At 37.5% G+C, this 72,089-nt stretch overlaps 1 protein-coding gene across 1 annotated transcript; it reads right to left on the bottom strand.

Annotated features, from left to right (window-relative positions):
* Positions 1-19,679: 19,679 nt before the first annotated feature.
* RAP1B (RAP1B, member of RAS oncogene family) lies at positions 19,680-65,200 on the bottom strand. Its single transcript, XM_047865605.1, has 8 exons — positions 65,031-65,200; positions 30,280-30,362; positions 29,156-29,224; positions 27,353-27,409; positions 26,173-26,313; positions 24,391-24,534; positions 23,330-23,446; positions 19,680-20,926 (listed from the first exon to the last, which is right to left on the bottom strand). Exons 2-7 carry the CDS (start codon positions 30,334-30,336, stop codon positions 23,360-23,362), a joined length of 555 nt encoding a protein of 184 aa, XP_047721561.1. The 5' UTR covers positions 30,337-30,362; positions 65,031-65,200; the 3' UTR covers positions 19,680-20,926; positions 23,330-23,359.
* Between the last annotated feature and the right edge of the window lie 6,889 nt (positions 65,201-72,089).

Here is a 72,089-nt window from a genome sequence, read left to right as displayed (position 1 = left end):
GACTCGGCTGAATGTTTGACTTTTGATTTCTGCTCAGGTCACGATCTCACCGTTTGCGGGTTCGAGCCCCTCATTGGGCTCCGTGCTGACAGTGTGGAGGCTGCTTGGGATTCTCTCCCTCTCTCTGCCCCTCTCCCGCTTGCTCTCTCTCTCTCTCAAAACAAATAAATTTATAAAAAAATAAAAACAAACAGTTGGAAGATAGGATACAGGCATACTACATAGGTATTGTTGGGTGTTTCTCACAATCACATCAAGTGGCACATGAGGCCAGTCTGTCTCTGTTTCAAAATCTGCCTGACCTCTCTCTTCTCTCAAAAGAAAGCATTCTTTCACCTGGCACTTCTTTCTAGCTGTTGTCTTTTTAGTCTTCTCCTTCTCAGCCCAATTTCTTTTTTGGTAAATTGTAAGTACCTGGTTAGTGGTCTTCTTACTATAAATCCAGTAGATGTGATTATTACAGAAAGATACAAAAATAGACACAAGGATATGGAGAAAATGAAACAATTCTTATGATTCCATTAACTATATCTGGCTACAATTACATAAGAGACTCTCATCCGGAATCACCTACCTGAGGGGGCCCCTGGGTGGCTCAGTCAGTTGAGCATCTGACTTTTGATTTCAGCTCAGGTCATGATCCCGGGATCTTGGGATCAAGCCCCACGTTGGGCTCTGCACCAAGCATGGAGTCTGCTTAAGATTCTTTCTCCCTCTGCCCCTCTCCCCCGCTTGTTCTCTCTCTCTCTCTCTCTCTCTCTCTCTCTCCGATAAAATAATAAGAATAAAAAAGAATCACCTGAGTTTGGTTAACCCACAGAACCAAGAAACTTAACATGTTATGTCACTACGTTTTGGGATGGCTTGTTATATAGTCACAGATAACTGGAACAAGTGGGATTATACTGTAACACTGTTTCATGATCTTTTTCACTTAACAGTATGAACATCGTATTATATCCAGTATCATTCATCTATATCATTCTTAACTTAGCCAAACATTTTGAAAAACTAATATTCCTTTTTGTCTCCATTTACATTTACAGTGCAACCTAATGCAGTCTGACTTCAGCCCTCACTGCTAAAGGAAAATTGCTCGAAACGAGGTCACCAATGATTTGTCAGTAAAAGTCTGTTTTTTCATTTCTCATCGCCTCTTGAGCATTTGACATCAGAGACTACTCTCTTTTCTGTCACTCTCCTGTCCCTATGTGTTACTACTTTCGTAGTGGGCTTCTCCTAGTCCTTTCTGGCCTCCTTGGCTAGTGTCCTGTCATATATATTTGTCCAAACCCATAGAATACACAACTTATGTAAACTATGGGCCTTGGGTGATTATGATGTATAAATGTGGGTTCAGAGATTATAACAAATATACCTCTCTGGTGGGAGATACTGATAATGAGGGGAGGCTACGCATGTTTGGGAGCAGTGAACATATGAGAAATCTCTGTGCCTGCCTCTCCATTTTGCTGTGAATCTAAAATTGCTCTTAAAAATGAAATCTGAAGAAGTATCTAAACAAAGATCACACCAAATGTTGATAGCGGTTGCCTTTGGTGAGACTGGATGATTTTGTTATTGTTGCAAGTTCACCGATTTGCTTTATTTAAAGTGATTTATTTTCACAGCATGGTTTAATTGAAATTCAAAAAAATTTTTTTAAATGAATTCACTAAGAATTCCAGTGAGTCAGATGTGAATCTGGTGAATTGTTATGGTACATTCTTTTTTATTCTTTTTTATTTTTTTTAACGTTTATTCATTTTTTGTGAGACAGAGAGGGACAGAGCGTGAGTGGGGGAGGGGCAGAGAGAGAGGGAGAGACACAGAATCCAAGCAGGATCCAGGCTCTGAGCTGTCGGCACAGAGCCCAACGCGCGGCTCGAACTCGAGAACTGTGAGATCATGACCTGAGCCGAAGTTGGCTGCTCAACCGACTGAGCCACCCAGACGGCCCTGTTATGGTACATCCTTAAATACTTTTTCCCTGCCCAAAAGATAGTTAGAAGGATTTTGAATACAGTTGTAGGATACACTGCAACTTCTATAAAACTAAAGGAAGTACTTAGATTACTAGCCTTTTGTGCAGATATGAGATTTTTTTTTAAATTTTAGTATTATGGGAGCAGTTTTCTTCTTTGAGCTCAAAACATTGCAAACATTCGATTATAATTTCCTAAGACTATTCGGAAAATCTGAAGAAGTAGAATTGCAGAAGCTGAAGTAATTTACTTATAGACATGGACTTGAACTAAACTAAACCACCAGCCAAAAGTATAGTAAACAACAATGGATCATGAACTGAATACAAATATCAGTTTTGGGGGTGCCTGGGTGGCTCATTCAGTGAAGCACCTCTTGATTTCAGCTTAGGTCATGTTCTCACAGTTTGTGAGCTCAAGCCCTGCATCAGGCTCTGTGCTGATAGTGTGGGGCCTGTTTTGGATTCTCTCTCCCTCCCTCTCTCTCTCAAAATAAATACATTAAAAAAAAAATGCCAGTTTTTGGCTGAGCCATGAACCAATTGCAATGTCTAGGTTGTTTTTTTTTTTTAATTTTTTTAAAGTTTATTTATTTCTGACAGAGAGAGAGAGAGAGAGAGAGAGAGAGACAGAACATGAATGGGGGAGGGGCAGAGAGAGAGGGAGACACAGAATTGGAAGCAGGCTCCAGGCTCTGAGCTGTCAGCACAGAGCTGGATGTGGGGCTCGAACTCACAGACCGCGAGATCGTGACCTGAGCTGAAGTCAGACGCTCAACCGACTGAGCCGCCCAGGTGCCCCTGCAATATCTAGGTTTTAAAACACGGCTTGACTCAGGAGACACTATTGCCTGGAAGTTAAGAGCACGGTGTTGGAAATCAGACTTCCCAGGTTTGAATCTCAGTTTGGCAGTTTATTGGCCCTTAACTGTTCTAAACCTCCTCTCTGTAAATGAGACTCTTCTCTTTAGGGTAGTTGCAAGGACTAACTACACAAATAGCAATAGAGCAAACCGGTCAAAGGCTCAGACTTGAGAACTTGATTGTCTGAGGTCACATCCAGCTCCACCACTAAATAGTGAGGTGACCTTGAGTGCCGGTGCATGCCTCAGTTTCTTCTTCTGGGTGTAATAACAGTACGAGATCATCAGGTTGTTATAAAGATTTACTGAGTTAATATATGTAAAGCCTTAGAACAGTACCGGGAATTATGATAAGTATGGCATATTTATATATATTCAAAACGACCTTATTCTTACTCTGATAATAATTATCAGTTCATTTGGCAACATCAAACTCAAGACACAGGGATAGAGGCATGAGTAACATAGATTGAACTGAACCAATCCCAATCCTTTTTTTTTCCCGTGATGCTGTAATGACAGCAGAAGCAATTTCCCCTGTCTATATGAAGAGATCAAAAGAATGAATACTTTATATTGAAAAATATAAATATGACTGTAAAGTCTCCTTTTGCTCTCCATATAAAGGAGTTCAGTGGATCTAACCCTGAAGAATCCTCTACTCATCCACTCACAATTTTGTATTAAATGTCTACTATGTACTGGGCACTGTGCTTGCACCTGGAAGATACAGATTGGGGGAAAAAGACCATTTACTCATTAAAAAAAAAATCATGTAAACTTACCTATTCGAACATACTTATTTAATCATAACATGGACAACATAAATATATACTTTTTTTTTTAAAGTTTATTATTTATTTTGAGAGAGAGAGAGAGCACGAGCAGAGGAGGGACAGAGAGAGAGAGAGAGAGAGAGAGAGAGAGAATCCCAAGCAGCCCCTGCACTGTCAGTGCAAAGCCCAACGTGGGGCTTGAACTCATGAACCGTGAGATCACGCCCTGAGCCGAAACGAAGAGTTGGATGCTTAACCGACTGAGCCACCCAGGTGCCCCACAACATAAGTCTTTTAAATCACTATTGTAGCTACCAGATAAAATTTGGTTATTATTTTCTTAAAATGCTCTTGCTTAAAACCTATTTTGAGGTTAAACTATTCCATCTTGCAAATTGATATTAGTACGTGGTTGGCAATGTTTTATTCTTTTTTCCTCCTCATATTGACCAGCTCTTTTACTTATTTATTTAAAAAGTGTGGTAACATGCATAATATAAAATTTACTACTTTAGCCATTTTTAAGTGTGCAGTTCAGTGGAGTTAAGTACATTCAAAGTGTTGTGCAAAGTTATGTTTAGTCTTAAATATATATATATATATAAATATATATAAATATATAATATATATCATTATAAGTATATACATATAAATGAACCCCAAATAATTTTTATTTGATTCGTCTCCCTGCTCAAAACGTATCAGATCTGGGGCGCCTGGGTGGCGCAGTCGGTTAAGCGTCCGACTTCAGCCAGGTAACGATCTCGCGGTCTGGGAGTTCGAGCCCCGCGTCAGGCTCTGGGCTGATGGCGCAGAGCCTGGAGCCTGTTTCTGATTCTGTGCCTCCCTCTCTCTCTGCCCCTCCCCCGTTCATGCTCTGTCTCTCTCTGTCCCAAAAATAAATAAATGTTGAAAAAAAAAATAAAAAAAAAACCAACAACGTATCAGATCTTGGTAATTAAGATGAAATTCTGACAAACATTTTATGCATAAGGAGCAGTGATATTGTAAAGTAATTCAGGGCACCTGGGTGGCTCAGTTGCTTAAACGTTAGACTCTTGATCTCAGCTCAGGTCTTGATCTCAGGGTCTTGAGTTTAAGCCCTGCGCTGGGCTCTCTGCTGGGCATGAAGCCTACTTTAAAAAAAAAAAAAAGTAGTTAAACATCAATAATATGAAGCAAAACAGAGCTCTGAATACATTATAGGGGAACCTGCAAGGTTCAAGTTTGGTTCAGATCAGGCAGCAAAAAAGACAGAATAAAATGTTAAATTTCAAGAAAAAGAAGTTCATGAGTCAGGGAGGAAAAATGTACTTAAGTGTGAAGCGTAAACTTTGTATGCCCTCCAAGATTCAGATGTGTTATTTGACTTCACGTTTAGAAGACAAAGTAGCAGAAAGACTAAAGGCTCGAGCGGACACTGATAGGATTCCAGCCAAGGATGTGGTTGTGGTGATAATACCGGGAAGCTATTGACTGAGTACATTATGTCTTTTCAGATAGGACTTTTTTTTTTTTTTTTGAGGGAGGGAGGTGATGCTATTTGGTTTGAAGCAAAATGCTTTATGCTGAGGTCAAGGAGGGTCAAAAGTTTCAATGCAGAGTCAGGTTGACACTGGTCTTTCTTTCCAGTAAGGCAGGGTAGTGGGTAGGATTTTGGTCAGTTCACATTTAATGAGGTATTTCACCTCTCTACAATCCAGTTTTCTCTTCTGTAAACTTGAGAAGATAAGAGTATTCTATTTAACAGTTTGTACCGGCAATTAAATAATGTCTGTACCGCAATTTGAAAGGTGGTGGAGAACACAAAAACTCCTTGGGTTGAATCCTAGCCCCCCTACTTACTTGGTGGAGCCTTGGACAAATTATGTCTATGCTTCTGTATAACAAATAAATTTATTTCACAAGTTTATGGTGTGAATTAAATGAGTTTGAATGCATAGAACAATACTAGTATAATCACTCAAGAAACATTGGCTAATATTATCATGCACCACATGTAGCAAATATTCAATATAAGTGTTTGCTCTTTTGTTCAGCACCAAGAAGGCAGGGATCATATCTGTTTTTTTCACCTTTACCGTTTGTCATTTAGTAGATGCTCAAATTTTTCTTGAATGAGTGGGTCATTTCCAATCAATACAATTGCATTCAATTCCTCAGAAAGTATTCTAGTAAGAGCATCCACATTTGTATAATCAGGTTAAGTTTATTTTCACTTATATTCTGTCATATGTAGATACTTCACAGTACCCTCTACCACCTCAAAAGATTTCTTTATCATCTTCATCTTGAGAAGCTTAAAAACAGGAAGAACCCGTGAATAATTTATGTTACAGCTTCTCTTTCTTCTTTCGAATTATGTTGAATCTGAAGAGGAAAATAGAATGATGAAATGTAAAACTTTGTAATTTTGAGTGACCCGTTTACTGCTGAATTGTGATTTAAACATCGATGTCTGGGAGATTTTTAACATAAAATCGTAAATACATTATTGCTTCTTAGAATTCTAACAGTAAGAGTTAGCTCAATGTAGGTTTCATTGTGGCTTGTGTTTCTAGTGTCTTAAGCATAAAGTAGTCAGTGACATTTTCAAGGTAGTGGTGAATTTGCTGACAAAAAGTTTGCCAGACAAATAAATCAATTGCAATGACTCCTCTTTACAGACATCTCAGGCTTCATCAATAGCGGAAATGATCTTGGAAGCAATTGAAAAGCTAAAATCGTTATTCTCTGTTGATACAGGACATTCTCCAGCTAGACCACAATGCAGCTTATGCTGTTTCACATACTTCTCTACTTGGCATAGAAATTCTGTAAATCAAACGCATTTGCGTTTCTGAAGAATGATTTATTAAGGCCCTGGAGAGAGCATTGCTTTGTTCTGTTTTCTCTAAATAGCACGCTTTATACGGTGTTTAGATTTTATTATGAAAAGAAGATAACTGGCATGAACCTTACCCCATAAATTCAACTGAGTAAGAAAAGTCACATTACAATTTTTTTCTTACATAGTGTTCTCTTAAAAAAAATTTTTTTAAATGTTTATTTATATTTGAGAGAGAGAGAGAGAGAGTGTGCGAGTGCGCAAGTGGGGAGAGGGGCAGAAAGAGGCCGAATCTGAAGCAGGCTCCAGGCTCTGACCTGCCAGCACAGAGCCTGACCCTTTGCTTGAGCTCACGAACTGCAAGATCATGACCTGAGCCAAAACTGGACACTTAACCGACTCAGCCACCCAGGCGTTATGGTGTTAGTTCTGACTGAGTCCTCATCCTGCCTGGTTTGGTGGGGTGAAGGCGAGAAATTTAATCTCACAGATCACAGTGTTCTCTCCTCTCTTCTGGGGTTTGCACAAGAATCCAGGGAGTGTCTTCTGTGGTGCTAAAGGCATTTAGCCTTCAGTTCACTTTACCTAATGCAGGTCATTGTCCAGCCTGAGTGTGTTGGCTGAATATGGGAGGAATGTGCTTCCTACCTACAGAGTGAGATGGAAGAAGGCAGGGAGGGGGAAAGAATGTAGAGGAAACAAACACACACTATTATCTGACTAAATGATAGCCTTTTTTTTTTTTTTTTTTTTTTTAAATTTTTTTTTTCAACGTTTATTTATTTTTGGGACAGAGAGAGACAGAGCATGAACGAGGGAGGGGCAGAGAGAGAGGGAGACACAGAATTGGAAACAGGCTCCAGGCTCTGAGCCATCAGCCCAGAGCCCGATGCGGGGCTCGAACTCACGGACCGCGAGATCGTGACCTGGCTGAAGTCGGACGCTTAACCGACTATGCCACCCAGGCGCCCCAATGATAGCCTTTAAGAAACAATATAACAAATAGTTAAAATTTGAATAGGTAGTTTACCATATATGGACCATTATCTTTATCTGTAGGTAAATATCTTCTAATTGAGAGGATCTTTGAAAATGTATCCTTAAAAGAATGCATCATGCATCCATAATGCTATGAGTCTATTCCTTTTTTTAAAAAAAAACATTTATTTATTATTGAGAGACAGAGAGAGACAGCATGAGCATGGGAGGGACAGAGAAAGGGGGAGACACAGAATCTGAAGCAGGCTCCAGGCTCCGAGCTGTCAGCACAGAGCCTGATGCGGGGCTTGAACTCACAAACCACGAGATCATGACCTGAGCTGAAGTTGGACACATAACTGACTGAGCCACCCAGGCACCCCGAGTCTATTCTTTAATGACAAAATTTTAAAGGTGTTATTTTAAAGATTGAAAATATAGCATATTTTGGGGCACCTGGGTGGCTCAGTCAGTTGAGCATCTGACTTGGGCTCAGATCATGATCTCAAGGTTTGTGAATTCAAGCCCTGCATCAGGCTCCTGATGACAAGCCACTTTGTATCCTCTTACACACAACCACCGCCCCCTCCCCCCGCCCCTGCTCTCGGCACCTCCCCTGCTCAAAAAAAAAAAGAAAATATAGCATATTTGGTTCATAAGTCAAGAGCAGGAATTGACTTTTAAAATACTTTGAGAGTATTTTGAGCTACAAAAATATTGACATATAAGAGCAAACTATGCAGGTTCTATAAATAGAAGTGCATTTAAAAGCATAAAATATAGACTGTAAGTATTGGCAGTAGGCTGTAATGCAAAAAAACCTGTGCCTGTCTTGAACATTGACCTTGAAACTTATTTGGAAGCTTTAGTCTGTGTTGTAAAAGGGCATTAGGTAAAGCTGTACTTCAAAATCCATCCTTGCGTCCTATTTGCAATTGTTAAATGATTGAGTTTAATCTTTAGGAAACTGCTTGCCATCCTAGGGGAGTACCGCTTCTTTGTCCTTCACAAAATCAACGGAAGCTCTCTAGCTTTGTAAAAAGGTTGAATTTTGGGTAATAAAAGAAAGCTAAACTTCTTTGACTTTTTGAATGATGCTTTTTGTTTTTTCTGATTTAAGTATGAAGTTATGATGATGACTTCATTTAAAAAATTTTAACTTTTTTTTTTTAATTTTTTTTTTTCAACGTTTTTATTTATTTTTGGGACAGAGAGAGACAGAGCATGAACGGGGGAGGGGCAGAGAGAGAGGGGACACAGAATCGGAAACAGGCTCCAGGCTCCGAGCCATCAGCCCAGAGCCCGATGCGGGGCTCGAACTCACAGACCGCGAGATCGTGACCTGGCTGAAGTCGGACGCTTAACCGACTGTGCCACCCAGGCGCCCCTAAAAAATTTTAACTTTACTGAATGATAGCATAACAATATTAGGAGACAACAAATGATTCAAAAGCATCCATATTACTACTGCTTAGTACAGTAATTTTTATTATTGCACATTATCTATCACATGTTAGCATTCATATTTTACATATAATAATGACATTCATATAGCTTTTAAAATGTATATTCCAGAAACTGTTATTTACCTACTACTGACAATGAGGATTCTCTGTACCTTCATGTTCCTGTTTTTCTTTTTCCCACTGATGTATTTTTGCTTTTCTTCTTGCACCTACTCAGATCCCCCTAACTTCCTCACCCCTTCCCTCCTCTGTAGCCATGTTAACAACCTGGTATGTATCTTTCAGTACCTCGCTTTGTTCACTTTCAATACCTCATAGAAATCCCTCTAAGTCAACCATTAAACATCAAACTCATTTTTAAATGCTGCATAACGTTCTATGTGAGGCATGAATCATAATCTTTTCAATTATTCTTTATTGATGGTCATTCACCCTGTTGCAGTTTTTTCTTCAGTAGTGTGTGGCAGGAAATAGTCTTGTGTATGTATCCTTTCATGTCTTTGGTGTAGCCACCAGGAATAGGATAGCTGGGTCAAATATGCCTATTTTAACTTTCAACAGATATTAGCAGATCGCAAATTAAGATTTTGCTTTACCCCAAGGCTATGCAATGCACATTTCCATCAGCATTACATGACTCCTTTCTTGTTCTCTAACCTCCTTTTTGGAATTAGAGTGTTATCTCTGTGAATTTTGCCCATGCATTGGGTTCTTGGTACTTTGCTTTGCATGTCTCTGGCTACTAGTTAGAGCATCTTTTTATGTTTATGAGCCATTTGGATTTGCTCTTCTCTGAACCGCCTAGTAATATTTCAACCATTTTTCCTTTGGATTGTTTCTTCTCAATTTCTAAGAACTCTTTGTATTTTATAGATATTAACCCTATGTATTTCATACTTTCCCAAATCTACTTTATAATATATTTTGCCAAATTAGATATCTACATCTACATATCTATATATAAATATATATTCTTTAATTTTATTATAATTTAAATACATAAAATGTTTTAATTTTAAAATAGCTTCTGAGTTTCTTGAATTGGCTAAGGTCTTCTTTATCTCTAGACTATACTTCTGGTCTCTTAGGTTTTCTTCTAAGATTTTTGTTTTACTTTGTAGCTTGAAAATTTTAGATATATTTGGAATTTGCTTTAAAATTTTGTTTTATTATTTATTATTTTTGAGAGAGAGACAGAGAGAGAGAGACAGAGAGAGAGAGACTGAGAGCAAGCAGGGAAGGGGCAGAGAGAGAGGGCGACACAGAATCAGAAGCAGGCTCCAGGCTCTGAGCCCTCAGGATGGAGCCTGATGTGGGGCTCGAACTCACAGACTGCAAGATCATGATCTGAGCTATAGTTGGCCGCCCAATCAACTAAGCCATCCTCGCACCCCTGGAATTTGCTTTATATAGAAGTTGAACTTTTATTTTCCTTAGATGGATAGCTACTTGTGCCAGCATCATTAAGTAACATTCTTTCTTACTGAAATATATATTTTTTTCATATATTAATTCCTGTTATATACTGGAATCTACTTCTGGATTCAATTCTATGCTGATTAGCATCATTGCTTCTTTCACTTTAACTTTAAGATCATTTAAATTTCGACTTCAAAACTTCACTCAGTTGAAATTCAAATTGGCATTGTATTACGTTAAAATATTAATTTGGGGGAATTGATATTTTGTGATATTGTCTTTCCATTCAAGAATATAGTATTTGTCTAAATCTTGATTTATGTCCTTTAGTAAGACTTTATAATACCTCTTCCTTGTCAGCCTTATTTCTTGAGGCATTTATAGTTTTTATCATAAATGTTTATACCCCCATATCAACTTTCAAGTGTTTATTGTGAATATAAAATAGAGCTATTAATTTTTGGCTTACTTATCTTGTATCTAGCCACTTTCCTAAGTTCCTGAAGAATTCTAGTAGATTTTTTCCAGCTTTTGAGGTATTTCTCTTCCTATTATTTTTAAAGTAATCTCTACACCCAACATGGGGCTCAAACTCACAACCCTGAGATCCAAGAGTTGCATGCTCCACCATCTGAGCCAGCCAGGAATCCTGAGGTATTCACTTATAATATCAGCAAAAATAATTTCATTTTCCAGTGTATATAATAAATATATATTTCTATTGATTTAATGCCTTTTATAACAGTATTAGAGGACACTAATAACCCCTATTTCAATAGCATTGTGTTGAGGATTAAATAAGATAAACACACGTAAATTGCTTAGAGCAGTGGGTGGAATATGGTAGGGGGCCCAAGAAATGATTAATATTATTATTACTTCTCACCCATTAGAGCTTGAGAGTTCTTCCATCTGAAAAGGTCTCTTTCATGTAAACATGATGCCAAAAAAAAAAAAAAACAAAACAAAACAACAACCCCAAGAATTAAATGATTATTTGCTAGTTTTTCTTATTTCATCATCCCCCATTTTGATTGGTTTTGGGGAAACTGGGTCACAACTTTCTTAAACTTTTATTTCTGATTCTCTCACCTTCTGATTCTCTCACAGAATAGCAGGAAAGGAAAGCAGAGAAATAGCTTGTGTATGAATGATTCATTCCACGGACTGTAATTACACAACAACAGATTAATAATTATGATATAATAATTACGATTCTACAGATTATTTTTCTTTGAAGAGGAGTTACAGTCAAATGAGGCTTAAGGCTTGGTGACTATATTTTGGTTTAACTCATGTGGTGTTTCAGAGTTTATTTTGTGCAGGTCTGTCACAAAATCTTTTGCTTCCTAGAATTTACCTTTCTTCTTCAAAGTGAGATAAAACAGGTAAGTCAACTGTAACCAATGTTACTGCCTCTTTGAGGGAGTTTTAGGAGTACCTAAGAAAAAAGCTCTTTCTTATGATGTAATAGCCTTGGAGAGATGCAGCTCTTTCCTGACAGCCGTGGAAGAGGTGGCATTGGAAATTGTCTTCACTTTCCAGGGCTGACACAGTTTGGCACTTTACATCTACTCTGGATGACATCTTGAGATTCGTCCTCTTTACCCACCCTGGACGAGCCTTGGCAGAGGGCCTCGTGCAACAAAATCATTAACTCTTCATCTGGCATTAGCCACATCCCGAGAAGGGGAGAATGCCTTGACCGTAAGAATATCCTGTATCGGTTCAGGGTAGAAAGAGGACAGCAGGTGCCATCCTCTATGACAGCATTGGTGGAATGAAATTAGTGTCATGGCAGTGGCTAACAATACTCTTTGTTCCTGAAAAATTAAGGGCTAGCTGTTAGGTTTGCTAACTAGTTAATTCCTAGCTGGTCTAGCTTCTGCAAGGAGCTCAAAATGTATTTCAGGAATTGATACTGTCTGTTAGTCTAATCCAATAGACTCTATTAAATAGTTTCCAGTTAAAATCTTGTATGATGCTTTACTGAAGTCAGAAAATTCAAAGGAACAAATGAGTGAAATGAGAACTTTTTCCAGAATAGTACCAGGAGACAATGACTAATTCAATTTCTGGAACTGTAAGTTTGTTTCTGAAGCATGTGAAGCACACAAATGGTTACTGTCTCCTTATAACATTACTTACAGTAATTAATGGATAAAACTTATCTGGAGAAGGTCCAAATCCAGTTCTGAGAAGTGATTACGCAGACAGAAACCTCCCCCTTAATGCAGGATGTACTAACAAATACAAAAAAACCCTACTGGATTGAATTAATCCCTAATTTGCTTGTCATTTGGCTCTTGTGCCTGTCCATCACTCCAATTACTGAAACAAAAAACAAACAAAAAAGCAGTAAGGAAAACATTCAATTAAGTGCAGCAGTGGAGTAAAATCTTCTAAATCATGATGGTTTCAGAAGCGCTCACTTTCTTCTAATATGAATCATGTATGTCCGGATAAGGGTGGAGGGGAGGGGGAAAGAAAACCTTGAGTCTGAAGATGAAAAGTAAGAAAATAAAGTTTGTTATTCATATCACTCCTAAATCTAAGCCAGTGGAAGGGAGAGATTATTGTCAGCACTGAAAAAATAGAATATATATAGTGAAGATAAGACGTATGCTAACACAAGTGGAAGGTAATTCAGCGGGATAAATTAGCAGTAAAATTACATGAGTACTTTATAGGAGTACTATGTTGGTTCTGAAATTGTGGCACTAGCCTGGAATGGACCCCTTATTGACTCCTGGAAGGCTCATCTGATTCTAGGTTTCCCTCCAAAGAATCTCTACAGAGTAGCTTAGACGTGGAGCTTTCTGAGATTGGATTTCTCCAGGGAGATCTCTAGGTCTGTGGATTCAATTCAGCATGTTTTGGGTTATCATGCTGGTCTTTGTTACTGTAAAATTAGTAGGCTGACAATGGCTCCCAGATAATGTCCTAATCCCTAGCTTGTGGGATTACCTTTATTTGAAAAACAGGCAAAAATAAATAAACATAAAAAAAAAAAAAAAAGCCTTTGCAGATGTAATTAAGAATTCTGAGAGATTTTCTTGGATTACCCCAGGTGTGTCCTAAATGCCATCACAGAAGTCCTTAAAAGACAGGAGACACATAGAGAAGATATGAAAATCGAAGCAGAATCTGGCATGTTTGTGTCTTAATGTCAAAAAATGTGAGCAGTTAAGGAATGGGTTCTCTCCTAGAGCTGCTAGGGAGCAAGGCCTTGCTTACACTTTTGATTTTGGCCTTTTGTCCTCCAGAACTGTGAGAAAAAGTTTGTGTTCCTCTAAGCCACTAAATGTGTGGTAATCTGTTACAGTAGCCCTAGGAACTAATACATACTGCTTAACTAGGACATGAATGTCTTTCTAGAAAGCTATATAAATAGAGCAAGAACAGATGAGGGCCCAGTTAATAACAATTTATCTCCCTAACACATTTCTGTGGGTAAAATACCAAAGTGCCTTACAAGAAAAATGAGAGGGGCAAAAATGTTTATTGGAAAGGTATGTGGAGAAATACTTCAATGGCATGTATTTGAAAGACGCCTCATGGCTTCAGTTTAGCGGAATTTGAAAAAAGCCTTGTCAACGTTGGCTCTGAAATGCTTTATAGCCGCTACACGGACACCCATAGACCTGATACTAATTAAAGGCTGGAATTTCCAAAACCATCCTATTGTCTCCAATTAGTAGCCAATTCCCCACCAAGAAGTATATAAAGGGACAGGCATAAATTATGATGTGTCTAGATTCTTTTGACATAAATTATGATGTGTCTAGAGAATTACGACTGGCCTACGGATCAAGTAGAGAACGTCATCTTGTTCCTTGCCATCGAAGGCGCTGTATTCTCAGGCTGTGGAAGGCTATTTGCTGCCTTCTCTCTGTAATATCAATCCTTTGTACTCCAACCTTCTCCACTCTGGCCCACTTAGGCTGGACTTTCCTATTTCACTTTCTCCATGCTTAATCCTTATGGAAATAATTTAATTCACTCACGGTTTCAGTTGCCTTCTGTATGTCAATGACTCCAAGGCCCAACTGTTACAATCTGCCTCTCCTCAGAATATACTCAGCAAGGGGCGCCTGGGTGGCGCAGTCGGTTAAGCGTCCGACTTCAGCCAGGTCACGATCTCGCGGTCCGGGAGTTCGAGCCCCACGTCAGGCTCTGGGCTGATGGCTCGGAGCCTGGAGCCAGTTTCTGATTCTGTCTCCCTCTCTCTCTGCCCCTCCCCCGTTCATGCTCTCTCTCTGTCCCAAAAATAAATAAACGTTGAAAAAAAAAATTAAAAAAAAAAAAAGAATATACTCAGCAAAATATTTCCCTTAACATCAACATCTTACCAAAAAGTTCTTTCACTCATGCACTAAAAATAATTCCTTACAGGCTTCTTTCCATGTTACTGTCATTGGTGCTCAGTCTCTCTGGTCTTGTTGATAGATCAGGTTGTTTCACTCTTTCCTTCAGTTTCTATACCTAAGCCATTAACCAGTTCTCTAGTTATTCCTTTAAAAATTCTCTTCGACTTCCCTGGTCACCATGGCTCCAACCGTAATCATTTCATGCTTACAGACCCCAGCAGCCCACAAGCTGTCTGGGTTAACTCAGGCTCTACCGTCACTCCTCCTGGGACTATCCTTCATGGCTCTCAAATCTGTTGTTGCTTTAATCATGATTCTCATTTATTTTTTTTCAAAAAAAAAAAACCTTTTTTTTAAACGTTTATTTATTTTTGAGACAGAGAGAGACAGAGCATGAACGGGGGAGGGGCAGAGAGAGAGGGAGACACAGAATCCGAAACAGGCTCCAGGCTCTGAGCCATCAGCACAGAGCCCGACGCGGGGCTTGAACTCACGAACCGCGAGATCATGACCTGAGCCGAAGTCGGACGCTTAACCGACTGAGCCACCCAGGCGCCCCGGTATGATTCTCATTTAGAACAACAGGGTATTTCCCGGCTAACTACCCACTGTATATATTATTTATTTGATTGTACTCCGTTCCCAGCATGGAAAGGTACTTTTTTTTCCTGCCAGCTATGTAGTTCTCCAATCAGTCCTTAATTTGCTCAGAGAATCTAACTAAAACTGACCTGAGCAAAACAAATATAAATCAAATAGTTTACATATTTTATTAAAATTTTTTTTTATTTATTTTTGAGAGCGCGCCTGTGCGCGAGAGAGCGAATGCAAGCAGAGGAGGGCAGAGAGGGAGAGGGAGACACAGAATCTGAAGCAGGCTCCATGCTTTGAGCTGTCAGCACAGAGCCTGACGTGGGGCTCTAACCCACAAACTTTGAGATCACGACCTGAGCTGAAGCCGGACGCTTAACCGACTGAGCCACCCATTCACCCCTCAAATAGTCCATATATTTTAAAGCAAAATGCAATTTTTAATCATTAGTATCAGTAGAGATAATAAGCACAAATGGTCTGTGGTTAGATATGAATTATTACATTTTCACTTTTTTGATACTTGTTGACTGATCTTTCCCACCATCGATGCATTAAACACCTTGCCAGTAGGGTCTGGGCTTATTCTATCATTTATTCTTTGCTACTCCTCTATGCCCGAGCATGGTACATTACACATTCAAAACTTTGACAGTAATAGTTTCCTGTTCTGAACTCAGTGCTCACAGGGGATACAGACTACTATAGTATCTATAGTACAGTATCTGTAGTACAGACTACAACAGAAATTTGAATGGGTATTAATGGCAAATGACAAAAACATTAGACTTTTATCTCTGCCTATTTAAAAACTGCTATAACCTTTTGACTTAAGTGAAAGTATTATTCACATAAAAATCCTGTAAGATATGTGTTTAGTTTTCAGAAAAAAACCTGGATTTTGACCCGTGTTGAACCTGGGTAATTATTTATGTCATCGTATAAGGAAAATCAGGTTAAACTAGGTTCCTAATAGTAAAAATTCTTTCCATGCCCTTTCAGACAAATCAGAGAAATTATTAACTGCCTATAAATGATATTTATACATATTAAAAATAGTATTTTCCTGAAACCATTAAATTGTCCCAAATGGAAAGCTCTGAGAAAGTTTAAAAGACAATAACCAAATGAGCTTTGTTCATTTGCCACTTGTCTCCCCCCCCCCCCCCCCCCAATAGAATGTATGCTCCATGTGGGCAAAACGACCCTGCCGTATCCCTCACACGGCGAACAATGCCTGGAACATGGCAGACATGCAATACTGAATACATCTGCTGATTCTTTGATACAAAAACCAGGTAGATGTCTCTAATTTTGGATAAAATCTTTAAATTCTTAGTTCAGTAATCTATAGGCTACAAACAAGGATGTTTTAAGAAAGCAAGTTAAAATTATGTGCAACACGTGCAATACTTTTTATCTGCATTTAGAAAACAGACCTCTTTAGCAGTATTTTACTTTCAAAGAGAAACTAATGTCAAGCCCACAAACTTAGCTGCTCCATTAACAGGCTTACTAGCTAATTTTGACTTACTAGCTAATTTTGAGAAATACCATCAATACCCCAACAAAGACTCATGCATTTTTCTTTGAATAGTCAGTTATGAGAAACTAGGTTTCATTCTACTCTGAATCTATTACACTTCTCTTAGTGCATTCATAAAATACCAGATGTATTGATGCAATGGAGCAAATTACAGAATAAAGCAAAAACTTGAGTCCTATAAATCACAATTGTTAAGACTCACTGATAGTTTAGGAGAAGCCTGAAAACACTAAGATTTCTAAGCTAAAGTCATAGGAGTATTAATCATAAAATACTGTAACTCCTTACTGCATTTCCAAGACTTAAAAGGGAGGGGACAAAATAACAGCTGGAGATTAAATTCAGTGAAGGCACAGAATGAGGAAAACTAAAAGAAAGGATGTTGCAGGGATAAGTTTTGATTTTAAGTTTGTTGCCCCACATCTAAAGATGAAAGGATTTAAAAAAGAAAGCAAAATTTACTTTCATAACTGGGTATGTTAAAACTTTCTACTCCTAATATCCACGTGAAGATTATATATTAAATAAATAAAAAACAACAACATGAAAGTCAAAGCAGCGTTTTTTACACCTTTGTAGAAAAAATTAGGTGAAATGTCATTCTGGTTTTCTCCTAAAATTGAAGTTTCTCCAGGTATTGTTGGGGACATGAAGAAGTACTCATGATTTTTCCCAATTGAATTATATTTTAGTATTTTTCCATTTAAGCACCAGAAAAGTTCATCGATAGGATTCAAATTCCTAAGCTGCAGTTACTAATTTGGTTTTTTTAAACATTTTTTTTTTTAGCGTTTATTCATTTCTGAGAGACAGAGACAAAGCATGAGTTGGGAAGGGGCCAGAGAGAAAGGGAGACAGAATCGGAATCAGGTTCCAAGCTCCAGGCTTGAACTCACGAACTGTGAGATCATGACCTGAGCTGAAGTCAGATACTTGACTGCCTGAGCCACCCAGGTGCCCCTGTCGTTACTATTTTGTATGGGAGACAATGATGCTTTTTGCCAAACCACAGTCCTATTTCCAGTAGCAAAATACAAAATAAAAAGCAAAACAAAATATTGACCAAGAGGATGGCACTGGCATTTATTTCACTCCCTTTAACTCTATATGAAGGGGTGCTATTATCATTCCTATTTTACAGATACGGGAACAGAGGTGCCTAACCACTGTCACATGCTAGGAAGTAGCAGAGCTGGGATTAGAAACCCAAGAAATCTGGTTCCCACAGTCTTATTCACTATAGTGAAGTGTCCACTTTATTCCCCTAACACTCATCTGTAATTAATGTGTTGTTTCCCACCAGATCAGTGGTTCTCAGGCAGGGTGATTTTGCCCTTCAACAACCCCTCACTCCCTGAATCTAGCTGGAAAACACTTGGGCAATGTTTGGAGACAATTTTGGTTGTCACGACTTGCGGGTGGCGGTAGTATTACTGGCATCTACAGGGCAGATACAGGATGTGCTGCTAAAAATTCTGTACTGTGCAGGACAGCCTCCCAACAACTCGTTATCCAGCATAAAACATACACCGTGCCGAGGCTGAGAAATCCTGTAAGAGAGTATAAATTCTAGAAGGGCAGGGTCCTAAGCTGATCTCAGTTTTTGCTCTATCCTCACACCTAGAACAATTGTGCTTGACCAGTAAGTCTTAAACTTACCTGAATATTTGTTTTCAAGAGCCTAGAACTCAGCCTTGTGCCCAGCCGGTAGACAACATTTATTAAAGGTAACAAAATTAATGGTGATGCCCTCAAAGAAGGTCAAATGGGTATAACAGGACACAGCAAATCAAGGCAATTTTAGTGCCCCATAATCCCACTTTTTGGAGTTTTTTCTCCCAATGACTATTAATAAAACCAGTTCTTCCAAGATAAGTCTCTTAAGTGGGACTTCTGAAAGAACAGGTTTTTCTTTAGATACATAAAACTTCTAAATACATGGAACTCTTGGAGTTAAATTTGTAAAAGATCAGACCTTTCTCTTTAAAATGAAAGCCTTTAAAGTTCCATTCACGGGGCGCCTGGGTGGCTCAGTTGGTTAAGCGTCCGACTTCAGCTCAGGTCACGATCTCGCGGTCCGTAAATTCGAGCCCCGCGTCGGGCTCTGGGCTGATGGCTCAGAGCCTGGAGCCTGCTTCGGATTCTGTGTCTCCCTCTCTCTCTGCCCCTCCCCCGTTCATGCTCTGTCTCTCTCTGTCTCAAAAATAAATAAACGTTAAAAAAAAAAAAAAAAGTTCCATTCACATGGCATGTATTTAAGAGATTAGTAGACACCCCTAAATTAGATGGCATCACTAATCGATTGCTGATATGCTCCAGTGACTGGGAAATACTTTGAGAAAGTCTGAGTTAAGATTGGTTTACAAATTTCAAAATAACTGAATTATAGCACACATAAGAAAAAGCCAGGTTATCTAAAAAGAAAGTAGTACTTGAGTCCACTTCATTCCAAGATCTTTATAACCATAATATTCTAAGTATAACTTCATCCTGTATTTTTAAAAAATCCATTAAGCTAACATTTGTCCAAGTATTTTCAATTCTTTCCCCTACACTTCAAAGAGCTACTAAACATTACCCAAAAGGCATACGTTCATTAATATTGCTTGATTTACAAAATTCTTTTCCAAGAAAAAATTCAAAAGGTGGTTTATGTGGCTATTCAAACAATACTAGGGAAAAAAATCTGACATCTTTCACTCACCATTTCTATAATTAATGAATGAATCTGGCTTGTCCAAATCTTAAATTATGAAATCACACTATGTAAAATGCACCTATTACATTTAAAAAGTTAAACCCATATTTATTTACTAGCACTGTTAAACATTACACAAAACACAGTCAAGTGGCAAGTAATTATAATGCAAGCCCTTGCATGGCAATCCAAATTTATTGAACTACTGATGCTAAGTTATACAAAATTGCACCACTTTAATTAAGGCTTTTAGTTTACATTTGGCCACCTCAAAGTCGTTGTAACATTAGGTTGGTCAATTTAAATACTGTGGCTCCCTGTTGGATAGACACACAATCTTTACACCCAAACGTTAATGCATACAAAGCAACAAGGCATTGTTAAATAAAACAGCAATAGTTACTGCAACTTAGGCCTTGTGACCAATTACACATGATTAAAATTACTTCCCACATTCACATCCACAGTACTCGTCCACCATTTAACATCTCAACCAAAACGTTACACATGTGAAACAATCACTAACAGGCAAAAATACTAAACCTGTATATTTGGTATTGCAAATACACTTATGCATGAGCAAGCAAGGGATTCACAGTGAGAATCTACAGCTGCAGAAGCCTGAAAATGATTTACAAAAATTGTTAAATCATTAAAAAATTGTTTGAAAATATACACTTCTTGTTGTAGACCCCCACTGTACACACAACTATAAACATTGTTCCCTATGTAAACAAAAAAGGAAACATATAATAAAAGATTTGAAAAGTCTGGACATTTCCTTCCCAACAGATATTAAAGGCAACGTCTTTAATCTAAGACATTATACTGAAAGGACTATCATATTTTAAAGACAAGATCACTGTCTCCACAGGTTTTTTTAAAAATTAAAAAAACTATATAGCTGTGTTAATCAAAGCACTTATTTGTACAATACAATGATAATGACCTTGAATTTCTTAAAAAAAATTACAATAAGCTACAAGTATCAAAGAAGCGAAGTTATCTGGAGTAGTCTATATAGGAGCTCTTTGGACTTTCTTTTATTATGCTAAAATAGTGGTGCTTTTAGGATTTACATTATTGTACTCTCCAATACAAAGTATGGGGCATGTTAAAGTATACAGTACACCATTTTCATACATGTACAACATTGGTGGATGAAAAATGTCTCTTAGCAGTAATACTGGATTGTAGCCTCTGGTTTTACCAGCTGCATACTCTAGGACTATTATATAAGTAAAAATCTCTCTTGTGATACTGGAAAGTGATTAGAATGTGCAAACTGATGTAGTAGCTTTCATCCGCCTCTTAAAGGGTACCACCACAGAAAGTCCATTTAAGATGTTGGTAGGTTTAACAAAGTTGGAATGCTGGCACTGTTGAATTGGGCAACAGTTCTTCAGACCTGTCAAAACGAAAAAATTACATTGAAAACATGGGTTGAAAACAGCACACTCAAGATCCAAAGGAACACATTAAAACAACAGTGTTAAAGTGTTAGAAATGAAGAGAATACAGGCCCTTGTCATTACATTCGTGACGATATACACACAACCCATAGCAAAGCAAAGCGTGGGGAGACATTTTCATCTTTTTGGAATGACTTCATCTATTCTGCTGCCCTCCTAAAAGTCAGTCAAATCAAAGTTTTAGATACAAAAAGGGAATGTACCTTAGTGCAAATTTCTGTGTATTACCCTTCCAAAGACTAAAAGCAGAATAATAAAAAACACCACATTAAAACTTTAGGTCAGGTCAACTTTATTAGAATTAGGATTAAAAAACAGATAGCGACATTAACAAAATGAATGTTTCCAATCCTAGAATTACAGAAGTATAGAATGCACATCCAACCAGGGTTTCTAATACCAGAAAACCACTCTTCCAGGAAGAGTGGCTATAAAGCTCGTTCAGAGAAGCAGACAAAACAGAATTTATTTCATGATGGCTCTTAACAATTGACAGTTATAAATGTTCTAATTCCATATTTAAACAAATTAGATCAACTTAAGATGGATGTCAGAAAAAGCTGGTATTACGCTAAAATCACACGTAATTAAATTTAAAAAATTTGTGAGTGATGTAAAAGAAGTAAAATCAGAACTCTTTCTGCCAAATATTTATTTTCTTTGGATGATTTTCTGTATACATTCCTGACTATGAAAAAGTTTTCTTTTTTTACTGTTTCTCTGGGGTTCAGACTTGCTGCAAGTTCCAGAAATGCTGTTAATATAGATATGGCTGTTGAAGCAATTTTTATAAATGCCTTGAACTTTAAGTCTTCATTTAGTCTGAATGAGTTTGGTAACTTTTCTAAATCCTAGCAGACTGAATGTAGCAAATTGAATAGCACAGATGGGAGTGTGTGAGCTCACGCACATGTGTGCCAAGAATGGGCATGTGGTCAGGAGAGGATGTCAGGAATGAGAGCACTTATCTAAACAGAAAGCTTTAAATGCAGAGTAGGGACAGAAACTCTAAGAGGCAGAATCAGAAGTGCTATAGTAGAGGGCCATTTTAACACAGGAAGTAGCAGAGCCACAAATACTAAAAGTTCTCAAGGATAAGTACAGTAAAATATAGTTTTAATGATAAGGGGGCAAGAAACCATTCTCATTGGCAAAGAGCAGCAGATGATAGTTGAGGGTTTACCAAGTACCAGGTACTGATCTAAGTGATTTACAAGTATTAACTCATTTAAAAAAAATTAAAAAAAAAGTTTTTTTAACGTTTATTTTTGAGAGAGAGACAGAGCACAGGTAGGGGAGGGGCAGACACACACACACACACAGAATCTGAAGCAAGTTCCAGGCTCTGAGCTGTCAGCACAAAGCCCGACGCAGGGCTTGAACTCACAAACTGCAAGATCATGACTTGAACCAAAGTCGGATGCTTAACTGACTGAGTCACCCAGGCGCTCTGATATTAACTCATTTAATATGACTGTTTTCAAAAACTATATAAAAATGTTGCATGTTCAGTTTTCCTTTGTCGTCTCATCTCTTGAGTTGTTTCTGTGGTTTTCTATGCCTGGGAACTCTTTGGCTATCAATGTCTTTTGCTGACAGACTTTCCCTGAATCCGCAGTTTATATTTGACTAATTTGGTGCCCCAGGTATATATGCTCCTATAGGACCTATAACAGCATAGTGACTAAGCATGGGCTCGAGAGCTAGTTCATTGTTTAAATTCTGAGCCATGAACTCAGATCACTGGATTCAAATTCTGGCTCTGCTATTTACTAACTGCAGGGCATGAACAAGAAATAATCTTTTTGTGCTTTAATTCTCTCATCTGTTATATGAGAATAACAGCTCCTGCCTCAGAGGACTGTTGTGAGAATTCAATTAATATGTGGACAATACTGAGTGCCAGGGATATGGTAAATGTGTCAGGAGTTTTTACTATCAATCCGATGCTGGACTTATACTATCCTGCATTTATCATATTTTGCAACTGTTTGTCTAATTCTTCCACTAGACCTGACTTAGCTTAAGGCTATAGATAGGAAAGAAGGTTGGTTTTGCTCACCACAATACCGTCAGCACAAACCAATGTCCCAGTGGGGCATAAGTATACATTGGATGAACTTACCTACAATATTCAGTTACATGAAATACCCTACTTTTGATGATATATAAAGGAAATAATTAATTACTGGGATATCATACTAACTTGTGGATATCTTAAAAAGGAAGTAACCATCTTTTTTTTTTAGAACAACAAAACATTCTATACTCGTTTTCTTCATAGAGTGCCCTTAATGAAGCTGAAGTTAAAGATTAGGGAAAAAGATAAATTAACATACCTGGCTCAGAGCTACAATGCATTTAATATATTAAAGCAGCTGACATGTTGACTTTTTGCGGGTCTTCCCAGGCACTGGAGTTTTTCTGTTAATTTGCCGCACTAGGTCATAAAAGATCTGCAAACACAGTATTTTTTTTTTTTTAATTTATAGGAGAAAAAAACCCAAAAAAGAAAAAGTAAAATGAAAGACTGAACTTTCCATGGATATATATATGAACTCCAACAAGTATTGGAGTTAACTTACTGGAGTTAACTTAACAAGTTCAGTTAAGGAATAAGTAAAACCAGGTATTTCTGTAACTGCTAAATTTTCTTATTTATTTTTTAGGGGTGCTAAAATTATTCTCCTTAAAACAAACACTGACTTAAGAAGCAGCAGAGATCTTATTGTAGTTCATTAGAATATTTAACACCATTCAAAGAAAACAATCTTTTACTCTTTAAATCTTTCTATGTATCTTTATCCTATAATATTACTTAAGCCCCTTCAAAGCAAGAACCGTGCATGCCTTCTTGAATTTGTCTCCATCTTTTTTTCCTTTTAAAGTTTATTTTTATTTATTTTGAGAGACAGAGAGCAAGCAGGGGAGGAGCAGAGAGAGGGAGAGACAGAATCCCAAGCAGGCTCCATGCTGTCAGCGTGGAGCCCAATGCGGGGCTTGAACTCACCAACCGTGAGATCATGACCTAAATGGAAATCAAGAGTTGGACGCTTAACCAACTGAGCCACCCAGGTGCCCCAATTTGTGTCCATCTTTTACAAAACATCCTTTATACACACACACCTGAACTCTTAATCCTGTCTTTCCCACCCCTATCTTTTTTTGTCCAGTCTTTCTTTTTTTCACAGTAAATTCCAGCATTTAATAAAGAGGCTATAATAGATAGCTGTGCTGCTTATTAACACGTATATATTTAACATAAGATTTTTGGTTAGAAGATCAACAAGGACCCGGAGTAAGCATTAACTTGGAGCTGTGTTAACACACACACATATTTTTCATTAATTTTAAATCCTGAATTCCAAATCAAGAGTTTTTTTAAAGTATGTCACCATACCTCATTAACATTTATTTTTGATTTTGCGGAGGATTCTAAGAATGCACAATTGTTCCATTGTCTTGCTAGATTTTGACCTTGTTCCTTTCCTACAACTCTTTCATCTTCCAAGTCACACTTATTACCAACCAGAATCATTGGAACCTAAAAATACAAAACAAAATTGTGAGGGTAAAAAAAAGTAAGTGAATATGCTCTATACATTCAAATCCAAAGAATTCTAAGAGTCAACCCTAAGGATTACTTTTTATGCCCAAGAAAAATACTAAATTAAACAATATGTAATAAAATTTATAGTCAAATATGAAAACCTTAACTCTGTTCAGAACCTTTCATGTGAAATTTTTAGAAAACAAGCCATGATGTACTTATAAAAGAGGGAAAAAAAACTTTAAAATTATGTCCCAATGGACTTATAACTAAATATAGTAAGCAAAACACAAAATATTTTTAAAAAGTACAAAAGGGTATTACTATGAAATGTCAATATATTTCAAAAGTTTTAAATGTTTTTCTAAGGGATGTGAATCAATTACAAGTTTTTTGGTTTACCGACATGCATTTATCAAATAATCATTCTTAATTTAATAATACAAAAAGGAGAAATTTGGAAAGCTCCTAAAAGTTTTAGTTTTTACTAAAAATTTAGACAACCTCAATCATGTGATGTCTGTAACTTTAAAAGGACACTATAGAGATAAATAATACTTACTCTGTAAAATTCCTATTAATCATTTAGAGATTGGTTTTCTAGAGAATTTTTGGGAAAAAAATCCAAATTAGAATATCAAGAATTTTGGCTTTTAGGAACAGATATAAAATTTTATATTCATACTTATTTAATTTAACGTAACTGATAGAACACTAATTATCAGAAATAGCAGAAAACAGACTAATTGTGAAATGTTCACTGAGCTGTAAAGATGTAATAATTCCCGAAAGTTCTCCTGTTTTAGAAGTCAAGGAAATGGGAACATTTCCCACAGATGCCTCTGAACTCTCACAATATTTGCTTATAATTAAGTTATGTATATAATACAGTGGTTCTTAAAAGTGTGATACCCAGACCAGCAGCATCAACACCATCTGGAAACCTGTTAGAAATGGAAATTCTTGAGCCCTAATCCTAGACCTACTGAATCAGAAATTGTGGGAGTCAGAGTTGGCAATCTGTTTTAACCAGGCATATAGCTGGTTCTGATGCAAGATCAATTCTGAGAACTGCTATCTATAGTATGATGAGGAAGTTAAGTAATCCTTTTAAAGTTTCCTACAGGGATTAAACTCCATTATGGTGCACTGTGAAGAGGTATGCAGGTTAATGTTAGAATCTAATGTATTTGTTGGCTTCCTTCTAAAAATATTATTATGCTCCTTTCCTATCAGTTGAGGTGTGTTCATATGTAGTTCTGATTCTTGTTTGAAAGGCTCTTAAGTCTACCAGAAACGTATAGAACATCTATTAGTAACATTTGCCACCCACATCTTTCCTTCCTTCCCACCAAATGCATGATTTAAAGAGAGGAGGGGGATAAAATTTATTTTACACGGGTTAAGAAGGGAGGAGGGGATTTCTTACTTTCCATGTTATAAATATTTGAAAATATTATGAGTGTTAAAGATGTACTTCTGCCTTTTAAGGAAAAAAGCTTTCGAAAAACTAGCCCCCAACCCCCCACCAACCACATGAACTTTAAATTGGATTTAAATTCAAATTCTTAAACTGGGTATCACTACAGTAAGGGTTTGAAATAAAATATATTCATTAGGAAATCAGCTTACATCATCAGTGTCTTTAACTCGAAGAATTTGCTCTCTCAGATCTTGTAAATCATTAAATGTGGACTGTGCTGTGATGGAATAAACTAATGCAAAGCCTTGTCCGTTTTTCATGTATAAATCCCTCATTGCGGTAAATTGTTCCTATAGCAGAAACAAAGGATCATTAAAAAACAATAAAGTTCTTACAGTTAATTTGATAATTTTAAACGTCTATAATTAGTGCTTGATGAAGAATATAGTAGTATTATGTAACATTACTTAAAATTATAGTCCATGGCAAGATGCTATTTGAAAACTGGTATTTCATGAAATTTTTACTTAACAATAAAACAACCAAAGCAGATTTATGTGCAATAAATATACTTAAGTGGGGAAGAAATATTCTTTCTCCAAAAGAATCCGAAGGAGGCTCCAGGCTCTGAGCTGTCAGCACAGAGCCTGACACGGGACTCGAACTCATGAACCGTGAGATCATGACTTGAGCTGAAGTCAGACGCTTAACTAAATGAGCCACCCTGGCCCCCCAAAAGGCAGTTTTTTAACATATAATATGTAGGGTACTGAAACAATCCCCAAGTTACTCACAGCTCATTTACTAGCTAGTTTACTATAGCTCTAAGGGGACCACCAGCATGCTTACCTACCTTATCTTGCCATTTTCCCACATTTTTCCTCCTTCACTAGACTGAGAGCCTTTGCAAGTAAGAACACAGCCCATGCCACATTTCCGGTACTCAAACATTAGATGAATGAATACCATATACCCAGAATAAATCTTCCCTTCACCTTCAGATACCAACAAATCTAAGTTGGTCTATAAATACTTTGAAGGAGGAAAGATACTGCTCAAGATATTTCTCAGAGCCACTGAGAAATAAATGTTTACCAGAGTATTTTCCACATTAATTAAAATATGATAATACAGCTTAACTTGTTTTAAAAGTACTAGTGAGGCTGAAAATTTTCAAATTTTCTACTTTTCTTCAATAAATGACCCGCTGCAATTACAAAGCACATGCATAATAAAAAACAGAATCCAAGAGAACAAAACAGCTTTAAGATTTAAGGCAAGTAGTAAACTTTTAAATAAGCTTAACTAGTATTTGTCTATAGAGTACTAGTATTTACAAGGTCAATATTACACAAGTTGTACATATACTTTGGTACTTGTTTTACATACCGTTCCTGCAGTATCCAAGATTTCAAGCATACACTGTTGTGCATCTACTTCAACTTGCTGGGGGAAAAAGCAAAATACATCCTCATTTTTATAAGATATAAAAGAATACCTCATTATATACAAAAGCTAATATGACATTTAAAATAGAGATTGCCACTTTACAACTAATCTCAAGCAATACCTGAATAAAACAGGAGAAAAAAACAGCTAGATAATCAAGGTCCACTGACCCTACTCCCCCCCCCGCCCCAAATTGTGTAAGGTGCAAAAATGACATGCTTGCTTTTTTTTTTTTTTTTAATTTTTTATTTTACAGAGACACAGAGACACAGAGCACACAAGTAGGGGAGAAGGGCCGAGGGAGAGAGACAATCTTAAGTAGGCTCCATGCTCAGTGTGGAGCCTGATGTGGGTCTCAATCCCAAAACTGTGTAAGGTGCAAAACAACATGTTGTTTGTTTGTTTGTTTTTTTCAATGTTTTATTTTACAGAGACACAGAGCACACGAGTAGGGGAGAAGGGCAGAGAGAGAGAGACAATCTTAAATAGGCTCCATGCTCAGTGTGGAGCCTGATGTGGGTCTCGATCCCACGACCCTGGGATTATGACCTGAGCCAGAATCAAGAGTCAGTCGCTCAACAGACTGAACCATCCAGATGCCCCTAAAACCATGTGTTCTCAACTCAAAGAAACCTACAAGATCCAAGCTCAATACGAATCACTCAGAACTTAATTCTGGGGAGGAAAGGATTCCAAAATAGCTCAAAAAATAATTTAAACCAGTAGTAGTTCCAAATAAGATCAGAAGTCATTCTATCTCATCACTGCCATACTTTACTTAGATATACCTTCACTTCTCTAGATAACTACATCCCCTTCGCTGCACTGGAACATTTCTGGTAGCAAAGAAGAAGACATGTATCAAATAAGTTATATATCCCTGTGACCTCTTTCTACCTAACATTTCCTAGGATAAGAAGTAAAACGGTATCTACACAGCAGCAGAGGACAAGCTGGCTATTACATAAGAGAGAACTCTCTCCCGACTAATTAAAAACATCTTCATATTAAGTTTTATTGTCACATGTTGTGTTAGTGGACACTAACAGCAGCAGTAGCACTTTCTCAAAGAGTTATAAGTAAAAAGGTTACGGGAGACTTCTGTATTTCCATCTCTAGTTTAAAAAGAAAGGAACCTGGGGCGCCTGGGTGGCTCAGTCGGTTGAGCGGCCGACTTCGGCTCAGGTCACGATCTCGCGGCCCGTGGGTTCGAGCCCCGCATTGGGCTCTGGGCTGATGGCTCAGAGCCTGGAGCCTGCTTCCGATTCTGTGTCTCCCTCTCTCTCTGCCCCTCCCCTGTTCATGCTCTGTCTCTCTCTGTCTCAAAATAAATAAAACGTTAAAAAAAAAAAATTTAAAAAAAAAAAATAAATAAATAAAAAGAAAGGAACCTGAGAGTATTCAGTCTTTGGGGGAAGGGTGAGGGGATGTGGAACTATCACTTGAGATGGCCTCGTTCTGAAGTTTGTGTGCCAAATTACAATTTTAACTGTAAACTTTAATTGTAAACTTAAAATTCTCTGAGAGAGAGAGAGAGAGAACAAGTGTTTTAAGATTCTCATTAACTGGTAAGGAGGCAATGTCAGGATATAATCAAGGGTGAACTTTTCCTACTAATTTTATAGATTAACTCAGCTTCTTCATCCTACTTTGTAAACAATATTCAACACTTACAAAGCTAAAAATATTCATTTATATTTATAGTAAAGTCTAAAGCAAAAGGCTTTCTAGGGTAACATGTACCTTTCTATAAGAATCTTCTATCGTAGGATCATATTTTTCAACAAAAATTCCTTGAACAAACTGTACAGTCTGAAAAAAATAAATAGCACACCATTATACTTCTTAAAGAAAACTACAAATCCAAATCTGTATGCTTTAAACTATTAAACTATTGATTTCATATAGGCACTTATGCCATTGATGAAAACAAAACCACCACTATATTTAAAGTATGCATTAGGTGAGAAAATTACCTTAGAAAGCTTTTTTTAAAAAACATTAGTAACCACTATGCTCCTTATTAGGTAATTCTAACTTTAGAGCTCACATATTTAAAAAAATTTTAAATGTCTTCTATTTCAAACAAACTCAATGGCTTAAATTTGAATTTGAATTAGAAAGAGGCTAATTATTTTGTGTACACAAGTACATACACCCTCAAGACACCGCCCATCACTTTGGATACATTTACAAGTGAAAGAGCAGCTCAGGTCCCATGGTACATACTTCGCAGTTTGATCTGAACACATCAAGTTCTGTGCATGGTGGCCAATGTAAGTGGCTGAGTCAGATGGTCAATCTGTCTTATCGTGGGGTTTTGCTGAACTGAACTACATGTACTCAAGTTATTTAGCCTGAGTTTCTCCCCTTCCCCAGCCACTACTGTCAAGTTTTCTTTTTTCTTAGTATACTATTCTTGAAATGGAAAGCATGGCTGCTAAAATAATGTGAAAACTGGACAGTCATAGGAAATATTTGAAAAAGGTTTTTTATAAGCTTTAATATTTTTTAGCATAAAATGTATATTATAAGCCAAGTCACAATGAGAAAGACCAAAATTCATTCCTATCTGGCTCAGAATACAGATGGACACACATTTATGTGTTCTGTGCTTAGCCCAAATTGTATTCTGCTTATCTCACGTTGGTCTGGAACTAATACACCAGCGAGAATATGATCTACCCAGATACAAGTAAAAGCTGACTAAAATTACAGGAAAAAAATATTGTATTGCTTCTAAAATCACTGAGATTTCACCTTAAAAATAAATGAAGACAAAATAAATGATAATCAAAACCTAAAACTCAACAGAAAAAGAACATGTGTTGGAGTGAATTAGCTTAAGTACAGTGAGAATGACTTACCAGAGCAGATTTTCCAACGCCTCCTGAGCCAAGAACAACTAGCTTATACTCACGCATGGTGCACGCTTGTCAAAAGCTAGTACCTTGTAATGAAAAAAAAAAAAATTCTTAAGTAATGTCTTTGTATTCATGTGCTTCTTTTATAAATTAGATATTCAACCAAGTAACTTAAAAATGATTACTCTACCATACTAGTGTGGCACGTTCCATAAACAGACTTACTAACGGATGCTGTTGGTAGGGCTCTTTACGCAACATCAGAGGTAGAAAGAAGCCACAAAATTACAACTTGCAACCCTATCCTAAATTTATACAGAATATTTGCTCTATATTAAGTAAAAAAAGGGGGGGGGGGCTGAAAAACAGCATGAAGGGATATTTTACTGGTTACAAGATGGCAGTGACAGGCATGTTTAACTCCTTTTCCTGAACCATCTGTAACCTTGAGACCCAAGTAGAGTGCCTACTAAGTACAGGGATATATCCAATGAACAACAACAACAAATTCCTGCCCTCACTGAGCAATATTCCAATAAAGATGAACAGACTACAGCACAGGTCTGCAAACAAATCCAGTCTATCACCTGTTTTTGTACATAAAGTTATTGAAATTTAGTCATGTCCATTCATCTGTGTATTGTCTGTAGTTGCTATCTTGCTTTAGTGACAGAGTTAAGTAGTTACAACATAGGCCATCTGGTCCACAAAGCCTAAAATATTTACTATCTGGCATTTACAGAAAAAATTTGCCAACCCCTGGGATACATGAATGGTAAATGAGTTAGCAGAGAAAGCAGACCAAATATCTATTCCTGAAATGGGGGAAGGTACAAGGAGCCTGACAATGGTCAGGAATCAGAGGCAGAACTAAAGAATATGAGTGCCCAGACTGAAAAACTATGGCATGTTCAAGATGATGAATTAGTGGAAATCAAAACCAAACCACAAAGAAACAACTAAAATTTCAGTATACTAAGGATAGAGAAAGAAGATCCTAAAAGTTTCCAGGCTAGGAGAATAATGTAAGAATACAAAACTCCTACATTCCTAGAAAACAGTAATTGGTCAGTGGCCATTATATAAAGTAGCCACCAGAATAAGTTCTAAATCTTCTTAATCAAGAAATGATAGTTCTATAGTTATAGTTATCAAGTAACTACTAGAACTGGTTTAAACACATTTAATCTACCAATAACCAATTGCTTCAATGAATGAACATGCTTCTGCAAACTAGCCATTACCATCAGCCCCTTACTTCTAAAAGTCAATCAAGAAGGGACTCAATTTAGGCACATTTGTGTTAAATCTCTTTATATACTCTTTCTTTTCTAAGACTTTCTACAGTCTTAGAAAAGATATCATTTGTTTTATCTTTTTATGCCACTCTTTTATTTCTCCTTAGGACACCGTATCTATTGCCATGGCTTCCTTTCAAAACTTTCTCCATTTCTGACTTTAAATATGTAGACTATCTAGCATATTTTCTCTTCTCCTGAATGGGAGGAAAATCGCCCAAACCAACCAACTAAATTAACTAACTTCTCCACTTAACTAGTTCCTATGTTTATTTCTACACTGATTGAATCCATCATTTCCATGGACTTTTACCCCAGTTCTTGAACACGGTCTCCTTGACTTTTGTGACCTGGATGATTCTTACCAGATTATAATTTTAGAAAAGGGGATATAAAAGTTGGATCTACTTTTAGCTTTAAGAATATTTCACACAGTAGTATCCATACAAATTTAGGACAAATTACTCTTGCAAATTTATTTTTTAATGTAAAAAATCATTTAAAAACAGGATTATTCAGGTGACAATTCTATTACCAGTCCCATGCTGACATTACTCAACCACACAGGATCTATACTGACCAATTTGAGAAATACTGTTTTAAAAACTTCAGGTTCTATGAAAGATGTTTCCAAATTTGTGCTTCTGAATCCAACTAGAGAAAATATGGTAATTTTGGGGATAAGAATTTCCTAAACATCCCAAATACTTCAGTAACAGTAAACCAAATATTTTAACATCAAGAAAACTAGACTCATCTCTCTGCATTCTTTTATCCTTCATGTAGCTGGGCTGTGCCAATTTCTGATAACTTCATCGTGGTTTATCTATTACTTAAAAAAACAACTCACTTCGATGAACATACACCAAAATGCCAAGCAACTGCCTTGAGTGACAGTGTTTCTACCGTTGACATTAATTCACTCCTGCCTTTGAAAGTTTGTCAATGTTTGAACTCTTGAGATTCCCTCAAACCCTGTAAGATTAGAAGTCTGGTCTGCTGAGGGGAGGTGTCTGACCAGGATATCTTTCCCTTAAGTAACCAATAACTGCAGCTTTGTGCTTTTTGTTTCAGATATTGAATGGTGCCTTCCACTCTTTGATATTTGACTTTAGACCCTCATTTAGCATCATTCCACATGATGCCCTTAGACAAACAAATGTACTGAATGGGATGCTTATGTCCGACCAATTTGTTTGTTCTATGAATTTGCCATCAGATGGATCAGTCTCAACAATGATGGGAACTCCAACTGGCTCCTTGAGCTCACACTGCCAAATTTATTTTGTTATCCTAGCATTTGTACCAAGCAAGTCTTTGTAGAATGCAATGAAGCCTTTTGGATATGGCTTGGAGGTGTACTATTTGGTAAATATTTTTGCCATTAGTTTAATTCTTCAGCTACTTGCTTTTTGTTCACCTATGTGCACAAAATTGTGTGTCATGCGTTTTGTTTTGTCCTGGACTGTCTTGTTTCCAATCACTGAATAAAGGAATGCTCCATTTGGAATGAATGGAGGCATAGGCCCCACAAGCCTCCAGTCCAATTCAAGCTGGCCCCAGGCACTAAACGTTGAAGATGAGTAAAACCAGTGGCCCCTTAGGCAGAGGCGAATGATTGGTCAAATGTCACTCTGGGTCACTTGCAAAATTTTGTGACAGTATATTATAAGGTCAATAACTGTGGGGCTGTTGATTATGCAGCTCCTCCCTAACCTCTGCTTGGTCAGGGAACCCGAGAATCTGTAAAGACACACTTGTTAAAAATTTTTTTTTCCAAATATTTATTGAGAAAGAGAGTGAGTGGGGTAAGGGCTGAGAGGGAAAGAGAATCCCAAACAGGCTCTGTGCTATACAGGGGCTCGATCTCACTGAACCGTGAGATCATGACCTGAACCGAAACCAAAAGTCTGATGTTCAACCCACTAAGCCACCCAGGCACCCCTAAAGCACTCTTAAATCACTTTTACTTAGGAATAATTTCTATCCAGTGAAACAAGCAGATCTTAAACAGTGAAATGAATTTTGACGTATGCTAATACCCTCACAACCACAGACACAGCCCTCATTACAATTTAAAACACTTCCATCATCCAGAAAGTTCCCAATGTGCCTCTTCTCAGTTAATTAACGGGATACCCTTTTTCTTAACTCTAGGGACTGCTTTCTTAGTTGTCAAAGCCACAACTTTCCCTAGGAAGAACTTCTGTGTTTTTTATAAACTCAATATAATCTTGATTCTTTTAATTTTTTTTTTTTTTATGTTTATTTCGGAGACAGAGAGAGACAGAGCATGAGTGGGGGAGGGGCAGAGAGAGAGGGAGACACAGAATCTGAAGCAGGCGCCAGGCTCCGAGCTGTCAGCACAGAGCCTGACACGGGGGCTTGAACTCATAAACCGTGAGATCATGACCTGAGCTGAAGTCGGTTGCTCAACCGACTGAGCCACCCAGGCACACTTAATCTTGACTCTTGTACGTATATGGGCAAATGACAAAAATTGTGACTGACAAGAATGACTTAACTGGACTTATGGCCAACTTTTAAAATATCAAAATTAATACATTAAGAGAAACTGTAACTACAGAAAAAATTATTAGACAAAATAACATTTAATAATCAACTTCTTTAATTGGTATTCTGGGGCCTCAAAATGACTAAGAGAGCCTACTCTTCTTGAATCGTTCTGTCTCTTTACTCACACTACCCACACAATCCTATTCCTTTTGCTCCTTCCCCTTACCTCTGAAATACTTTTCTTGAGGGTTTGTCACCAAAGGAACAATTATACTCACCTCTTTAATTGCTGGAGTAAAAGAACTAAATAGAAACTGAATTTAAACATGAGTATAGATTTAGTTGAAGTTATGGTTAAGGATTTTCTTAAATCTCAGGATTTAGAAGACAGAAATTTGTTTCTGGATTTCAACTTAATCACTAATTACTTTTCTCTTTATAAAGAAAAATGCTAAAAGCAGAATAGGAAAGACCAGATTCAAAGAACCCAGCATATTTTAAAAACTGGCCTTGACAGAACAAGAACCTATTTAGGAAACACACTATTTCAGAAGTCTTTCTTAGAGGTAGACGGGTCAAGATTTAAAACTGTAAACAAAATAAAAATGACTTGATATGAAACAAAATAAAAATTAATGTCAGGAAAGTGTAAAATATATTGTTTTAGACCCAATAGCTGAGATAAAGAAAGGCATATCTGTTCTTTCTGTTAACTGGGCTTAGACCTGAATAGGAAACTTAAAATAAGAAATTAGTAATTTAGAAATCTACAATGGCTGAGATTTTTCAAAGACCCCTACAAAGTAAAAAAGCTAGAAAAACCAAACCAAAAAGGTCTTTGTTTTATGAGAAACGGGAGTTTATGGATGAAGACACTTACATAATGCAAGGAGGAGAGCCATAGGAAGGACCAATGTTTCATGTTTGCTAAGAAGTGAAATACAATGATTCAAAATCTGTCCCATAATGCTGCTCCAAGTAAAACATGAGCACCCCACAATTCCTGCCATTTTTCCACAAAAGGTAGCAATGGACTGACTACATAGAATCACAAGGGAATTTTGGGGGGTGATGGAAGTGTTCTAACACTAACTGTAGTGATGATGCACAACTTTATAGTTACTAAAACCCAAAACAAAACACTGACACAGCTGACTGAATTAACATAACAATTACCATTAAAAATATTGACTATAAAAAGTAAACATTTATGGGAATTGCATTTCTTAATGAGATGGTTGAGACCTACTTCCCCAATTGCTTTATTTATCCGTGAGTATTACCTATTGTTAGAATCAGGTTCATCCAGATTATTACTTCCATCAGTAGTTTGTTTCTTTTATTCCTTATGATCAAAAATTATATTCATTGTAGGGATACATGACATTTTCTTTACACATTCATCAGGTGATGAACATTTGGATTATTTTCAGCTTGTGGGTAGTATAAATAATGCTGATCTATTTGTTTTAATTTTAGAAATTCAACCAAAAAGAATTTTTATTATAGAGCCCTATGGTCACAGGAAGTTTAAAGCATTTCAAATTTTGAAGTAGAGAAATCTGATGTTGTCAACAGACTTTCAAATCTAAAAACATAGTGACAAAACACATCTAACTTGCCAAAAAGGTTTGTAACAAGGAACACTTATAAGGAAATGCAACCAAGCAAAGTCATTATCTTTCATTAATTTTTACTAATATCTCCTTATATATACCAAACTAAAATATTAAAAAAAATTTTATCTTGAAAGAGAGAGAGAGCATGAGTGGGGAAAGGGCAGAGAGGGAGAGAGAATCCCAAGTAGGCGGGGCTGACATGTGGCTGGATTTCAAGACCCTAGGATCATGACCTGAGCTGAAATCAAGAGTTGGACATCCAACCGATTGAGCCACCAGGTGCCCTCAACTAAAATATTTTTATTTAAATCCCGATAAATACCAATGCTAGGGATATTTTTTTCCTTCAAACGAAAAACCTAACTGTATGATAGCCAAGATTTGAACTAATATCTACATTTCAAATTGGTACTTTCCACTACACCAGCTTTGAAAAATTGTTTAGAGATTCTAAGATTGAAATAATGGATTTCATTGTGAATGCTAGTGACTGAGAAAGGCCACTGCTTCTGTTTTGAAAATGACTGTGGGGTTGCATCTAGTTTTAGCAGAAAAGACAACTCTGCTCAGCAAGTAAAGTCTGTCATTGGCTTTTTGGTGGGGAGGAGGAAAGAAGGTGCTGGCACCTGTGTATTTGAGTTGTGGGCAGAACCTTCCTGTTCAAGTGCTGTTAACTTGAAGCCCAAGAATAAGCACTTGAGAAATCTGAATTTCTAATTTCATGCACAGTTCTGATGGAGAGAGTTACATCTGAATTTCTAAGGGATTTGTGATAACTACCGTTTGAGACATCGAGAATAACTGCTCTCTTTTACAGAATCCCAAAAAGGGACAATTTTGACAGCATAGCATAGTGGTTCACAGCACCTAAGTTTCAAATCCTAGTTTTGTACAACCTTGAGCAAGTCATGAAAACTTTCAGAGCTTCACTTTCTTTACGGTGAAAGTGGAAGCAGTAATACTTACACGATAAAGTTATGAGGCAGATACAAGAATGTAAACTCCAGAAAAAAAATTTTGTCTGTTTTACTCATTGCTATATCCCCAGAACCTGAAACAGTGCCTGGGGCACATAGTACGTGCTTAAGAAATTAAGGAATGAAATGTAGTAGTACTTTTCTTTAAAAAAAAAAAACGTATTTTTAATGTTTATTTTTGAGGCAGAGAGAGACAGAGGATCAACAGGGGAGGGTCAGAGAGAGAGGGAGACACAGAATCTGAAGCAGGCTCCAGGCTCTGAGCTGTCAGCACAGAGCCCGACACGGGGCTCGAACTCACAGACCGTGAGATCATGACCCGACTTCGGCTCAACCGACTGAGCCACCCAGGGGCCCCTGTAGCAGTACTTTTCTTTAAGAGTCATGGATCCCGTGCACATAGTAACAATCAACAGAAGATAGCTTTTTAATAATAATAGAGGAGGGGTCCCTGGGTGGCTCAGTCTGTTAGCATCTGACTCTTGATCTCAGCTCAAGTCCTCATCTCAGGGTCTGGAATTCAAGCCCCACGTTGAGCTATGCGCTGGGCATGAAGCCTACTTAAAAAAATAAAAACAACAGCAGCAATCCTCTGAGCTGTTGCTCAAGTTACCTCAGTTGAGAATCCATGCTCTACCCTTTTACCTACTCGCTCAATAAAACATGTTGAGGGAACAGCAGTCCAGCTTTTGTTTGAGAACGTTTCTTCTAGGTAGGTAAAGAGACACAATGTACAGGCTAAAACTGTTTTCCATCCATACATGGGTTTTTGTCCTTATTTTAGTCCTCGTGTTACTACAACCAGTAGTGGAATAGTGGAACAGTTGGGAATATTTTAAGATCAACTGAACTATATTATAATTCTTTAGCTACAGACTCTAAGGCTTCCTACTATATTCTACTAAATCTAAGAAGCACTTTAAAAAAAACACATTTTAGGGGACCCCTGAGTGGTTCAGTTGGTTAAGCATCTGACTCTTGATTTCAGATCAGGTCATTATCTCAGGGTTTGTGAGTTTGAGCCCAACTCAGTTTGTGAGTTTGTGCGTCGGGATCTTCACTAACAGCACACTGTCTACTTGGGATTCTCTCCCAAGGCCCGTGCTCCCCCCCCCCCCCTCAAATAAATACCTAAACTTAAAAAAAAAAAAAAAGTACTATACAAAAATTTCTGTAATAGTGTTGTTATCTTTGCTCTTTAACATTAATTACACAAGTGAATGAAGATTACTGTATGTACCTCAAGTTTTGCAGACTGTTATTTTGACTACCTAGGGAGAATCTCAGTATACTTTAGAAGCAGAAATATCTTGAGATGCTAATGTAAAATGAATTTTAATTCCTTTTGAACTTGTAAAATAGCTATGTGTATGTGATAATGTGGTGGGATCATTTTCTTCTACTTTTGTTTTTTTCCTGAGTTTTTAAAATTACTAATAAACAATATATTTATAAAATATGCAAATGAAAATTAAAAATTGAAGGCAAAAGAGGAGTTGTGGAGTTGTCTTTTAATTACCCCATGTTACTATCATTTAAGAATGTTGATAATCATTGGCATTTTTATAATTTTTTTAAACGTTTATTTATTACTGAGAGACAGAGTGTGACAGAGCATGAACATGGGAGGGGCAGAGAGAGGGGGAGACACAGAATCCGAAGCAGGCTCCACGTTCCACACTGTCAGCACAGAGCCCGACGCGGGGCTTGAACTTATGAACCATGAGATCATGACCTGAGCCAAAGTCAGTCACCCAACCAACTGAGCCACCCAGGCACCCCTTATAATCACTGGCATTTTTAAAAAGTGGTCATTAGAAACTCAACAATACCAAGTTGAGTCAGTCATTCAATTCACAATGAATAATAATTATAATACTGCTACTACCAGAGAAAAGTATCTTTCTGATAAATAATATACTGATGGTGACAGTGCATGTTTAAAGAAAACAAACAGGCAAGCTTAAAAGAACCAATTAAAACTCTTTTAATGCTATTTTTTTTTAAATTTTTTTTTTCAACGTTTATTTATTTTTGGGACAGAGAGAGACAGAGCATGAATGGGGGAAGGGCAGAGAGAGAGGGAGACACAGAATCGGAAACAGGCTCCAGGCTCTGAGCCATCAGCCCAGAGCCTGACGCGGGGCTCGAACTCACGGACCGCAAGATCGTGACCTGGCTGAAGTCGGACGCTTAACCGACTGCGCCACCCAGGCGCCCCATTTTAATGCTATTTTTAAACCTTAGTAACTACTGTGCTTGTTCTGAAAAAGGGCTAAGAGGTATTATTGAAAATTACAAAATTAAACATACTGTTTTAAGTGCTTTACAGAACCATCAATGTAACTACTGACAATATTTACTCTAAAAATGTAAACATTGAAATTTTAAACATTTTACTCTATTGTCAAAGAGATATTTATCCTTATGCTAATTAGCATGCCAAAAAAGTCTACTTAGAAAGAAAAGATAAGTAGGGTGGCAAAGAAGTTAAGTTCTAAGTATTTTAACGGGCATGCCAGCAGCAAAGGTTTGTATTCTGAAAAGCTGGCTGGTTTGTTTTATCTTCTTGTACTTCAGCAGAAAATACAGATTGAAACAAAAAGATACAAAGTAAAATTAGGGTACTTGATATTAGAAATTATTAAAAATTCTAGTTGTCAGGTGTCATTGCCATGGACTGCCATCTGAAGAAATGGGAAGTGCAATTAAAACTATTTCATAATGATCTAAAAAATCTACACTGGAAGAAATTTTAAAACCTTCAAGCAGTTAAAGGCAACACCACAAGAAAATGATAAATGAAGATGTATCAGCAATGGGGAAGTAGGTCTTGGTCAAACTCTATGCCAAAAATTATGGTGCTACTGGTCAAACGTGAAACATTCTAGTTTGAGTTTCTAATACAGGTAATGGGATCTGGTTGATTTACATATGATTTTGTGGCATTCCTTGTAAATAATGGCATTTATTTGTAAAAATTAAATGCAGTGTGGAAGTTGAAAGCGAAGTTATGAATTGCTAATTAAAAAAATAATATGCTTATGTTAATCTGCATTTGAACCAAGCTTTAATCTGTTAACTCACCTATTATGTTAAGTCATAAATTAATAAGGGACTCTCAGATCCTCAATTTATTCAGGTGGTTAAACCGGTAAGAATGCTGTATATATGCAAAATGAATTCAGTGCTGTTAATAGTGCCACTTCTCACTTATACTTCTTCAGCAAAAAAATGTAATTTCTACAACAAGCAGACACTTACACAATTATAAATATGAAGCATGATTCACATTACTTCTCTAATCATCTAAGATTACAAATGAAGAAAATGAAACACTAAGGAATCTACTCCTGAAATCGTTGCACTATTTGCTAATTTGGATGTAAATTTTAAAAAATAAAAAATAAAATTAAAAAACATGAAAATTAAATTGGTTTAATAAATAAATTGAATAAAAAATACTTGAGGTTAAAATTTGCATAAAAATTTAGGAGGGGGTAATTTTTGGGTATTGTATGTCATTTACATGTAAAGATTTCTAATTGTAATTACTTACTTATACAGATTTCCTAAAATTTGTGTGACTTACAACCAACTCCTGATCAAGGAAACAGACTGATATATCTTAGACTTTGCTGCATTTCTTGCAAAACACTATTCACTAATTTAAAAGATTGTACCCAATGAGCCCTTTGAATAGATTAAGTTGTGTTTTCAACATAAGTTTCTACCATTTGGCTTTATTGTTTATTTACTTTTATTAAAAAAAATTTTTTTTTTTTTTAGTGATTATTTGTTTTGAGAGAGAGAGAGAGATAGAGAGCAAGCAGGGGAGGGGCGGAGAGAGAGGGAGACAGAATCCCAAGCAGGCTCCGCATCGTCATCATGGAGTCTTGCGGGGCTTGAACCCACAAACTGTGAGATCACGGCTTGAGCCGAAATCAAGAGTTGGGCACTTTACAGACTAAGCCACCCAGGCACCTCCTGTTTATTACTTTTAAATCAACATCTCTGGCGGGGTAATATGCCAATTTATTTGTGGCTGGGGTTACACTTAGATTTGGGAAAGTCACAGAGATCTGTCTGGGATCCACTGGAGAGGTCATGGCTACAATGTCCCTTCCTCTGCTGGCAGGTGAAAATGGGATTTCTGTAGCAATCTAAATGTAGTTGGTATTATGAGGTACCATTATTCAATATGTACAAAATGCCCCTCAGTGATTTCCTTTCTCTGCTTTATACACAAAGATATTCATGATGCCCTCTCCTGCCCACTGCCCCCCACCATTTGTAGCAAAAATAATACACAGGTCAGGATAGAATGTTCCTGACCAGCAAATACTCAGAATGCAATTCTGAGGAGGGTAGTGTCAAGGAAAACTTTTTGAAGTATTCTTGAACTATCTCAGTCCACAATCAATTCCCCTTTCTGACAAGCTACACCAAATACTCTAGCACTTGATTATATACTATCTTGTACTGTCTTTTAAGAGGACAATTATAGAAAGGAACATCATCTTAAGGTTTAAGAAGTTTGGCTCTATTTAAAAAGTTATATAACTTGAGATAAACTACTTTATTCTCAATTTACAGTATCCTTGTTTGTAAAATGAGGGTAGAGGGAAGGGGGAAGAACGGAACACAGAGATGCCTTACATCAGCCAGGTAGGCATGTAAATGCTTGAAGCAGGAAGGTGTTAATGTTAGGAAATGGCGTGAGCAGAATGAATGCTTATACAGATGAAGTCATTCAAATTCTGAAAGTTGTGAATATCGTGGAAACCAACAAAATCTACTTAAGGTATGGAGATTTGGGTTCTGGTACTAGTTTTCTACTTCTGTACTAAATGATCTCTAAGGTCCCTTTCAATTCCAAAATGTATTGTTACATATACGGGGCTTTGAAGAATTATATATAGACAGAGCTTTTAAAAGTATCTTAATGTTATATTCCCTTTTTTAAAAAGTATTTTTTTAATGTTTACTTAATTTTGAGAGAGAGCGTGAGTCGGGGAGGGGCAGAGAGCGCGCAAGACACAGAATCCAAAGCAGGCTCCAGGCTCTGAGTTGTCAGCACAGAGATCGACACTGGGCTCGAACTCACAAACGTGAGATCATGACTTGAGTCGAAGTTGGACGCTTAACTGACTGAGCCACCCAGGCACCCCTCCCTCTTCTTAATTATTATAAAATAAAGGGGCCAAAAACAATACAGGACAATGTACACATTCACAGGCTGCTCTCAGCTGGGAAAATCCATTACTACCACCAGGTACTCAACCAAGGCAAGATGCAAAGGCTTTCCGTATTTTCTTCTTAGTTCTGGCATGCTAGTCCAACATGCTTTGTGCAATTAAGATCTCCTTTTCAACTAATTTATGATTAGGGTATGGACATGAGGTTCTCTCTCACTCAGGGTGGTAAACATGGAATGTGGAAAGAAGGGAGCCCTAGAACTGACTACCTATGCAACTTACCAGAGGGTAGTTACTTATTCTAGGCTTGTCTTAATCTATAAAATACAGACAATAATATCAATTTTACAAACTTAATGGACAGATTAAACGTATACGGTCTATGAAAGTCTTAAGTGTTAATCATTACTATCATCAACGAGATGAAGAGTAGTTCCTCGTTATTTTGTCCCCAATTTGGTCTAGAAATATTTGTTAAATCAAGGAATGACTAAAGACTAATAATTCATTTCCAACAAAGGAAAGAACTATTTAGATCCTTTTTTTTTTTTTAATCTTTATTTATTTTTGAGAGAGAGACAGCGTGTGAGCAGGGGAGGAGCAGAGAGAGAGAGGAAGACACAGAATATGAAGCAGGCTCTAGGCTCCAAGCTGTCAGCATAGAGCCCGACAAGGGGCTTGAACTCACGAACCATGAGATCATGACCTGAGCCGAAGTCGGACGCTCAACCGACTGACCCACCCAGGTGCCCCAGGTCCTTTTTTTTTTTTTTTAAAAGAACTATTTAGATCCTTAAAAGACCACAAACAAGTTACCTTTTGTACAAAAGTTGCCATTTAAGTTCACATTCTTGACAGACATCAAGAATCCCAACTGAGAATGAATTACACAAATCTTGAGAAAAATCAGTTCTTACACTTGCCGTGTAGGAATGTAATTTGAGTAGAAAAGAAAATGCTCTGGAGCAGGAAAAGTATTAAAAGCAACTTTTAGGTTCCAGAGACACCTGCTCTCAACCTCAATCTGATTTATTCTTTAAATCAATCTCATTAATAAATGTAAAAAGCAGGTTATGGTAAGAATCAAATCCTTGAAAAGTGGGAAGTGATATTTAAAAAGCTTTAATTCCTTGGGGTGCCGGGGTGGCTCAGTGTGTTGACTCTTGATTTTGGCTCAGGTCATGATCTCAGGGTCATGGGATCGAGCCCTGAATCGGGCTCTGCGCTGAGCGTGAAGTTTGGGATTTTCTCTCTCCCTCTGCCTCTCTCCCTGGCTTGTGCTCTGTCTCTCTAAAAATAAAAAAATAAAAATAAAAAGCATAATTCCTTTCCGTTAAAATGTCATAGGGTCTCCAAATAGCTATAGTCAAATTAAAAATTTTCCAAAAACAATGGTTAACTCAAGCAATTCTATCCTCAAGTTATTTTGCTACAACACCCACCCCCAACCATCCATCTTGAAATTCTGTGATCTTAAATTATAAATAAAGGACTAAGTAAAAAACTTAACTACTGGTTCCTGAAGTCAAGTGACATTACTTCTCCCACTGAACACTTTCTGGAAGAGATGATATTTGATTTCTCCTTTCCGCCTCCAACTCCGAAAGAAGTATTTTAGCAGCTGAAGAGGACTGCTGTGTTCTCTTTGCACTCCTAAATAAATTTAACTAATTAAAATGTTAGGAGAACCTGGTATTAATCCATTGGACACAACGACAGAAATCAAAACTTCTGAGATTTAAAAATTATTTTTGGAGGTCCAAACACTACCTCTCATACTCTCTTTTAAAAATAAAACTAACAATGAACTACAAAATAAACAAAAATCCATTAAAATGAGTATTACTTATCATATTTACTTTCTGAGTTGTGTGCATCTCTCTTGAGGGGAAAATGGGAAGTGTTTCTAATCTTATATTCTGCTGAGAAAGGTCTTCTCTGTGAATCAGTTTTAAATCTAGTTAAGTGCAGAATTTGTAAGCTACCCAACAATTTCACTGTTCTGACTACATTTATAATACCTCAAGTAAGGAAAAAATTTTTCTCTTGCCCTTTTCATGGATTAATATTGCCAGTAAATAAAGCTTATTCCTACATATACTATGACATGCAATATAAGGTCATGGTTTCTAGTTTTATTACTGGAGTTATTACTATAGTTACCTTTCAGTTTAGTACTTGATCATTTCTCAGCCAAATCAAGAGAGCAAGGTAGTTAGGTGACAAAAAAAAATGGAGATTCCAACATGTTTCGAAAAGAAGAAGAAATAATATGGGCTCAAGATGACCTGTTTGTTAGTTTCTATCAGATCCATCCCAACAGGTTGGATTTATGTAGAACTCTCCTCTGCTCCCAAGAGTTCTTTGGACACGACTTAAGAATCTACCTTGGGGCGCCTGGGTGGCTCAGTCGGTTGAGCGTCCTACTTCAGCTCAGGTCACGATCTCGCGGTCCGTGAGTTCGAGCCCCATGTCGGGCTCTGGGCTGATGGCTCAGAGCCTGGAGCCTGCTTCCCATTCTGTGTCTCCCTCTCTCTCTGCCCCGCCCCGTTCATGCTCTCTCTCTGTCTCAAAAATAAATAAACGTTAAAAAAAGAAAAATTAAAAAAAAAAAAAAAAGAATCTACCTGTCAGGGTTTTTTTTTTTTTTCTTCTTTTTCTCATCAGATCTAGTAGTAAATTCTATAGGTTATACATAATGACTAAAAGATCTTCTGTGTCTCCCAAACATAATTTAGGTAAATATGGATTGAATTATGGATATTAACTTTACTATTTGTTATATATAATTTAGAATCTGATACACACACGCCTTATTTAACTATATCTTAATTAGGGAAAAATCCAGGAAAATATAAGAATTAAGAGCACAGATTTTACATCTTATTTCCTAAAATGCCAGTTCTAACTATTAGCTAAATGACCTTGGTCATGTTATTTAACCTCTCATTTAAATGAGAGGTTATGTGCCTCATTTCCTCATCTGAAAATGAGAATAACAGTATTTGCTTCATAAAGTTTTAAATATTCAAATGAAATGTGCAAATGTTAACAGATAGTAAGCAGTATTACTTGCTATTTTTAAAATCCCATCTACCTATTAACAGTGCTCAAAATTTGAAGCACCTACAGTACCTCAAAATCATACTATACTATAGGAACTTGTATATCTAGGGGAGTTGTCACTCTCTCTTATCCATCCCATTACCAAGTCTGATCCATTCTACCTTGGCATCTCTGAAATCAATTCCATTCTCTCCACTTCATTCCTTTATAAGAGCCCTCATTATTTCCTACAATGAAAAAGCGCGGGGGGGAGGGGTGGTGGATCCAAGAGGCAAACATGAAGAGAAAACATTAATATGTTGTACACTTGAATTTCAATGACCAGATTACAGATGTTAGTTTATTTTTAACTGTGAAGACAAAGAGGTAGGACAAGCTAGAAATCTGAGGGAAAAAAATATGACAACTACATTTTAGTGGCCTTTATACCCCAGAATAACTGTTGGTTTAGGACATTAAAATGTAGTGTTCGTGGGGCACCTAGGTGGCTCAGTCAGTTGAACATCCGACTCTTGATTTCAACTCAGGTCATGATCCCAGGGTTGTGGGATTAAGCCCTGTGTTGGGCTCCGTGCTAAGCATCTAACATGCTTAAGATTCTCTCTCTCCCCCTCTGCCTCTGCTCTTGTGCTCTAAAATAAATAAAAAATAAATAAATAAAATAAAATACAATGTAGTGTTTGCACTGTTACCTCACAATCAAGCAGGGTCTACAGAACAAAGGGCTATGTGTACACAGAAGAGAATTCTCTGCCTATACAGACATGTCGAACAAGGCTCAAGAAAACTATATGGATATTTAAACCAGACCAGTGGATATTTTAAAGAAGTAGGGCAGTTCACCAGGCAATGAGGACATTCTGGGAAAAGGGATTATGAATGCATGGTGTGGAGGGAGGGAGGAGTGGATGGACAAGGAAGGGGACCCTCTTAGCTTGAGAGTTTGACCTGTATTCGACAAGAAACTGAGACAAAGAGTTTGCAAGTTGGGAAATGATATGACCATATCTGTGTTTCAGAAACTGAGTATTAGTTTTCTGAATTCTGGGAATTGGGTAAGAAGCTACCGCAGGTGAGAGATGGTGATCTAAGTTAGGGCAGTGAGAGAAGGAATCAAGAAACATGGTGACTGACTAGATGGGTGAGGAAAATGGGATGGGATACAGCATGATCAGACATGGATAGTGAGGCCATTAAACCAGATTGGGAGCCTAAGAACAGACTTGGTTCAGTAAGTATCTTATCTTTTACAATAGGTCTTAAAAGATGGCGGGGTAAAAACTGACAATGGTATAGACATGGTAGTAGAATTTATTACTAAAGAGATTAGGAAGAAGATGCTCAATGTGCTCAAAAGGCTTCAGGCATAGAACAGAACATTGATTTGTTTAGCAAGACTGTAAATGTACCATGTATAATGTTCCACTCAATATTCCTGGCTTATTAATTGAAATGTATAATTCATTTAGATGACTACAAATCTCAATTTTAAGGTTTATAGTTTTAGTTAAGTCTTCATCAAATGATCTTTGATTTGATGAAGGCTTTTATCAATTTATGAACAGAAAAAATTAATACTGTACAAAACCAAAAGCCTTCCTAGGCTTAATGAGTATCTTGGGGCAAAATATTCAGTAACAAACTTGTGTTGTACAATAAACCATAACATATAAAAATCATTTGCTCACAAAGTGTCAAATAGTGTCTTTACACTTGCTTCTTTTCCTCCTTATCTGAAGCCTTTTGTGACCAGGGCAGTAAATATCTTGCATCCTATTTTCTCATTTCTTTAGGATTAAATAAGTAAGTACTGCTATGGTGACACCACTGCCAGTGTTTACTTCACATTCTTTTATTAACATCTAGTCTAAAGGAAAATTTATCTATTAAAAATCAGCCAAAACTACTATAAGCAAAGTACAGATTCCTTCCTTCTTTTGTGAAAAGAACACCATTCTTTCTCAACTTCAACCTAAAATTTTCCATTTTCTTGTCTTCTCAAGTTTTTTCATCGCTCAAATCTGATCTTTACATTTCTATATAGGAATATAATGTTGGTATACATTTGCTCTAAAGGCACAAGTAACTTTTCTACAACAATGTGGTCCAAGATATAAGCTGGCAAGTCTCACAGACTGGCAAAAAGAACCATAAAAAGCTAAAACAACATCAGAGGATTCTATTCACATTCTTAAAACAAGAAAAAAAGAGGATAACAACCGAGCAAACTATTCCAGAAGAGCCTATTTTAGCCAACAGATTAGTCAAATTAAAGATGCTATTATTATTTCACATATAGCCCCAAGAGGTACAGTTAAAAAATTTAATAATTACAAAATGGGGGGGGGGGGAAGGAAGGGAGGAAAAGGGGGAGAAACCAGGTCATTAATGTCCTTTTGGTATAAAGTATCGATATTTTGAATGGCTCTTTCCCAATAATACCACCAAGGCACAGTGCATGTTCCAGAATAGTTAAGCTACTATGGCTTAACTGCTGATAAAACTTGCAAAGATTTTTGGTAATTTTAAGTTATATACCTGCTATTAGAGAGATTTCAGCCATGGACTTCTCTGATTTATATACATGAGGACATACACAAGCCAATTCCAGCAAAGGAATGACTAGGCACAGACTATCCTAGACATTTCTTTAGAAACAGTCTCTGCAGTGCAAATCTATAAGCAAAACTCAAACCACTGTAAAGGGAACTAAGAGGAAAATTTCAGGTCACCTCAGACTTTGCTTTATTTAATGCAGTGCACTGAAATAAAGCATTAATCATCTGACAGATTATGCAATTTTAAATTAAAAAGTTGAGCAGCACCACTTTCTCATAAAGTCACCAATGATATGTCATACACAAATATATTCCTAAATAGATCAATTAAGCAAGTGCACTTTTGTATCTTCATTTGAACATTTAAAAATGTCCAATACTCAGAAACTTAAAAAATAAAAGCTGAAGTGCCCCCCAACACCTCCTCCCGCTAAGCCAATCACCTAGTTACCAGGCATTTCCTACACTTCTTAGAAACTGTGCCAACAGTGATATGCAAAGGAGATGGCTACAGCATAAAGTGGAATCAGGGTTACCAAAAGTCCTGGTTTTAGCACTGTAAGTCTTGTGTCCCAGGAAATCCTTAGTTCTGAGCAAATCAAGATGGTTGTTCATCTTAGTAGGAATACATCTTCATATGAATTTGCTTTCTGTTATGTTTCACAATCTTAAAGATACAAGAAGCTTCTAGGTGGCTCAGTCAGTGGAGTGTCTGACTCGTGATTTCGGATCAGGTTATGATCCCAGGGTTGTGGGGTCAGGCTCCACCTTGAGCATGGTGCCTGCTTAGGATTCTCTCTCTCTCTCTTTTTCTCCCTCCCGCTCCTCTCCCCTGCTCGCACATGTGTGCACTCTCTCTTAAAAAAAAAAAAAAAAAAAAAAAAAAGAAAAAAGAAAACAAAAGAAAAAAGAAAACAAAAGAAACTGCAAAGGCTTAGAAAACATCTTGCTTTACAAACTTGGGGTACGACATAGCTTATCTTTTTCTGCAACAGAATCATACTCTTCTCTGAAATGAAATATGGAAATTAAAAACCAAATTGTGTGTGACACTATGCATAAGAGCCAAGTTGAGTGTTTATATGGTAACAGACAATATTCGTATAGCATTTACAATTTACTGTATATCTTGACACGAGTTTTCTCATTTGGATACAAGTCTAGGGACGTTTCTCATTAAGAAACACTGTCCCCTGCTTAATTAGGAGTACCTTTCATCTAATTAGTATTTGAATATGCCTTAAGTGAAAGTCACAATGAAGGTTACAAAGATGAACAAAACATACTTGGTCTCAGGAAGCTTACAATTTTGTAGGAAAAATGACATAAAATATGAAAAATATCAAAAGAAACAAAAAATATTGTCAAAATCTGAAGACAGGTCAGGGAGAGATTTATGAAGAAGGAGGCAAATGACCAAATGGCACAGCACTTCAATAGGAAAGAACATACTAGAGAAAAGTGAAAGCAAAGGCACAGAAGGCAAAAAAATGTAGGAATATGAGTAGACTCCATAGAAAGCACAGTCTGAATGGATCTCAGGGTATAAATGGGAAAATAAAAACAGCAAGAAGGTCTACATACAGTTAACATAATATAGATCTCTGAGTTTGGTCAAGAACCTTGTCTCATTTTAAAGAAAAAAAAATTTTAATGTTTATTTATTTTTGAGAGAGAGAGAGAGAGAGGCAGAAAGATAGGGAGACACAGAATATGAAGCAGGCTCTAGGCTCTGAGCTGTCAACATGGCAGGGCCCTGATGCAGGGCCATGAAATCATACCCTAAGCCAAAGTGGGATGATTAACCGACTGAGCCACCCAGGTAGCCCTAGAAACCTTGTCTCATTTTTATAAGCAACAGTCCTAGACATTTTGAAGAGAAACATACCAATACTGAAAAAACTAGAGGTACTTTTTAAATGAATAAAAATAGTTCTAACAGAAGGCTGGACAATACATCTAGAAATGTTAAGCATTTTATTAAGATTATTTAAATATTGTCTACTTTTAAAATGCACCGGTTTGCAACAAAAACCTATAATGAGTTGATGAAAACTAAAATTAAGAGATCAGAAATAATGTACTGCGTGGAGGAAAGAAACTGCAAGAGACTGACAAAAAGTTAAGACAATCAGTAATTTCAGCTTCATTCTACAAGACTGTAGGAATACTATGTACCTACTATGTGCACAGAGTGCAGATACCAGATATACACATCAAGGCTATTTTTTATAACAGGATGTTAACTTTGATGCCATAGCATGTGATATCCAAAGCATACTGAGATTACTTTTAGTTAATACCGCGACCACACAACATGGCACCACTTAGGGTATTTGTGTTAAGATCTCACTTATATTGACAAATGAGGCAGATTCCTAGGGCAGGCCATACTTTTCCTCAAGAAGCTGCTTTGGATCCATCCAAGTACATAATACTCAGTTATGACTTAAATATCTCATGGCCAGGGATCTAAGTGTGAAGTTAATTGCTGCATAACCAGCACTTAACAGTTGGAATACAGAATGCAATTATTTGTTGAATGAATCAAAACCAGTTTCTTGCCCTAGGGTCTGGCAAACTCCAGACCTCAGGTCAAATCCCATTTACTGTCTGTTTTTTTATAATTAAAGTTTTGTTGGAACACTGCCACGCAATTGCATACTGTCTATGGTTGCTCATACTACAATGGTAGAGTTGAATGGTTGTGACAGAGACTGTATGGTCCACAAAGGCTAAAAATTTATGATTTGGCACTTTACAGAAAAAGTTTGCTGATACCTGCTCTATAAGCTAGAACCTCGAAGTAAGGATAGATCTTGTCCACTAATTCACTGGTGGCCAACGGGTTTTAGCTCAAACAACAACTCAAAATATCCTGGAGTGCAGTGTTGAGAATGATTCTGAGACCAACTCCAGTCTCAAAGGGAAAGATTACAGTTCTTAATTATCAATCACTACTGTGGTTTAGGAGGAGAAATAGGGTTGTAACTCTAAAAACACTGAAAACTTCTGTTGTAGAATACTTTAAATAACTAGCACTGCTGTTTGATAGTTTACAAAGATGTATTAATTAGCCACAAAATAATATGCACACTCTCTCCCCCCAAAAAACGTGAAAGGAATCACTGAGAATGGTTTGCCTGAATGCTGAAGACTGTCTACCAAAAACAATGACTTTGGATTCTGGCATAGTTGCTGATGCTCATTTTTACAACATTCATTCATTCATCATTCATTCATTCATTCATTCATTCATTCATTCAATATTCATTCATTATTCACTTGGTCAACAGATTCAGTTGTTTAGAACCATTCCTAAGGATGACTAAACAGTGTTATCAGGGGAACCTATGGCAAGAAGATAAGCCCCCAACATACCCCAAAACTCAATCAAGCTTTAAAGATAAAATTGAAAAGGGCATGTTGGGTAAAGTACATTTTTACATTTGAAGCTAAATTAAATCTGCCCCCTTTGATTCTGGAAGTAGTTAATGGAGCAAACAGTTTAACATTAAAGGATTCATGCCACTGGAGCTCTGCAAAGTTTCCCTTTAGATTATTTTAGAAAATTCCTTTGTTGGGGCGCTAAGTGGCTCAGTTAAGCATCCAATGTCGGCTCAGGTCATGATCTCACGGCTTGTGAGTTCGAGCCCCACATCGGGCTCTGTGTGGACAGCTCACAGCCTGGATCCTGCGTCTTCCTCTCCCTCTCTCTCTCTCTCTCTCTCTCTCTCTCTCTCTCTGCCCTACCCCCACGTGTGTGCGCGCAAGCTCTCTCTCTCAAAAATAAATATTAAAAAAGAAAATAAAATTCCTTTGTTTGCTGGACCTACAAGGACTTGCACCCTAGCTATAAAGGAGGCTGGGAAAACTAGTCTCCAGCATTTTTATTTCCTACGAAGCAAGTTTGTTAAACAGGACTTATTTAGATCTGTGTCTTTTCAGACACTGGTCTCTCTTAAGGTAAACGTGAACACACACATCTGTGTATCTATAAAAGACATTTTAAGGCAGATATTATATTTCTGTTAGATGTACTCTGGCCCATATGGGCCACACCCCAGAACGAAAGGAAGTAAGGAGCCATGCATGGGATATGGGAAGAGGTAACAAAACCACTGTGGGGAATGGTGACAAGGAGGGTCTCAAGATCAGATCAAATTTAAATCTGAAGACCCAGAAGCCTACAAGAGCTAAGTGATATTACAGCAGTGGTTATCATATTGATGACCTCTCATCATAGTAGGGATTTTAAGTGTTTGTGTGTGAGCGCGCATAAGTCTTTAAAAGCACTTCTGAAAGACTCTGATAGAACCTCCTTGTTCTTCCTAAAGTCTCTAAGACCTACATTCCTAGCAAAGAAAGGTCAGTTCACCACAGACTGTCTTACTCATCTTTTTGCCTTCAAATAACTGTCCCCCAATTTAGTAAAGAAAAAGAGGGTCTCTCTGTTCCTCAGGTCTCCAGAAATCAGATTCTTCAGCAATTTAAATAACTTGCTCTCAATGTCTTAACTTTCACAAGTCACAGAAAAAGAGAAAACAACCACTGCAAAGAGATGACCATTATTGGGGGTAAGAAAGCTAATGATGTATTTTTCTGTTCCTAGGTGAAGTCACATCTTCTCCAAGTTTGCTGATTTGTCATTTCAGAATTTAATACTAACACCAAAGATGCTTAATAAAGTCTTCTGAACAGGTTGCAGAATCAGATAACTACAACCACAGAGACATCCCTATTTGTTAGATAAAATATCTGCTTTCATATATTTCAAGCAAATGCTACACTAAGTACAGTTTATGAGCTGCTAGGGTAGAGGTAAAAGAAATCAGAAGTGAGGTGCTTTAGTACTAGCAGGTAAATTAGAATTTAAGTTAAGGGTAGATTCCAGAACAAACCAAACCTGTCTTCATAAATGGAAGAACATCACGACTATTTCTTTTAATATAAACACTCAAATTTTACAAAACACCACCATCTATAAGGATGGGGGAACATTTTTTTTAAAACATAATTTTACAATCTGTTTCAACATAAGGCTGAATTCAGAAACAGAATTAGTGTCTTCCATGAAAGAAGGAATAAATGACTGCAAAAAATATTTTATTTCATTGTACTGTTAACCTCCTAACTAGGATTAAATGACAAAGCTTAATGTGACTGCCCTCAAATGCATTTGAAACCATAAGAGGAATGCCATGATTTAGACTGTGGGTTCATAATTTGCATGACTAAATTACATTCTAAATGAAATTTCAAGCCCAGGACATTCCTAATGGAAAATTCCCTAGTAAACCTGCCAAAAGTTCAGAGGAGAAAAATTAACCAACTAACAAAAAAAACAGTGGAAGCAGAGGTACTTCCCATAGTTTTCTCTTGTAATTTTAGTATCTCAATCTAAGTAAGCAGCAGTTTATGCTAGCTGCTTAATGCCAACACTGGTTTATGCAACTAATTGTTTTATGAAGTTATTTTTAACTAATTTAAGTTCTTCCTTTTACACTTTGCCATGGTCAGTTTGTTCAAAGATGCTCTCAGTTATTGAGTAAAATAAAGTCCATTTAGAAAAATAAAATGCATGCCACACTTTGGAAGCCACAAATAATGCTTGTATTTGGCTTTCTCATACATTACTCACTTACTTGCATAATTAGTAGGTCAGTAAGTTTTTTTTTTTTTTTTAAAGTAGCTTCAGAACTTGCCTGTCTTGGCAATTCTGAGAAATAGAAGTCAGTATCCAAAAAATAGCATATACATGTTTGCATTCTTGGACATTCGTATATACCAAATGAATGGAGAAAAGCAATGAGAACCAAAGTTTGGGTGTTAATTAGGTTGTTAGAATAAGGAGTGCACATGGGGAAACCACAAAAAGTATGCAGGGACTTTCTGTAATCAATTCTGAGTTCCAAAGAAGCATCTTCAGATATTTCCTTCCTTCCTTGTCAAAAACAAGTGATTCCATCAAGGATTTCTATTTTTTATATGTTTATGTATTTTGAGAGAAAGAGTATGTGTGTAAGAGAGCATGCATGCATGGGCAAGGCGGGGGAGAGGAGAGAGAGAATCCCAAGCAAGCTCCACACTGCCAGTGCAGAGCCCAACTCAGGACTCAATCCCAAGAACTGTGAGATCATGACCTGAGTTGAAGTCAAGGATTGGATGCTTAACCGACTGATCCACCCAGGCACCCCCCCCTCCCCCGCTCCCGATCAAGGATTTTTAGAGATCAAGTCAGCCCTATATAGTATTCCTATTCCAACCTCCTATTGTACTCTTACTTCACAATTAAATGTATCATGTAATTTTTAGAAACCTTATGAACTGGGAGACAAACTACATGATATCTTAAAAGACTTTAAAAATCTACTAAGAAATTGTGGCTAATATATGAGCTGTCAATCATTAAACATTTTAAAAAACCACTTATTATGTTCCAGGCACCAATATACACAAATGAATCTTCACTATTTCCAAACATTTAACTGGATTCTAAGGAATTAGGTGGTTTTCCCATTCCTTAAGAGACTCATCACCCTAAACAGGGCATTCCAGCCTGAATCTGTGTCGAAAAGAATTGCTTGGCAGAGACTGTTTCTAAGCTAATGTTTTCAGACCCTGATGTCCTCCCCAAAGACACAAAGTAATAAAGAGTAAAGTCTTTCTAACAATTTTAGATCCATTTTTCATGGAAGATATAATTTTTTTACAGAGCAAAACCTCACCTAAGTACTACCATGAGGCTATTTAAAGTTTTTATTCATCCTATTCAGTGTGACTATTCATGTTTCACTTTAGAAATATTAAGAGTTTGAATACTCTTACTAATATTCAAAACAAATCTTTCCACAAAATTCTGAATTCCAAAACACCTGGGACCAAGAATTCTAAGTGAGGGATTCTGGGCCTATAATTCATTTCATAAACATCTATGATAGCAAAACACTTCTTTGAAAAACTTTGCATTTTCTAATTTCCGTATTGTTGCCTACCCTGATTCACTGATGGTCTAAACCTTACGTTCTCTCTTGATATCATGTATAGATCATACTCACCTCATTTTTTAGGTCTTTTTGTACTACTAGAGCCTAAGATTCTTCACTATTCCTCTGACTCTATAACCATTCATCTCTATCCCTCATTTGGGTATCAATTATTATTATTTTGAACTGCTATTTAAATTTCAGATTAACTTTTCATGTCTTTGCTAAAACCTTTTGTGCATAATTACGTGATTTAATTCTAACATACAGTAACTGAGAACAACTAGCTCTCAATAACATGCAGTCAGATGAATGAGTCCTCAAGAGACAGATGCCCTAAATAATGAAGAATTATAGTTGGAAACAGATATAACACTTAAAAAAATTAGCGTAAATGGCCTATGATGGGAACTGATAAACTATGGAATACTTTATGTATTTTTCTCATTAAAATAAAAAATTGTTGAGCACTATGTGCCAGTTACTGGGCTAACCATTTGAGATTGTGGTGGCAAAGTGACATGGTATTCCTGGCCTCCTGAAACAGTTTAGAGAGCAAGAGAGAATAAGTGGATAAATGTTACTGATTATGATAAGAGCTATGACGACAATAAAGGGGATACTCCTTTACATAAGGTGATCAAGAGAAACTTCCCTGTAAATGTACAGCTGAGTTAAGATATAATGTTGACACTGAGTCAGAACTGCAGAGAGCTGGAGAAAGATCACACTAGAGAGTAGCTGTAAACCCCAAATCTCAAAAGATGGTAAAGGGCTTGTTGGGTCAAGATCAGAAAGAAGTTCAGTATGGATAGAGCTTTGTTAACAATGGAGAAGAGATAAAGTTGTGAAATAAGCAAGAACTGGGTCTGGTTTCTATTTTAAGACCGGGGGGGGGGGGGGGGGGAATTGGGACTGGAGGATACTACATGATCTGATTTACATTTTTTTTTTTTTTAATTCTAGGTGGAGACTGAGCTAGATGAAGACAAGAACTGAAACAAGTTAGGAAGCTCCTGTAGGAGTCAAACAAGAGAGGACTGGCTTAAACAAGAGTAATACCACAGAAACACAGGATTTTAGCGCTCAAAAAGACCTAAACAGCCATTTAATCAAACTTGCTTTATGGAAAGATAAGTCCTAAGAGAGAAGTTAACTTGTTCAAGGTTTTACAGCTAGTGCCAGAGAGAAGCCTGAGACACTTAGGTCAAAATTATAATCACTAAGCCATGCTACTTAACAGCCTGGAATCAAAGGTCTAGCAACTACTGAAAACTAGCACATGATTCCTCAAATTTACCCCTCAAGCTTCAAGTCATCAGCTAAAACTTATGCGAAAAGTAAGTGTTCAATTTGAGCACCTGAAGGTTCAGAGGAAAGTACACAAAGGGTCTGTCTGTTGAGGAATAAAAGTACTCTCAGCTCACACTGCTTAGTGATGGAACTTTTACTTTAAACCCCACAATCTCAGATAGGTAATATTAATTTATCTTCTACCTAGGACCCTTTCTTTGGTAGATAAGATGGATCAATCACTAAAACATCACAAATGCTTTTCAAAGTGTTTATCATTCCTGTTCAATCAGAACTCTAAAGTGAGTGCAGTTAACAGTAGTCTTGTTCATTAGAAAGAGAACGTCTTAATCATCTTCCTTACTCTTTTCTGCACTATTTCCTGCCCTTCTACCTCTTCACTGCCTATTATCACCATCATCACTTTCATGTCAACAGAAAAATGTTATGAATGCTCTTCTGTCCTTAAAAGCTTGCACATCCTGTCTTCTCTTTGTTGAAGATGATGAAGGTGACAGGACTTTTGAAAGAAAAAAAAGTATAAAAAAATCTAAAATAGAGAAAATTTCATACAAATTTTTTTTCAGCTAGCAACTAAAACTGCATAAGCAATAGCCAGTGCTATTAATTGTGATTAATTTGGGTGTCCTGAACCTAAACTATAATCTCAGTATGTTCCTTAGTTCAGAACAGCTGACCAGGTAATTGTTTAATATAGAGAGAACTAAAGCTTCCTATTAAATTCCTCCCCCTCACTGTGGAATTAGCTTTTGTAGGCAGGAGTTCTATAATGCTTACTCCTCAAAGCTACCCCAAAGTTAGCATTTTTACACTTACTCCTCTACACCACTCCACGCCTCTGCCTCTTCCTCTTCTGTCAACGCTGTTCTTTCAAACAGTGGAACTCAGACTCACTACTCTTCACAGAACACATCCATTTTATTATCTCTAGGGAAATAACTGGCACTAAATTTCTAAGAAATTAAGTACAGTATAAGCTACAACTTACCCACCTTCTTTCATAATCTGAAACTTATTACTTGAACTGAATGCAGATTAGCCTAAAACCCCTTTAAAATTTGGAACTGGGGTGCCTGGGTGACTCAGTCGGTTAAGTGTGTCTGACTCTTAGTTTTTGCTCAGGTCATAATCTCCCCGTTTGTGAATTCGAGCCCCACATCATGCTCTGTGCTGACAGTGCAGAGCTGCTTGGGACTCTCTCTTTCCCTCTCTCTCAAAAATAAATAAACTTTACAGTAAATTAAAAAAATAAAAGATTTGGGGCGCCTGGGTGGCGCAGTCGGTTAAGCGTCCGACTTCAGCCAGGTCGCGATCTCGCGGTCCGTGAGTTCGAGCCCCGCGTCAGGCTCTGGGCTGATGGCTCGGAGCCTGGAGCCTGTTTCCGATTCTGTGTCTCCCTCTCTCTCTGCCCCTCCCCCGTTCATGCTCTGTCTCTCTCTGTCCCAAAAAATAAATAAACGTTGAAAAAAAAAATAAAAAAAATAAAAGATTTGGAGCTGTTCTATGACATGAAGTTTATAAAAATCCTTAACAAGGATTGCTACAACTGTTCCTAAACAAGCATGAAAGAAGAACTTTCTCTCAGAAGAACTTACATTTGTTTTAAAGGTATCTACTAAAGGGGCTCTTGGGTGGTTCAGTCGGTTGAGCATCTGAGTCTTGATTTTGGCTCAGGTCATGATCCCAGGGCCGTGGGATCTGCATTTGGGTCTATGCTAAGTGTGGAGCCTGATAAAGACTCTCTCTCCCCCTCTTACCTTCCCCACTTTGTGCATGTTAAAATTTAAAAAATATATACATTTTAAAATGTATCCACTAAAGGTAGACAACACAGCAAATTCTCAGGTCAAAGAGACATTATTAAACTTGAAATGAGAAGAAAATTGATAGCTTTACTACAGGAAAGCTACTAAATATTCTAAAATCATGAAAGTCAACTATTAAAAAAACTACCTTAAGGTTATGTCAGAATTTGGGCACACGTACAATCTATGTATAGATGAATTACCAGGTGTACAAAACAAATATTAAAACCAAGAAATAGGCTTAAATTAATAATCAGCTAATCTGTTACTATGATCAAAAGTTGAATGGAATGCTCAAGAAGTCTATTAAAAAAGTCAACCTAAAATGACTACATATTAATAAGAGATTTCAAGATGAAGCACATGAAAACATGGCTTCACATTTATCTATGGTTCCTATTCTTATATTCCCCTCCAACATAAATCAAAGATGGTAAACACTGAGAACAAAGCATGGAAAAATGAGTGTACAAAAAGGTGAATAATAACCACACAGCTGGAAAAATTTTGTAGCCTTAAATGTCGATATTCTCTTTTGATACTACACCAAAACTTGACAACTGGTTGCAATATACTGGAACGGAAACCTTACCAAAAAACTTTAGATCTGCCGGAATATTAAAACCCATTGGTTTAATGGAAGGATTTCTTACCCATGCATGATTTTGTAACATCATGCATTGGTCACTTAGAAAACACTTGTACAGAGTTATGTGGATCTTCAAATGTTGACACATTATATATTCTTTTTAAAAAACTATCTTCTTTAACATCACTAATATCATCAGAAAATTTTTTCTAAATATTGGGAAGCTGTCAAGAGCACAGTGGCTGATATAAATTTTCCAAAATTCTGATTTTCACTTGAAAACTGGAACTTTATCATTGACCATAAATACTGTTGATCCTTTCCTTAAAGCAACAGGCTCATTTTGTTTATTATGGAGAAAATGTCTCCCCAGTACCCAAGTCTGAATAACTAGTTTTTCAGGGATTCTTTAAAGTAAAAATGGTATTCATGAAAAAAGTGGCTGGTTCAGCTTGCAACTCAAATTACACAAATGCTTTTCCTATAGACAACTGTTATATCTTCAATATGCCAGCAAAAACAGTGTTTCAAGCAATCTTTTCATTCTGTCATAGTATATTGAAATAATATGTACAAGAGCCAAGATTTGATTAAAAAACAAAAAAACAATTTTTTTTTTTGTTTTTTTTACTTCTTCATCAAGTGCATTTAGGTAAGTGAAGTTTTTTGTTTCTGGTTTTTGTTTTTTTGTGCATGGCAGTGAAGAATACAATGACTATGAATACAGCGTGGTGCTCTGACTTGACTGGTTCTAAGGTGCCCTAAATTTTACCCACCACTGCTTTCGTACCATTGGTACACATGTCAACACAGTAAAAAAGGTAAAGAACATCTCAGTATTATTGTAAAATCAGTTTTGTATGTGCAGACTCCTGAAAATGTTCACGCAACCCCAAGGATTCTTTGGAGCATACTTTGAAAACCACTGAGCTAGACAATTTGTTATGCTGTTCACAATCACAATGATTTTGTCTTAGTCCTTATTCATACATTAATAACAGTCTTAAAAATCAACTTCAGCTGGAAGAAGCAACGCTACAGAGGAATAAAAGTTTTATAGAACAAGAACTAATACGACATTAGTATAGTCTCTATAATAATTTACGGATAATACTCCACTTAATCCTCAACAACCCAAGGGATGCCTGGGTGGCTCAGTGGGTTAAGCATCTGACTCAAGTCATGATCTCACAGTTGTGAGATCAAGCCGTGTGTTGGGCTCCAAGCCCTCTCCCCCTGCCCCTCATCGGTGTGTGCACTCTCTTAAAAAAAAAAAAAAATCCTCAACAACTCTAATATATGTTATTTTTCCCACTGAGGAACCACGAGTAGGAAAACTTCGGAAAGGGAAGTACAAATTTTGCCTAAAACTTCATTGTACTGGTGGAATTATAAGTGATACTGTCTTCTTTGTATTCTTCTGCGTTCTAAAACACTTTAACAAGAAAATTAAAAAGACAAACATTTAAAAATGCAGCCAATCTTACCAATACAAACCCAGTGCAATTTCAAGTTGAAGAATTTCAAGAGCAGAAGAAAATACACACATATTTGTGTACTTCATCCCTATCCTTATTATTTGTACAGTATAGAATTCAAGATTACCAAAGGATTCCTCAGTTTTGTTATCAAGTAACTTAAACATAACTTATAAATCTTAGAAGTAGCAGCTATAACTTTGTTAGCATAAAATAGTAATATTCTCACTGCAACCTTAAAACACAAGGTAACAGTTGGATGCAATATGCATACCATTTTGACACCAAAAACCTATTAATTAAACAGTTTATATTTACAGTTTTTATTTTATCGATATCCTCAGTTCCATTAACTTTCAGAAAGTCTCCCAATTTTTTTTAGAATAAAGTGACTTGGAAAAATATATTCCAATGTATAAACTTTAGAAGTATAAATTTTAGAAGACACAGATAATTAGAACTTTATTTTACATAACATTTTCCATTTCCTTTCCAGAAGCCTTTGCCAAAAACTGCTATTACATGGACAAAACAGATTTTCTTTCATCTTTTTTCTCTTCCCACAAAGCAGAGGAAAGCAACAGGTAATCTACCAGTGAGGCCATCAGTTCTGTGTATGTTTTCAAGAAAAAGTTATTTAATGAAATGCTAAGTTTTGAATAAGAAAAAATGTCTATTTTATTAAAAGTACATATTTACTGAAATAAATTTTCAGAGCAACTACTGAAAAATTCAGCAAGATCTATAATGTAGTGAAGGTGCTGATTCCAAGTCAATAATTTAAAGCAATCAAAATTATTTATAACTGTTTTTAAATAGATGTTCTCTTCCTTTAATATCTTTATTGAGTCTATCTGTACAACAGTTAAAAACATTCAATTCCTCACCACTGGAAAAAACTACCTAGCAAATTATCTCATAAGATCAGAATCCCATTTAAATTTAAAAGGTCTCACTGGTTACATACATAAAATATATAAGGTATATAAAGGAGCTTATCTACAAAATTATAAAATAGCATAACTATAAGAGTAAGCTTTAGAAGCCAGCTCAATGTAAAAATCCAGAATCAGAACATTAATTACTCTCTGTGGTTAGAAAGACTAAGATTCTTAATTTAAAAGTAAACATATTTCTAGTACTCAAGTACCTCAAATACAAATAATTTTAATCATAGTTATATTCCAGATACTGTTCTGTATAATAAAAACCAGATGGAAATTCTGCAATTCATGTTGCAAGTATTTTTTCTTTTGGTAATTTAAATATTATTTAAAACCTGGTACATTTCCCTAAATGTTCATTTCTTTCTTTTATAAATTTAAGGTTCCTTAGAAACAGTTTAAAAATTCTTGATCCTGTGTTAATGCAGAACAAAAATTCTTTTTAAATTGCTACTGAAATAATAATCACTTGCTGTATACCCTTAATTTGACTAACATCAGGAATAAACACATCCAAGTAGCAAGTATGGAATACTGGTATTTCTTTTTGTTTGTGGCACATTTTAAAAAGTGATTTTAATTCTTTAAAGGCAGCACAAAAATGGTTCTTCTTTAAATGTCTTTAAAATAGAAATTCCATGGGGTACCTGGATGGCTCAGTCCGTTAAGTGTCCAACTGTCAATTTCAGCTCAGATCATGATTTTACGGTTTGTAACATCAAGCCCCACATCGCTCCATGCTGAGCATGGAGCCTGCTGGGAATTCTCTGTCTGTCCCCTGCCACCCCCCATGGTCCAGGTGCATGCTCTCTCCTCCCACCCCCACCCCCAAAAAGAGAAATTCTATGGAAAAGGGATTGGTCTTAAAATCCAGTGTTCAACTAGGCTCAAAGTATAGCAAGCCAGTCTTTATTGCAAATGGATAAATTCATTCTATTTTTTGTAAGCTACTGCTTCCAATGTATTCATGAGATTTCCAAAGAATTAATAAACTAAAGACTTAAGTTCTCAAATGGTAATTAGTACCTTTTGATACTACTGCAAAATATCTAAGAACACTGAAAAATATTTGGCTTCAGCCCAAGTGTTTCAGCACATGGTACTCCTGTTTATTGAAAAATTTGTTCAATGTTATAATGAATCATTGCATCAGCCAAAATATCTGTTCCTTAACTTTTTCTAAAAGAAATTTAACTTAAAAAGGCTAATAGTAAAAACTTCAGCCTAATCTCTTAGACTATGGAGTCCTCAAAAATGGTAAGAGGGGAAAAATAATCAAGGCACATATTTAGTCACAACTTTATGTGGTCTTACAAAGTTTAAGATAAATCTTTATCAAGTTTTCTCTAGACTGAACATGTGACATCACTGTCATAACAAAAAAAGAGCACTTTTGAATATTTAGTTCACAAAGACTAAACTATTCCTGGTGTGTCAAATTTAGACAGCACAGATCAATACCCACCGTCTTTATATATACACATATACACGGGAACATGTTATTGTAAGTCTAGGAAAATGACACATGTGTATCAATAAGATCTTGGTATTATTCAGTAATAAAATTACCTATTTAAAATCACACATTTGGGAAAAAACTAAATATCTGTGTAAAACAGTGAGATTTTCTTTGTATCCAGATCTAGTTCACACATTAATTTTACTCCCCTAACAGATATTTATCAAATACCTACAACAAAAGTCAAAACTGAACGAGCAATTTCTCATCCCAATCTCAGACTTTCTACTTAAAACAACATGTATAATTAGTTACCATGTTATCAATCTCTGCATAGGCCTTCTACCAGTCTTGAATTACATTGAAGATACACTTAATATGATATTTATGTACATGATCAAAGTTTTAGGATTAATTCTTCATTACAACTCAATAGATGCCCCTTAGCATGGAGGCTTACTTTCCTTTCATATAGCAAAGAGAAATGTTGGAATTTTATAGTTAAGGATTATCTTGAGGATAAAATGAAAATCAGTTTGTAAAATTAAAAGGATCCCAAAGCCAATGTGTTAATGTTTATTTCTGAAGGAAGACAAAGTGCTCTCCAAATAGTCTCTCTTTAATGTTTACTACAATTAATTTTTCTACCTAAATGCTAAACCCTTATGTGCAAAGGCAAGGTTCTCAGAACTAAGATTATAATGGGGAATGAAGTGGATCAGTTCCTCCCCTCATTATGCTTACATTTAACAAACTGGTATTATCTATGTACAATGTACCAAGTACATGTGCAATGTACGTGCTTTGGGGCATACAAAGAAGACATCCTGTCCTTGGACTTTACAATTTAGAGTAATAGATAACAAAAATCATACGAATAATGACAACAGAACAGTAGCAGAATGTTGGAAGTGATAGGTGTCATAGCAAGAGAGGACTTTCCTGGAATGGAGCAGGGGGTATTACGGAGAGAATGCAAAAGACAGAGCAATTATTTTCATGCCCCCATCACATTTTTTAAATTAAGCCAGTGTATTATTGGGCTCTTCAGTTGTATTGATACCTCGAACATTAAAACAAAACTGGCTACAGGTGTTTTAAAGATCTGCTCTGGGGCTTCCTCAGATAAGACAACATCACAATTTATTGTGAATGCCAAACAAGAAAATCCAAGTGAAAACACTTGGTGCAGTGCAGAGTTTAAAAGCAAAGACGGGCTCAAATAAGACACTCATTCAGGGTTCTGTGTCCTTAAAGTTATGTAGCCTCCTTGACTGTCAATTTCCTCTCCTAAAATCTGGAAATGAAACTACCCAAGTGGTTCTTCCACAACTTGACTAAGGTACCAATCGTTTTGTGTATGATTACTATCCTGTAAAAATGTAATTCACTATAAAAATACTTTATTTCTTCTTCCAGTTTCTCTATTACATACTGTCCTAAAAGTCCGCAAGGCCACTAACCTTATCTTTTCTAGGCCTCAGTTTCCTCCTCCATAAAATGAGAGGGTGAGACTGGATGACCTAAATAGTCCCTTCCGGCTCTTAAAAAGTCCCATGACTCCGTTATGACTCAAATACTATTCAAGAGTCAGCTTTCAGAAGTGATAGGACTTTGAAGTTAAATGAACATCTCCCTTCTTTTATGTTACTTCTTGCTAAGATAAGATTTTGTTGAGCAAGTCTAAACAGCTTTCCAATTACAAAAAAGTCAAAAATTTACAAGTTAGAAGCTTTAAGTTGTAAGCACTCGATATATATTAGATGCTACCAGCAAAACAAAAATCCAATTAGACTGAATTAATTTTAAAATCACGATGTTCATTTAGTGTCAACTTCTACCCCGTTAAAAATGTAATTTCCCGTTACTGTAATACAGAACTGCTTATGTTCCTTCCAAACAAGAGTTGCAGGGCAAAAATGCTTTGCTAAACTAATAAATGTGTGGGGCGGGCGGGGGGGGGGGGGGTGGCGGCGAAGGGGAAGCAAATCTTGTGCTTAAACTCGCAAGGATGATCTTTTCTCCAAAAGCCATCAGTTCTTTTCAGAAGAAAAATCCAAATGGCCCAGTTAACTGGGGACAGTTTTAAATAAAATTCATGGTGCTGACAGTTTTAAGATTAGACACATCGAGATGGCGAAAAAGAGAAGACGACAAACTTCCTGGATTTTGTCTCCCTCTGTAAGAGAAAAGAGATTTCCTCTTGCTGACGAAAGGAAAGGCCCCTTTAACAGTTTTTCCCTACGCGGTGGCTGCTGCCAGACTAGGTGGGGCTCCCTCCGCTGCCTTCCTCCTGCCACTTCCCGCAACAAATGGAGCAAACCAGTCCCGTTTCAGGCAAACTTTTTCCCTGTCAGGCTGGAGCCTGCAGGGCGCCGGGGAGTGGTTTCCCCGAACGCTCCCCGTCCTGGCTCGGGGCTGGGGGAAGCTGGGTCTTCTCAAAGGACAACTTTCTGGTTTCCGTTCTAACTTCCACCCACACCCAGGAGGGCACAGGGGTGGCCAGCGAAGGGGCTCCGGCGCGGGGTACTAGTGTTCCGGGGAGCCCGGCGGGGGACGGCGGGCAGCGGGAGAGGCTGCGGCGGCCGCGGGCAGGAGGGAGCGAGCGGGTGGTGGGGGGGGGGGGGTCCTCGGGCTCTCACTTCCTCCGCCATATTTCAGACATTTGACCCCTTCCGCAAAGCGCGCTGTTCCCCGGCGGCGGCGGCGGCGGCTCGTCCCCGCCGGCCCGGGAGGCAGCGCGTTCGCCGGCCGGACGCCGGGCCCTCGCACCACCTGCCGCGCGCCGTGAAGCCGCCACCGCGGCCGCCAGGGTCCCTGACCGCCGCGCGCGCCCCGCCCGGCCCGCGCCGCACCCCACCCGCTCCCCTCAGCCGGCGCCCGGCCCCCGCCCCGCGCGGCCGCGGCCGCCGCTCCCCTCAGCGGCCACGCACACACTCTGCGAACCTCTCACGCTGTCACCGGGTCCCCGCAGCCCGCGTCGCCCCGTGCCTTGCGCTCCCTCCGGGTCGCTGCTCCGGCGCCACGGCGGTCCTGCCGCTGCCGCCGCCGCCGCCGCTCGGGCTGGTTTACACGCCTGACTCTGGGCGAGGTTTGGCGGTGTCGCCTTGACGTCAGGCGTTCAGCCTCGCTCTCGCTTCCGTCCGCGGGCGGGGCGCGCGGGTGCGCGGCCGAGGAAGGGGCGGGGCCGCGGGGCGGAGCGAGGGGAGCCGAGGGGGCGGGGCCTTGCGCGCCGCCGCAGCGCAGGCCGGACCCACGCGGCGCCCTTCGCGGCAGCGTTTTCTCCGCGGTGTGTCTCTCCCTGCTCTCGTCCCCCTTTCAGCTTCGCCTGGGCCACCTGGTTCGGGACCCATAGGCGTGTCGGCTTCGCTGACTTCAGCGGGTTACAGTGGTGCGAAGGGCTTAGAAACCCTCCGAAACTTAAAAGATGCGTTTATTGCGAACTGTAATTCAGTCACCAACGCCACCTAACAGTTGGTGCTCGCGTATTCCTTTGTGCTGGGGAAAGTGGCTGGGAAGTAATTGAGCGTGCAGTTTCCACACCTAGAGCTCTCGTGAAGGAAGCCAGGCCAGGGCACGGTCTTTTTCATTCTTGAAAGGGTTTTTCTCTTGACAAGTATTTCAAACACTGGTGTCTTAACTCGGGTGAACTCTTTGTCCAAATTACCCTGCCAAACTCATTTAACAAACCTATGATCCCAAACAACTTTGTACTTAAATCAACTATTTATATGAATAAAGTAAATTGCATATTTAAATGCATGACTCGGGCACTTTAGCGGGTTACTCATAGGTAGGTTTATGGTGAGGCTACTGGGCGACAGAAAGCATTCTCTGTTCCAAAAATGCCTTGTTCCAAAAAGGGCGGGAACTTGACAAGGGAACTTACATTATTAGAGAAAAGACTAAAATATAAATACCCGTCTTACAAAATATCAGCTCTTTTATGAAAGGAAGTTTTGATGGAAGAAGAGATTCAAAGAGAAAGTGCAGGAAAAAGTCAGACTTGGGAGGTAATTGAAAACTAACGTTTGCTTAGTTCAGTTTAACTTTATTCTTTTTTTTAATGAATTTATTTATTTTGAGAGAGAGAGTGCGAGCAGGGGAGGGGCAGAGAGGAGAGAGAGAATCCCAAGTAGGCTCCTCGCTGTTGGCACAGAGCCCGTTTGGGGGTTCCGATCTCACAAACCGTGAGATCGTGACCTGAGCCAAAATCAGGAGTCAGACGCTTAACCCAATGAGCCATCCAGGTGCCCCCACTTGATTCTTAAAATAAGTTTCTATGAACTTTGATAAATTTGGAAGAGTAATGAGAAGTATGATTAATTTCACTCCTGTAAAGAATACTAGCAATTGAAAACTAACCAAGTTAAAGAATATTCAAGAATGAATTATACTTTGCCAGTTTTCTGTATGTAAGTGCTTTCTAGGTATCTCGCAATTTAGATGAATTGAATGTTACATATTTCTGCAATTTCCATTTCCTTAGAAAACCCCTTTTTAATGGAAATTTCAAAGGCAAATTTCAGAGCAGTCTTTAGGAATTATTATAAAATCTAAATGAATGAATTTTAAATAAATTTGACTTAACTTTGCATGAAACTTTGATCAAGTCTGAAAGCCTGTCTTAAGTTCATGGAAGCAGATGTTACTTGAGTATACCAGTGTTTTTTCTTCTTTCTCTCAACTTTCCTTGACTTTCCGGCATTTGATTTTTTTTTTTTTTTCAAAGCTCATTTTAGAAGTTTGGAGTTAGGATTATTTAGACTTTGAGGGAATACTTTATTTTAATTAAAAATACATTTGTTTCTCTTTTAATAGACTAGAAATCATTACACTTGTATCAAACTATTATCTTTATGCAGAGAATGCGAGAATCTGCATGTCTCAGCACCAAACTCTTCTTGAAATCTTCACCAGGATATTCCACCGGCAACTTCAACTGGTCATGCATGCCAACTGAACTCACCATCTTTTGTCATCAAACTAGTTTCTTCTCTTTTGTTAATCGTATCACCATCTTTTAAATTAAACAGTTTCCCAGCCTGATCCTCCTTTCTCTGCCTTTTCTCAAATCATCAGTCAGTTGGCACATCTATAAGTAATTCTTTTCTACTGAGACCACACTTGTTTAGGTTGGCACTACGTCTCAACTCCTTGACTTTAGCCACACCTTCCAACCTTGCCTGGTGGCCTCCTGTCTATGCCTCCTGTGATTTATTCTACACGTCGTTGCCAGATGAATTATCTTAACGCATATTGAGCCAGTCTCTTCCTCAAAAAGCCTTCAGTTACCCTGTTGCCCTATCAAAATAAAATCCTTGTATAATATCTTATTTTCCTTCTTACAAACACGGCCTTACAGTCAGAGTGGACTTTTCGCCCAAATATAGTGCTGTCCCACTGCTCTGGTGTGGTATAGGTGATCTCCTTTGCCTGAAGTGTTCCTTCCCACTCCTGCCCGCTATTCAAGGTCCATTTACTTTCTCCAGGAAAGATTGTCTTTCTAATCTAATATGGTCTGATATTTTCAATCGAACGTGGTTTCTTCTCTTTTGAATCCCTGTAACACCCTATGGCTCTTTTCTTTTTTTTTTTTTTTTTGGTCACTTGTTTTCTACCTTCCTCCAGAACAGGAGTTTGCAAACTTTTTCTGTAAAGAGCCGGATGGTAAATATTTAGGGCTTTTGCCAGATGGTCCCTGTTGCAGCTACTCAACTCTAACTTTGTTGTGCAAAAACAGCCATAGGATACGTAACAAATGAGTGTGGCTGTGTTCTAATAAAACTTTCTTTATGGACACTAAAATTTTAATTTCATATAATTTGCACATGTCACAAATCCCCGCTCCCCTTCTTCTCCCCCTGCTCCTCCTCCTGCTTCTCCTTCTTCCATTTAAAAATGTGAAAACCATTCTTAGCCCCTGGTTGTACAAAACCAGGCAGTGGGGCTGTTTGCCCTACTGTGCTCAGGGCCAGCTTCATGGATGTGTATCGGGGTCCTGTGCTTAGAAAGGCTCAATGATCAGTTTAATGCTCTGATGTTACCATCTTGAAATTTTAAATAATTTTTGAGCAGGAGGCCTGCATTTTTTTAATTTATTTTGAGAGAGAGAGAGAGAGAGAGCCAGCATGAACTGGAGAAGGGCAGAGAGAGAAAAGGAGAGAGAGGGTCAGAGTTGTCAGCACAGAGTCTGCCTCAGGTCTCTCTATATCTCACGAACTGTGAGATCATAACCTGAGCCGAAATGAAGAGTTGGATGCTTAACTGACTGAGCCACCTAGGCAGCCCAAGAGGCCCGCATTTTCACTTTGCGTTGGGTTCCCCCAACTACTCGAAGAGAAGATCCATATGATCAGGATGTGTATTTCTTGCATTTGGTATGGTGCTTTTCACATCATAGGCATTCAAAATGTATTTGTTGAGAGATCTCTCAGGGTTGTATTTGTATTGAGCAATATTGAAGGATGAGGTAACACCCCCCACAAAAGCAGAATTGCTTCTACTCACTATAAAAGCAGCACATCTCCCAAGCTCAGGGTTTCCCTCCTGTATTACTATCCCTCTGCATGTGTAGGCATCTAGGCAAGTCTATTTTCATTGTCCCCACAGGACTTGAGGGATATGTAGAACCAGTGCAAGCATGATGCTCTGGCTACTGCTTTTGCTGTGAGCAATAAAGTCCTTTGTCTCTGAAAAAAAAATGTATTTGTTGAATTTTCTATTCCTAAGGCACTATGGAGTGGTGGAGAACACAAGAAACCTCAGCTTCACCACTTGTTAGCTGCATAGTCTTGGGCAAATTCCTCAACCATGGAGAGCCTTGGTTTTCTCATATATAACATGGGGATAATAAACTCTGCCTTACAGAACTGTTGTAAGATGGAATGTAGGACATGGTCATGTCTTAGCCCCTGGGACTAGATGAAGCTCAGAGTTAATCTTTTCCTTTTTAATGGAAGTTAATTCATAGTGTGCTTATCCATAATTCATGCTGCATTTAACTTGATGTAGTATTTCTGATTTTTCATGTTGTTTCCTTAAAAGTTATACTTCAGGGGCACCCTGGGTGGCTCATTCGGTTAAGCATCTGACTCTTAGTTTTGGCTCATGATTTCATGGTTGTGAGTCTGAACCCCGTGTCAGTTGTGAGTTTGAGCCCTGTGTTGGGGCCTGCTTAGGATTCTCTCTCTCTGTCTCTCTCTCTCTCTCTCTCTGCCCCTCCCCTGCTCATTCTCTCTGTCTCTCTCTCAAAATAAATAAACTTTAAAAAAAAGTTATAAAAAAACCAAAAAAAAAACCACAAAAAAAAGTTATACTTCAAATAACATCTATACCTCAGTAGTTCTATTTCAAAAGCCCACATAAATAAAGGTCTTATTGCAAATCTAAAATTAGATTTAAAAAAAACCTCATATTTACAACTTTCATGATTTTCATGAATTAACAGTTCATGATTATTAGCATTAACAAGAGTCATGCTGTTTAACTTCCAGTTAAGTATGGTAACAGTAGCATTGGAAGTCATTAACCTTAAATATCATCATATTATTTCATTCACAAATGAACAATACTGAAATTTGATTCTTTCAAGGCACTTCCTTACTATTTTTGTCCTCTTTTGTGTGTATTCATGTATGTGTGTGTATTTATATAGATACATATATATAATACGTATGTGTATAGTGTATATGTAATACGTACATGTATGTATAATATATATACACCACTGTATATAGTGTATAGTATATTAAAATAGTTATATTCCTTTGTAATATCTTGCATAGTTGGAGGTGCAGACTGAGAAGGATAAGAAGACTACTTGTTGATGCAAAAGACAAAAAACCATGGCTTAACTCCTCAGGTTCATTCTGTTCTCTTGGTCAAAGATCGTGTTTCAAACTCCATGCAGTTATTTTCTAAATTTTGCTTTTTATCACACAAGAGACGAAGTAAGAGCATATTAGACCATTGTTACTCAGAACTCATACTCCCCTAGGGTGGTTTGTTTGCTTCTAAGATTTCTGTTTTGGGGAAACCAACTATTCCCATATAAGAAAAACGAGGCAGTTTGGCATGTTTTCTACTCTGTGTAATAACTGCTTATTTGTCTCAAGATATATTTCAAATTCTGTCTGTATTCTATTTTGGCAGTTGGAGGCTTAACCACCAAACCTGCCTATGCCACATTAAAGAAAGCTAAGAGTTCTATAATTTTGTCATTGCGAATGTCTATGATGTAAGGAACAGATAGTGCTTAAAATTTCTCCCTTTCTTAAGCTGTGGCTGAGAAAAACCATACAAATGAAAATGACATTCCCCAAGCCATTGTGCAAATGAGTGTTAAAGGAGAAAATCACTGGAAGAACCAACTTTATGAAATACCCGCTGTCATGAAACTTTCAAAAGAAATTTAGAGTAAGAACATCTTTTAACATCACATATAAGTACTTTCGGAATCCGGGCTGTCTCCAAATAAAACGGCTAATATAATCATGCCACAGATGCTCAGAAGTTAGGCATTCTCTCAGACTTTATCATTGCGATAGCATTTGGCATCTAGCCCAAGTTACCCCTGAATCCTGTGTGTGAACCACATACCTCCATATTAATGGCCAAATTCCAAGAGGTAGGTTTTAATGACCCATTACACAGATGAGAAGGCTAAAGCTTAGAAGACTAAGTGACCAAGGCCATATAGAAGTATGTGGGCAGAATTGAAATGTATTATCTTTGTCTGCCTTCTTTTGGCGCCATGCTGTACTACCATTCTTTAACTAATGCTGTTTTTTCTTTTTTTTTTTTTTTTAATTTTTTTTTCAACGTTTTTTATTTTTATTTTTGGGACAGAGAGAGACAGAGCATGAACGGGGGAGGGGCAGAGAGAGAGGGAGACACAGAATCGGAAACAGGCTCCAGGCTCCGAGCCGTCAGCCCAGAGCCCGACGCGGGGCTCGAACTCACGGACCGCGAGATCGTGACCTGGCTGAAGTCGGACGCTTAACCGACTGCGCCACCCAGGCGCCCCTAATGCTGTTTTTTCATCCAGAAAATCTCTCTTGTCTCTTTTGTACTTATTTAAAGCTTAGTCATTGTTTAGGATCCAGTGGTTTCTTGCTTCTCTGAATTTCTCTAATAATTATTGTTTTTACCACTCATTTGGTACTTATCAGACATCACTTTATTTAAATAGCTTTTGTTTTCTCTCTAACCTGAGATTCTTGGGAACCAAGACGGTATCTTACAACTTTTCTACCTACCATATTGCCTGGCATCACAGAGTAGAAATAAAATGTAGTTTAGGGGATCTTTCTAATCTTTATTAGACCCTCCAAGCTGATCATAATGTATTTGTGACCTCTGGCAGTTATTTGACCTTTCCATGTTCCCTTTTAGTAATCTTCAAAATGCATGTGACAATGTCTATAACGTAGGGCTTTGAAATTTTTAAAAATAAGAGAGCAGATACAAAAACAAAAGTAATACAGAGCAGCGATGGGTGGATTGGTTCTGGAATCGGAAATCAGACTGCAAGTATTCAAACACAGGCTCCATTCATCCTAGAGGATTTACTTCTGGCAACTCAGTTTCCTCATTGGTAAAGTGAGTACAATAATAGAACCTACATTACAGCATTATTGTGAGGATTAAAAGAGTTAACAATGCAAATAGTGCCCACCACAAAGTAAACACTCTATAAATGTTAGCTGTCGTCATCTGGAAGATTCCCAATAAATGTTGGTTCCTCCTACAACTTCTGGCACAATAAAACTGTGCAAACATAGTAAGAATTCAACAAAGTGTTATAGTTAAACCTTCCTTTTGCTTTGCTTATGACAGTCTTCAATTAAGGATTGGCTGTGTTCTAAAGTTTCTTTATGTCAGTAGCTTGTAACTTGAAAATATGTATGCAGTGGAAACAATGATGTAAAGTTTACAGCATGAGTATCTGAAAATATGACTTGATTATTAAGGAAGCCTAAAAAAGCCCATTTTAATCCATAG

Source organism: Prionailurus viverrinus, chromosome B4 (genome assembly GCF_022837055.1).
Source record: "Prionailurus viverrinus isolate Anna chromosome B4, UM_Priviv_1.0, whole genome shotgun sequence".
NCBI lineage: Eukaryota > Metazoa > Chordata > Mammalia > Carnivora > Felidae > Prionailurus > Prionailurus viverrinus.
The sequence above is the reverse complement of the archived record's forward strand: the minus strand, read 5'-3'. Positions and strand labels throughout refer to the sequence as shown.

Coding starts and splice junctions, on each gene's coding strand:
- RAP1B (XM_047865605.1), bottom strand. CDS start 30,336: ATGCGTGAGTATAAGCTAGTTGTTCTTGGCTCAGGAGGCGTTGGAAAA. Junction 27,410..29,155: donor TAGAAGATTCTTATAGAAAG/GTACATGTTACC, acceptor TTTTTCCCCCAG/CAAGTTGAAGTAGATGCACA. Junction 24,535..26,172: donor GAGTTAAAGACACTGATGAT/GTAAGCTGATTT, acceptor TTGTATTTTTAG/GTTCCAATGATTCTGGTTGG.